The 72,089-nt window shown below is 43.9% G+C and overlaps 1 protein-coding gene and 1 long non-coding RNA gene across 2 annotated transcripts; one reads left to right on the top strand and one right to left on the bottom strand.

The window, feature by feature from the left end:
• Positions 1-39,704: 39,704 nt before the first annotated feature.
• On the top strand, positions 39,705-60,076 carry LOC149439372 (uncharacterized). Its single transcript, XR_016307825.1, has 4 exons — positions 39,705-39,861; positions 46,217-46,335; positions 59,653-59,783; positions 59,889-60,076. It is a non-coding gene; the product is annotated as an uncharacterized LOC149439372 (long non-coding RNA).
• Positions 54,372-69,532, bottom strand: LOC149439371 (myosin-4-like). Its single transcript, XM_089659094.1, has 39 exons — positions 69,480-69,532; positions 66,525-66,737; positions 66,295-66,438; positions 65,742-65,898; positions 65,511-65,653; positions 64,025-64,117; positions 63,849-63,912; positions 63,668-63,766; positions 63,390-63,493; positions 63,139-63,277; positions 62,924-63,042; positions 62,682-62,831; positions 62,433-62,603; positions 62,039-62,345; positions 61,864-61,937; positions 61,609-61,696; positions 61,382-61,499; positions 61,067-61,190; positions 60,850-60,986; positions 60,483-60,738; positions 60,126-60,368; positions 59,868-60,044; positions 59,634-59,779; positions 59,455-59,545; positions 58,862-59,251; positions 58,657-58,783; positions 58,055-58,173; positions 57,768-57,964; positions 57,501-57,684; positions 57,250-57,415; positions 56,913-57,037; positions 56,499-56,807; positions 56,218-56,421; positions 56,008-56,133; positions 55,754-55,924; positions 55,559-55,663; positions 55,251-55,346; positions 54,996-55,127; positions 54,372-54,502 (listed from the first exon to the last, which is right to left on the bottom strand). Exons 2-39 carry the CDS (start codon positions 66,723-66,725, stop codon positions 54,485-54,487), a joined length of 5,814 nt encoding a protein of 1,937 aa, XP_089515220.1. The 5' UTR covers positions 66,726-66,737; positions 69,480-69,532; the 3' UTR covers positions 54,372-54,484.
• Between the last annotated feature and the right edge of the window lie 2,557 nt (positions 69,533-72,089).

The raw sequence follows: 72,089 nt of genomic DNA, 5'->3' as shown, positions 1-72,089 counted from the left end.
CAGTATATATTTTTTTTTTACACAATTTGCTTATAGCAAAGAATTACTTTGCTATAAGCAAGCATTTACCTGAATGACATCGATTCATTCAGGGTTTTTTTTCTTTTGTTTTTTTTTGTGCCTAGCTGTGATTTGGCCACAGCTAATCACATGACATGTGCATGTGATTAGCTAGACCAGTGTTTTTCAACCTTTTTTGTGCAAAGGCACACTTTTTTCATGAAAAAAATCACGAGGCACACCACCATTAGAAAATGTTAAAAAAATTTACCTCTGTGCCTATATTGACTATATATAAAGTAATTCTCTTGATTAGGAATCAAACACAAAGAAATTATTTTATAATTACTTTATTATGAAATAATAAAGAATTTTATAATTGGACCCGGGGGCCGGACCAAGAGTAGATGAATGATGTGTATGTGTCATCCATAGTAAGTATAGTAATATTCCCCCATAGTAAGTATAGTAATTAATCCCCCATATAGTAATTCATCCCCCATAGTAATTCATCCCCCATATAGTAATTCATCCCCCATAGTAATTCATCCCCCATAGTAATTAATCCCCCATATAGTAATTCATCCCCCATAGTAATTCATCCCCCATAGTAATTAATCCCCCATATAGTAATTCATCCCCCATAGTAATTCATCCCCCATATAGTAATTCATCCCCCATAGTAATTAATCCCCCATATAGTAATTCATCCCCCATAGTAATTCATCCCCCATAGTAATTAATCCCCCATATAGTAATTCATCCCCCATAGTAATTAATCCCCCATATAGTAATTCATCCCCCATAGTAATTCATCCCCCATATAGTAATTCATCCCCCATAGTAATTCATCCCTCATATAGTAATTAATCCCCCATAGTAATTCATCCCCCATATAGTAATTCACCCCCCATATAGTAATTCATCCCCCCTATAGTAATTCATCCCCCCATATAGTAATTCATCCCCCATATAGTAATTCATCCCCCATATAGTAATCCATCCCCCATAGTAATTCATCCCCCATATAGTAATTCATCCCCCATAGTAATTCATCCCCCCTATAGTAATTCATCCCCCATAGTAATTCATCCCCCATAGTAATTCATCCCCCATATAGTAATTCATCCCCCATAGTAATTCATCCCCCATATTAATTCATCCCCCATATTAAGTCCGCAAGCCCCCCCTGTGTCAATTCACTTACCTTTGCTCCGCGCGTTCCTCTCGCCGTTCCGGTGTAGCATGAAAATCTGTCTCCTATGAGGATCTGTCCCCCTCGACGTATCTGCGCATGTGCCAGTTTCAGGCATTAGCAGCCGATTGGCGATCTCCGGCACATGCGCAGATACGTCGAGGGGGACAGATCATCCTGACAGTATCACGCTCCGCGGGCCGGATTAAAAGGTCCGCCGGGCCGTAGTTTGCCCATTGCTGTTCTAATGATTGGTCTATTTGTGAGCCGAGGCCACATGTTACGGATGAAATTGCAATTTTTCCCACGGCACACCAGACAATATCTCACGGCACACTAGTGTGCTGCGGCACAGTGGTTGAAAAACGCTGAGCTAGACAGCTAGACACTAGTATACAATGGATGGCATGAATAAAGCCATCCATTGTATACAACTGTCATGTGACCTGCTGTGATTGGTCACAGCAGGTCACATGGTACCGGAAACGAGGGCCGATACTCAGATCTGTCATCGGCTGTGTCCGAGGTACACGGCCAAGGACAGATCGCGCCACTGCGCGGCTCTGCAGGAGCACAATCTGCACATGTGCGGGAGGACGCCATATGGCGTCCACCCGGAACGCTAATGACATTTGCCGGCCGCCATTCGGCCATAGGGCGGGCGGCAAATGGTTAACCGCTTCCGGTCCGGCCCATGTACATAAACGGACGGACATTAGCAGTGCAGGGGCGGGTGGCCGTTTATAAATGTTTTCCCGCTTCCTTGCTTGTGCGCGCTCCCTAGGAGGCACCACGATCCGGACACAGCGGAACACCGAACGCTGTACGGGACCTCTGTGGGAGGTCCTGATCATGTGATTACTGATTGGACAATCAGTGATCACATGAATAGTAGTAAGAAAGATGTCACTTCTGACATCATTGCTTACTACTAGTGAAATCTGGGAATGATCACAGAGGTCACATGGTACAGGGCTATTCACAACAGCCTTGTACCATGTGACAAGCTGTGACCAATCACAGCTCTCACAGTATTTCTCAATGGCTGCAAGAATGCAGCCAGAGAGAAATTATTGCTTTTACAGCCTTTATTAGTGTAAAAGCAATCAGTGTAAAAAAAAAAATCTTCATCACCCCCCACAAGTAGTACAGTGTCACCATGGTGACATTGTGCTGCTAGGGTGACAGTATGTTTAAAAAAAAACCATAAATAATAGTATTAAAAAATAAAATAATTTAAAAATAAATATTGAAAAATTATAATTTTTGGTTATAAACTAATTTGGGTTATTTTTTTCACTAAAAAGATAACTGAATACATTTTGGCCAAGATTTATGAAGAAAGATTATTTATTTGCAAAATTGCATAAGAAAAACATTTTTTTTCAAACTTTTTGGACATATTAATTTATATAGCAAAAAAATAAAAATCCTAGCGCTGAATAAATACCACCAAAATAAAGTTTTATCTGTCTCAAAAAAATGCTAAAAAATTCATATGGGTACAGTGTTGCATGACCGCGCAATTGTCATTCAAAGTGTGATAGCGCTGGAAGCTGAAAATTGGCCTGGACAGGAAGGGGATAAAAGTGTCCGGACTTGAAGTGGTTAAGGAAGTATACTAAATTATGAATTATGAATTTAAGTGCCGTGGCAAGTTGTCCAATAATCTCTCTATTACTGAATTATGCCAAAGCATTTTTTTTTATTTGCAAACATATCATTAAAAAATGTGAGAATTTTATTTTTTTTTATTTATTTTTTTAGGGGTATTGCCTTGTACAAATTTATGCAGCATTAACACACAGTTGTTGCTAACAGACTTTTTCATGCATTTATTTTTTATTGAAATAGAATGACATGGACAGGTGTCATCAAATACAACACAAGAACAGGCAAATGGGAAATCATGACACGACCTTATTAATGTCCAATTTATAATAACGGATCCAAATACAACGCACACAGACATCTGATATGTAAGCAAGGACTCTGTAAACGATATAGTTGAGACTAGTATTTTTAGATATTGCTGATAATCTGAATTTCAAGTAGCTAGCTCCCAGCTTATACCACATTTAGTCTTTTTCAATATGTTTCTATCCCCGTAAGACAGGAATAGTTTCTTTCAGCAAATTTTTTTACCTAGAGAAAGTGCTTTATTTTGATTGCTAACAAACTTTTGAAAATGTGTTGCAACCATTACGACTAATTTTTGTTTGTGTTGAGTCCTCACATAGTTGAATGGCTTTTCCATTAAATGAAGCTTGTCAGGATCAGTTAGTAGCAAATGAATACAAAGCGATTGGGCAGCTGGTAGAACTAGTAGCACCTCTGCAAATAGCCAGGGTGAGCTCCCGCAGCAAATGTTTGACCTTGTCCTCTTCTTTTTCAAAGAAGAATTATTCTTCATACATGTCATGAACACTGCTGACTGCAGTTGACCATCAGTCATTTGTAAAGTGTCTTGTCTTGACTTCTTGCACTTGATGAGCCTGCAGAATAGTAAAAATACTCTCTGCTGACATGTTTCCACCAGCAAATCATTCTCTGCATCTCATGATCAGCAATGTGGTCAGTGGCAATGGCTTTAACAGAGTCACCATCCTGCATCGGGAAACCCTACTGCATATTGCCTGCTTTACTTGTGTGCTAAAGGGGTTCACACATTTCTGAAGGATTATCCAGGTCTGTCAATAATTTTGATTGTAGCAAGTAAAGTCTGTTATCACCATTGCCAATGTGTACTGTCAAAACATGCTACTGAGCTTATTAATTCAGAACAACCTAACCTTTATGAAGCACCTTATATAAAGAAATTAGCCTGGACTTGTGACTCACTGCTGTATCGGTTTTGGGGACCAATATAGGAGTAGTGGAAGTGAAGTGATAGGCTATCATCATCCTGATTTTTATATATGCAGGGAGCTGAAAATTAAATACATTTACTGTTCTTTTTAATACAGATGCAGACAAATTGAAAGGTCGGGAGGGGCAAAGACCCACCCACATGGAAGAAAAAATATATTTGAAATATATTTTTAAAATATTCTTCCCAAATATATTGACATACAGTTGCAAGAAAAAGTATGTGAACCCCTTGGGATTCCGTGGAGTTTTGCATGAATTGGGCATAAAATGTGCTCTGAACGTCATCTAAGTCACAACAATAGAAGAACACAGTCTGCTGAACATAATACTACACAAACATTAGATGTTGCCATGGTTTAATTGCACATAACATGTAAACATTCACAGTGCAGGGAGGAAAAAGTATGTGAGGCCCTAGCTTAATGACTTCTCCCAGAGCTAATTGGAGCCAGGAGTGAGCCAACCTTGACTCCAATCAGTGGGATGATATTGGATGTGTTGCTGACAGCTGTCCTGCCCTTAAAAAAACACACACCTGTTTTGGGTTTACTGGTTTCAAGAAGCACTGTCTGATGTGAACCATGCCTCGCAGAAAAGAGCTCTCAGAAGACCTACGATCAAGAATTGTTGACTTGCATGAAGCTGGAAAGGGTTACAAAAGTATCTCCAAAAGCCTTGATGTTCATGTGTCCACGGTAAGACAGACTGTCTACAAATGGAGAAAGTTTAGCACTGTTGCTACTCTCCCTAGGCGTGGTCGTCCTGTAAAAATGACTGCAAAGAGCACATCGCAGAATGCTGCATGAGGTAAAGAAGAATCCCAGAGTGTCAGCTAAAGACCTACAGAAATCTCTGGCACATGCTAACATTTTTGTTGACACATCTACAATAAGGAAAACATTAAACAAGAATGGAGTACATGGGAGGACACCACGGAGGAAGCCATTGCTGTTCAAAAAGAATATTGCAGCACGTTTGAAGTTTGCAAAAGAGCACCTGGATGTTCCACAGCACTATTGGCAAAATATACTGTGGACAGATGAAACCAAGATTGAGTTGTTTGGGAAGAACACACAACACTATGTGTGGAGAAAAAAAGGCACAGCACACCAACATCAAAACCTCATCCCCACTGTGAAACATGACGGAGGGAGCATCATGGTTTGGGGCTGCTTTGCTGCCTCAGGGCCTGGACGGATTGTTGTCATTGATGGGAAAATGAATTCCAGAGTATATCAAGACATTTTGCAGGAAAACGTACGACCATCTGTCCTCCAACTGAAGCTCCGCAGAGGATGGGTGATGCAACAGGACAATGACCCAAAGCATACAAGTAATTCAACAAAACAATGGCTGCAACAGCACAGAATACACCTTCTGGAGTGGCCCAGTCAGAGTCCTGACCTCAACCCGATTGAAATGCTGTGGCATGACCTTAAGAGAGCGATTCGCACCAGACATCCCAAGAATATTGCTACACTGAAACAGTTTTGTGAAGAGTAGTGGTCCAAAATTACTCCAGATCGTTGTGCAGGTCTGATCTGCAACTACAGGAAACATTTGTTTGAGGTTATTGCTGCCAAAGGAGGGTCAACCAGTTATTAAGTCCAAAGGTTCACATACTTTTTCCTCCCTGCACTGTGAATGTTTACATGTTATGCGCAATTAAACCATGGCAACATCTAATGTTTGTGTAGTATTATGTTCAGCAGACTGTGTTCTTCTATTGTTGTGACTTAGATGACGTTCAGAGCACATTTTATGCCCAATTCATCAAAACTTCACGTAATCCCAAGGGGTTCACATACTTTTTCTTGCAACTGTATATTTGAAATGCTACAATTTTGGCCATATTCAATATATTTCAAAATATATTTAAATTAAATATATATATATATATATATATATATATATACTGCATGATGAAATGCTTTTGTATTACAAAATATATGGAAAATATTTTTAAAAATACATTGCAAATATACTGTATGTCTTTAAAAATACAAATCTACATTTTTGGAATGCATTTACAAATATATGTTAAAATATATATGTTAAAATGACTTTTTTACATGTTAATAAAATCTGAAGAAGATATTTTAAAAAATACATATTTTAAAAAATATATATTTTTTAAAGATATTCTTCAGATCTTTTTTAACATATAAAAAAGTAATGTTAACATATATTTTTACATATATTTGTAAATGCATTCCATAAAATGTAGATTTGTATTTTTAAAGCCATACAGTATATTTGAAATATATTTTAAAAAATATTTTTTATATATTTTGTAATAAAAATGCATTTCAATATGCAGTATATATATATATATATATATATATATATATATATATACGGGGCTTGAAAAAGCCGCTCGCCCGCTCGCCAAATGCGAGGAGAAATTCCTCTGTGGCGAGCAGCGAGCACAGATGAAGCATGGAGCGACTGCACCTGCGTTCCAAGCCTCATTGTGAAGCCGAGTTCCGGTTTACAACTTCCAGTTTTCGGCTTCTGCGGCACCACCGCTGAGGGGACCGGTGCAGGAGAGGTCCGCTCTCCTCCGCTGAGAGGAGACACCCTCTGCACCGCCACGGGGGACTCGGAGGGACTAGGAGTAAGTACTGTATACAGCATATCATATCACTATAATGGAGTACAGGGGAGCTGGGATATACACTACTCAGTAATGTATATCTTAGCTCCCCTGTACTCCATTATAGTGATATGACATGTATACAGTAATGTATATCCCAGCTCCCCTGTACTCCATTATAGTGATATGACATGTATACAGTAATGTATATCCCAGCTCCCCTGTACTCCATTATAGTGATATGACATGTATACAGTAATGTATATCCCAGCTCCCCTGTACTCCATTATAGTGATATGACATGTATACAGTAATGTATATCCCCCCTCCCCTGTACTCCATTATAGTGATATGACATGTATACAGTAATGTATATCAAAACAGAAATGCAACGAGCGCTGGACAAAGTACAGAAAGCGACATGCATGAAAGGCAAACACCAAAAGCCTCCAAAATATAAATATGAACAGAACATGCAGCGCTAGTGGAAATCAATCATACATATAAAAATAGTACATAATATAAAGAATGATAAGGCGACCACCGCTACGTGATGGCCCATCTAAACGTTCACAAATTGGAATGGCATAAATATCTCCAACGAGAGTGTTCTTGTGGTACACAGTGCACAATTTCAAAATGAAGTGGTGAAAAAATTGGTGACTTCCGTGACCATATTCCTCCCACCGAAATGAGTGTAGATTGCACTAACCAGAAAGCGCAATGATAATGCGCATTTGAGTATTAACCAACTCCTGGTCATCCGTCTACTAAAGCTGGATCCCTGGGAGGGTCATCAGGCTAGCATCAGCTGGGCAAAGTATCCTAACCACAGGATCTCCAGATGTCAGGGGGTGTGCACTCGTCTCACCAGCAGGGGGAGATTAACCGTTCCCAGTGTGGCCACCAGATGGTCCCCAAACAAGCCTTAAAAAAGGGGGGGTTCGCAAAAAACGAGCCAGAGCAACAAGAAGATCCAATAGTGTAGTACTTTAATTAGCCACAGAGGTAAAAGAACAAGACAGTAAGTGTGCTACTCACATAATATGGTGAGCAGCTGTATACAGGGAATTCCAAGAATCATCCAAAAAGGCAATGGCCGCCGGCCGTCCACAGGGGCCGTGCGGTGTGACGTCACAGGGTATGAAGCAAGTGTGAGGCAACTCCCTAACGCGTTTCGTGCGCTTGCACGTTCTCCCTCGTTGAATGAAATACATTTACTGTTCTTTTTAATACAGTTGCAGACAAATTGAAAGGTCAGGAGGGGCAAAGACACATCTCTGCTCCCTTCATCTTTACTGGCTATGCTGCCTCCAATGTAAATATTGGACCATATTGGAGGACATCGGAACAGGCCAAATGGGAAAAAAGACCTGTCATTGTCGCACACAGTTGGTTGCATTGGTTAACTGACCCCAGGCCACAGACGACCCTTGTAAGTTTTGGAACAAGTAGTGCAATGTTGCTTCTGTTTCAATCATTTTTATCGAGGTTTCCAAGCACAAATAGGGATAACTTAGTGAGAATAAGTTGTGAAATGACTGCATCCTTCCAAACAAAAGTCATGTAGCTAATTAGGGTCTGTTAGGAATGGACTGGCCAGCAATGGTGGGACTCACCTGCCTTTTGATCTGCAGTACCAGGGCTGGCCAGCGGGTGCTCCCAGCAATCAGAGACTCAACCTTTCAGCCAGCTAACACCTGGAACTGATGATACTGGTGTATTTAAGGGATGGCCAGACTTGCAGACTCTGCCTTGGTGTTGTGTTTGTCCTGGGCCCTGTATCTGTCCTGCATCCTGTTTCTGTTCCTTTGCTGACTTCTCCTGCTCTGATCCTGGCTTGTGACCCTGACCATCCCTCTGTCTGACCCTCTGTACTACGCTGCTTGCTACCTGTTCTGATCCCTGGCTTGTGACCCGGACCATCCCTCTGCCTGACCCTCTGTACTATGCTGCTTGCTACCTGCTGAACCTGGCCTGTGACCCCGACCATTCTCCGCTTGCTCCCCCTGTACCTACCTGCCCAATTGATATTGACCTGGCCTGCCTGACGACGCTTGCTTGTATATACTGTTATCTGTGGGTGGTTTGGTTTGTTTGCACCGTATTATGTTTTAGTATTGCACTGCGTTTATGTTTGTACTGTTAGTGTTAATAAATTATATTGTTTATAACATATCTGAGGTCTGCGTTTCCCTGCTTCAGTCACACACCTCTGGTCATACCTGGGAGCCCTGACATTACACCAAGGCCAATCCTGACCAGAAGTGGCTGCACAGGGAAGCCATCTTGGCTTGTTGATGGGAAGGATGGATCTTGAGGAGGTTGAGTATTTATATCTGCTAGTGTTTGATGACAGGGAGTATGCTTATCAAACTCTGAAGGAGTATACCCGGGATGAACTGCTAGAATGTATACGGCTCGCTCATGTTCTAGTAGATCAGGGCACAGTGTTCTCTGAGGTGCAGCCATTAATTGAGGTTTGTGCAGAGTTGGTTTTATCTGGTTCCCCCGAATGCAGGGATGAATTTTTGCCACCATTTAGTGCAGACCAGGTAGAGTCCCTGGTGTGGTTATTAGAGGATGATGTGCGTTACTTTCTGGAGCGTTATTCCACATGTTCACCACAGACACTGAGAGATTGTATAAACGCAGTGCAGTCATTGACCAGACAGACTTTGTGTAAGCTCAGCTTTGTTCAACCCCTACTGCAGACATGGACAGATTTGTTGCACCCAGCCTCAGTCAGCTTACAAAGACCCAGTCCTGCTTCTAACTCTACTCCTGTATTCCCACCAGCTCCTCCAGTTACAGCCCAGTATACTTGGCTATCTACCGCATGTCAGTACCCTGTTCCCACTCGCTGCACCTATCCTGCCTTTAACCCTGTAAAAAAGCCCTCTGTAGCAACTGCTCCCTCTCCTGTTCCATCCTCCAGTTCTTCTCTGTCTCCAGCTGCTCCATTCGTTTGCAGACCTGCGTTTACTTGCAGTGCTCCAGTAGTTAAAACCAGAAAAAAGCGAAAATTCTTTCCAACCAATACCATCCTGCCAGTATCCAAACCGGTGAGCCTGCCTTCTGTGGTTCAGACTGATGCCTGTACGCAGCCTGATGCCTCTACTCGGCCTGAAGCCTCTACGCGGCCTGAAGCCTCTACGCGGCCTGAAGCCTCTCCTCAGCCTGAAGCCTCTACTCGGCCTGAAGCCTCTACTCGGCCTGATGCCTGTACTCGGCCTGATGCCTGTACTCGGCCTGAAGCCTCTACGCGGCCTGAAGCCTCTCCTCAGCCTGAAGCCTCTACGCGGCCTGAAGCCTCTACTCGGCCTGATGCCTGTACTCGGCCTGATGCCTCTCTTCGGCCTGAAGCCTCTACTCGGCCTGATGCCTCTACTCGGCCTGATGCCTCTACTCGGCCTGAAGCCTCTACTCGGCCTAATGCCTCTACCCAGCATGATGAACTGATCCAGCCTGACGATCCTATTAGGCCAGTTGACTCGATGCCCGCTGTTGATCCAGATGATCCGGTACCTGATCCGGTGCCCGCTGTCGTGCCAATTGACTCAGAGCCCGCTGTCGTACCTGGTGACTCGGTGCCCACTGCCTTGCCAGATGACGCGGTGCCCGCTGGCAAGCCAAATGACCTGATGCCTGGTGACCTAGTGTCCGCTGTCATACCTGATGACCCGATGCCCGCTGTCGAGCCAGACAATCCGGTACCTGATGACCCGGTGCCCACTGTCGTGCCTGTTGACTCGGAGACCACTGCCTTGCCAGATGACGCGGTGCCCGCTGTCGAGCCAAATGACCTGATGCCTGGTGACCCGATGCCCGCTGTCCAGTCAGACGATCCAATGTCTGACCCAGTGCCCGCGGTCATACCAGTTGACTCGGAGCCCACTGCCTTGCCAGATGACGCGGTGCCCGCTGTCGAGCCAAATGACCTGATGCCTGGTGACCCGATGCCCGCTGTCCAGCCAGACCATCCAATGTCTGACCCAGTGCCTGCGGTCATACCAGTTGACTCGGAGCCCACTGTCGTGCCTGGTGTCTCGGTGCCCGCCGCTCCGCCTGGGGGCCCGAGACCTGTTGCTCCGCTTGGGGGTCCAGCGCCTGTCGCTCCGCCTGGGGGTCCGGCACCTGCCACTCCGCTTGAGGGCCCGAGACCTGTCGCTCCTCCTGGGGGTCCGGCGCCCGCCGCTCCACCTGAGGGCCCGAGACCTGTCGCTCCACCTGGGGGTCCGGCGCCCGCCGCTCCGCCTGAGGGCCCGAGACCTGTCGCTCCATCTGGGGGTCCGGCGCCCGCCGCTCCGCCTGAGGGCCCGAGACCTGTCGCTCCTCCTGGGGGTCCGGCGCCCGCCGCTCCGCCTGAGGGCCCGAGACCTGTCGCTCCTCCTGGGGGTCCGGCGCCCGCCGCTCCGCCTGAGGGCCCGAGACCTGTCGCTCCGCCTGGGGGTCCGGCGCCTGCCGCTCCGCCTGAGGGCCCGAGACCTGTCGCTCCGCCTGGGGGTCCGGCGCCTGCCGCTCCGCCTGAGGGCCCGAGACCTGTCGCTCCACCTGGGGGTCCGGCGCCCGCCGCTCCGCCTGAGGGCCCGAGACCTGTCGCTCCTCCTGGGGGTCCGGCGCCCGCCGCTCCGCCTGAGGGCCCGAGACCTGTCGCTCCGCCTGGGGGTCCGGCGCCCGCCGCTCCGCCTGAGGGCCCGAGACCTGTCGCTCCACCTGGGGGTCCGGCGCCCGCCGCTCCGCCTGAGGGCCCGAGACCTGTCGCTCCATCTGGAGGTCCGGCGCCCGCTGCTCCGCCTGGGGGCACGATGCCCGTCGCCCCTCCTGGGGGCCCGATGCCCGTCGCCCCTCCTGGGGGCCCGATGCCCGTCGCCCCTCCTGGGGGCCCGGTGCCCGTCGCACCGCCTGGGGGCCCGGTGCCCGTCGCCCCGCCTGGGGGCCCGGTGCCCGTCGCCCCGCCCGGGGGCCCGGTGCCCGCCGCCCCGCCCGGGGGCCCGGTGCCCGCCGCTCCGCCCGGGGGCCCGGTGCCCGCCGCTCCGCCCGGGGGCCCGGTGCCTGCCGCCCCGCCCGGGGGCCCGGTGCCTGTCGCCCCGCCCGGGGGCCCGGTGCCTGCCGCTCCGCCCGGGGGCCCGGTGCCTGCCGCCCCGCCCGGGGGCCCGGTGCCTGCCGCTCCGCCTGGTGGCCCGCTGCCTGCTGCTTCGCCTGGTAATCCGATGTGCCTCTGCCCGGAGTCCTGCCCGATGTGCCTCTGCCCGGAGTCCTGCCCGATGTGCCTCTGCCCGGAGTCCTGCCCGATGTGCCTCTGCCCGGAGTCCTGCCCGATGTGCCTCTGCCTGGAGTCCTGCCTGATGTGCCTCTGCCCGGTGTGCCTCTGCCCGGAGTCCTGCCCGATGTGCCTCTGCCCGGAGTCCTGCCCGATGTGCCTCTGCCCGATGTGCCTCTGCCCGGAGTCCTGCCCGATGTGCCTCTGCCCGGTGTGCCTCTGCCCGGTGTGCCTCTGCTCGATGTGCCTCTGCCCGGAGTCCAGCCCGGTGTGCCGCTGCCCGGAGTCCTGCCCGGTGTGCCAGTCTTTGATATCCCGCCAGTTGCCAGACCCGGGCGGTGGAACATTTTGCCCAGCTAGGACTGTTTGGAGCGTCCTGAGGCCGCTCCTTGAGGGGGGGGTACTGTTAGGAATGGACTGGCCAGCAATGGTGGGACTCACCTGCCTTTTGATCTGCAGTACCAGGGCTGGCCAGCGGGTGCTCCCAGCAATCAGAGACTCAACCTTTCAGCCAGCTAACACCTGGAACTGATGATACTGGTGTATTTAAGGGATGGCCAGACTTGCAGACTCTGCCTTGGTGTTGTGTTTGTCCTGGGCCCTGTATCTGTCCTGCATCCTGTTTCTGTTCCTTTGCTGACTTCTCCTGCTCTGATCCTGGCTTGTGACCCTGACCATCCCTCTGTCTGACCCTCTGTACTACGCTGCTTGCTACCTGTTCTGATCCTTGGCTTGTGACCCGGACCATCCCTCTGCCTGACCCTCTGTACTATGCTGCTTGCTACCTGCTGAACCTGGCCTGTGACCCCGACCATTCTCCGCTTGCTCCCCCTGTACCTACCTGCCCAATTGATATTGACCCGGCCTGCCTGACGACGCTTGCTTGTATATACTGTTATCTGTGGGTGGTTTGGTTTGGTTTGTTTGCACCGTATTATGTTTTAGTATTGCACTGCGTTTATGTTTGTACTGTTAGTGTTAATAAATTATATTGTTTATAACATATCTGAGGTCTGCGTTTCCCTGCTTCAGTCACACACCTCTGGTCATACCTGGGAGCCCTGACAGGGTCACAAAACTGTAACTTATTCTATGCATCTCCATGGTTGATAGTTGCAATTATAAGGTTAAAAGATAGTGGGTTCCTTGGGCAGGACATGACACCACCTCTCCCCCCCCCTCCCCCCCATGGAGGAAGAACTAGGAGCTACACAGAATATGTTGCATGAGAGTGTAGGAAAACCAATAAACTAGGCTATAAAGCAGAAATGAAGGGAAAAAGCCCAGGTGTTGATCAGGGGTGGGGGAGAGGAGGGAACAGAGGGGTCAATGAAAGAGAATTTCACCTATTCGTCTTCCACACCACCTAAAAGATTTTGCATCCAGGGATCCCAGACATTCCTGAAGGCCTAAAACAATAAAAAGAACAGAGGGCACACCAGCTTAGTGCATTATTCTCAAAACTTGACTTTATTAATAAAAATGTGATACGTATTATACTAACAAACCAACAGATGTATATAAGCTTGTCAAAATACAACAGCAAATTCTGACCCACGATTTCATCACATGGTAAAATGTACAAAGATCCAACCAGCTGACGTGTTTCGAGGCCTTGCCTGAAGGCCTCCACCCTATCACTTGGTACAGACAATAGTTTCTTCACTTATTCAGGGAAGCCTACCCCACCTCCACCTAAGAACTGTACTTGAGTCACCGCCATCAAATCATCCACTGCAACTGTCACCTTTTGTATCACCTTCTCCTTCCTTTAGATTGCAAGCTGCACAGGCAGGGCCCTCCTATTCCTTCTGTACTGAAATGTATTGTAATTGTATTGTCTCCCTTTATATTTTAAATCTCTGCACAAACTGTTGGCGCTATATAAATCCTGTATTATAATAATAATAATAATAGTTTGTCATTATTCAAGTTTAACCAGTTTAAAAGATATGAAGGAAGCCTTCCAAGATCTGGCAATGGCAGTTATAGTAGCTATGAATATAAAAGCCATACATTTCTTGGAGCGTCCAGGTAATTCTGTAAGCTGTCAGTTTAATGGCGCGTTCATTGTTGTTTCCGGCTTCATTTATGTCCTTTCTCAGCAATCAAGCTTTGTTGTTACATAGTTACATAGTTTGGCTGAAAAAAGACAAAAGTCTATCCAGTTCGACCATTAAAAAAAAAAAAAAATTTCTAATCCTATACCCACAGTTGATCCAGAGGAAGGCAAAAAAAACCCCAGCAAAGCATGTCATGTCCCTCTGCAAGTGTTGTGAAAAACATCTGTACAAGCAGCTAATACTGCATGGAGTTTGTGTGCGCATGAAATAACAACTGAGCGAGGCAACACAGTCTTCTACCAGACTTACCAGAACTGAATGGAAGCAAATCTAAATCTGCTTACAGGTTCCCGCAAGTAATAGGACACTCACAATGCTGATATTTTTAACCATTCTTTTTTTTTTGTGGAAAGATTACAGATATAAAGCTGAGAGAACAGGCCCAGCTAATGGCCCTACACCTTGAGAAAGCATGTTGTACATGTAAAATGGCAGTTGTTCAGGTCTGTTTGGTCAGCTTTGTATTTATAGCCTCTCTACAATAATTACTGACGTGTTGGATAAGACTGAGAAAGCCCTACATTTCCCGGATGTCAGTGGCTGAATTGTGGTAGAGTGGATCAGCAGTGTGAAATTTTCTAGATTGTGATCCAGGAGCTGTTACATGCTCACCCTTCAGGGTCATAAGTCTTGTCTGCTGCACACACTAAAAAGTACTGGCTACCTGCCCACAGACTGCCAACTGTATGGGATTTGGAGCAAGTATCACAAACTTTCTGCTTGATATATGTCTAGCCTTTGTCCATAAAGCAAGCAATCAAAAACAGCAGTCTCAAAAGCAGCCTCTTCGGCGGACTTTACCAGTAGCATGAACTGGTCCATCCTACTGGCTCAGTAGGATGGACCATTAGGATGCCCCACCCTCCAACATCTGCTCAGACAGAATACCAACCCTCCAGCATCTGCTCAGATGGAATACCCACTCTCCAGCATCTGCTCAGACAGAATACCTACCCTCCAACATCTGTTCAGACAGACTACCTACCCTCCAGCATCTGCTCAGATGGAATACCCACCTTCCAACATGTGCTCAGACAGAATATCTACCCTCCAACATCTGCTCAGACAGACTACCTACCCTCCAACATCTGTTCAGACAGAATACCCACCTTCCAACATCTGCTCAGACAGGGTTCCTACCCTCCAGCATCTGTTCAGACAGAATACCCACCCTCCAACATCTGATCAGACAGAATATCTACCCTCCAACATCTGCTCAGACAGAATACCTACCCTCAGCATCTGCTCAGATGGAATACCCACTCTCCAGCATCTGCTCAGACAAAATACCTACCCTCCAGCATCTGCTCAGATGGAATACCCACTCTCCAGCATCTGCTCAGACAGAATACCTACCCTCCAACATCTGTTCAGACAGACTACCTGCCCTCCAACATCTGTTCAGACAGAATACCTACCCTCCAGCATCTGCTCAGATGGAATACCCACCTTCCAACATCTGCTCAGACAGGATTCCTACCCTCCAGCATCTGTTCAGACAGAATACCCACCCTTCAACAACTGATCAGACAGAATATCTACCCTCCAACATCTGCTAAGACAGAATACCTACCCTCAGCATCTGCTCAGATGGAATACCTACCCTCCAACATCTGTTCAGACAGAATACCTACCCTCCAGCATCTGCTCAGACAAAATACCTACCCTCCAGCATCTGCTCAGATGGAATACCCACTCTCCAGCATCTGCTCAGACAGAATACCTACCCTCCAACGTCTGCTCAGACAGACTACCTACCCTCCAACATCTGTTCAGACAGAATACCTACCCTCCAGCATCTGCTCAGACAAAATACCCACCCTCCAGCATCTGCTCAGATGGAATACCCACTCTCCAGCATCTGCTCAGACAGAATACCTATCCTCCAACATCTGTTCAGACAGACTACCTACCCTCCAACATCTGTTCAGACAGAATACTTACCCTCCAGCATCTGCTCAGATGGAATACCCACCTTCCAACATCTGCTCAGACAGGATGCCTACCCTCCAGCATCTGTTCAGACAGGATTCCTACCCTCCAGCATCTGTTCAGACAGAATACCCACCCTCCAACATCTGATCAGACAGAATATCTACCCTCCAACATCTGCTCAGACAGAATACCTACCCTCAGCATCTGCTCAGATGGAATACCCACCCTCCAACATCTGCTCAGACAGAATACCTATCCTCCAGCATCTGCTCAGACAAAATACCTACCCTCCAGCATCTGCTCAGATGGAATACCCACTCTCCAGCATCTGCTCAGACAGAATACCTACCCTCCAACGTCTGCTCAGACAGAATACCTACCCTCCAACGTCTGCTCAGACAGAATACCTACCCTCCAACATCTGTTCAGACAGAATACCTACCCTCCAGCATCTGATCAGACAGAATATCTACCTTCCAACATCTGCTCAGATAGGATTCCTACCCTCCAGCATCTGTTCAGACAGAATACCCACCCTCCAACATCTGCTCAGACAGAATACCTACCCTCCAGCATCTGCTCAGATGGAATACCCACCCTCCAACATCTGCTCAGACAGAATACCTACCCTCCAGCATCTGCTCAGATGGAATACCCACCTTCCAACATCTGCTCAGACAGGATTCCTACCCTGTCTGTATATATTTATTTAATGAAATATATTTTGAAATTTATTGAATATGGCCAAAATTGTAGCATTTCAAATATATGTCAATATATTTGGGAAGAATCTTTTTAAAATATATTTCAAATGTATATATATATATATATATATATATATATATATAAAATACTGCATAAACAGTGGGTAAAATAAGTATTGAACACGTCACCATTTTTCTCGGTAAATATATTTCTAAAGGTGCTATTGCCATGAAATTTTCACCACATGTCGGTAACATCCCATGCAATCCATACATACAAGGAAATCAAAACAAATAAGTTCAAAAATTATGTGTAATAAAAATGGAATGACACAGGGAAAAGGTAATTAGAAAGCAATCATCTAGTAGGAAACTACTAATAATTACTCTATCTTCATCTCACAGTACAATAGCATGATGTTCATGAGGGATAAAAGCTCCTTGCAATGGAGGCCAGTGGGAAGAATTCCCTCCTTACTTACAGATAGCTAAAAAGATCATTGGTGTCTAGTGGTTACTTTTCTGAGAGGCAGGAATTGTTAATAAATCAAGGAACCCCAAGAAACCTCCAGAAGAACCCTGGGGTTCTATGAAACCTGGTCGAGATTGAGAAAGGCTGGTCTACCATATATTGTCACAACTGCCAGCATGTTAACTCAATTGCCCATGTGTTGGCGTATATGCCTGGTAATGCAACATTATTTGTTTCCAAACAGTAATAGGTATGATCATTGCTGCTTTTAAAATGCTTTAGTGTGTTTGTGCATGTAGGCCTACTCTTAGTTTAGTGTAGATACACTGACTGGCACTGTTAGGTGGCACTGACTGGCAGCACTGACGGGCACTGATAGGAAGCACTGATGCGCACTGATTGGTGGCACTGACTGGCACTGATAAGTGGCACTGACTGGCACTGATTGGTGGCACTAAAAGGCAGCTCAGATGGGCACTTGATATGTGGCATTGATATGCACTGGTAGGCACTGATATGATGTCCTCCCAGAACAAGAGAACCGCCTTGCATATAAGGAAATGACGGGCGGGAGGCAGTTAAAAGAGTCCCTGACCCTTTCCAAAAATGCAGCAGCTCAAAAAAGCATAGATGTGAACATGTTCCATAGGAAACTATGTTAAATGGACTGTAGTGCGTTTCTGCAAAAAGCACTAAAAAACGCATTGGTGTGAATGGAGCCTAAAGGAGGTTTACCAAGCAGCCTGTTGTGAAGCATGTGCTGTGATAGGTCTAATAGCCTCTTACAGCAAGGGAGTTGTTGTTGGCACTCTCTCCGTAAGTGGTTCATCTCTCATTGCAGCCGGAGCAGATCAGCGACACAGAGGTTTTTAGCCTGTGCAGAGGTACGGAAGAGGAAGCGTTAATTCAAAGCACGTATTATGTCCAGGCTAGGTGCCCGGTGAGGCTCCCTTCTGTTACTGGGTGTGAGGTAGTGTAGACAGGTGGCGTGGGTAGTTTATTGGTGCAGTACAGTTTATTGCTCAAGTGTACATGGTGCACAGCCATCTATAATGTTAGAGGTCTGCCTTAAGGTTGAGTATTACCTGAAAGAAGACTTAGCCTTGTCCTGGGGCATTGATGGTTTCGGCACTTAAAGGTACCCCATGTGCCAGGGAAGTGACCATATTCCAAGGTGCTGGCATGGCCCAGAAGAAATCCAGGGAATAGCCCTCCCAGGTGTCGGGCCTAGCAAAATGCTGTCCATTTCCAGCTATGAAGAAGCCTGTCCACCAAGAAACCCCCTCCCTGTCAACACGCACAGGTAAAGTCTTCATATAGGCATGACTTACTATCAGTCAGCTGGAGGTCATTTTCAAGGCCAAGGTTTAGCAGCCATCCATTGAGTAGATAGGTGTCAGGTCAGAACCTGTTGTAATATTTCAAACAACCAGTATGACCCGAACAATGTAGCCTTGTGATTGGCATATTCATATGTGTATGTCATGTTTTGAGTATGGCTTGAGCAGCTAAGCCCAGCACGGGGAGCGCTTGTTCCTATGGTCCTGGCCAAGTACGGTATGACCTGGCATCTAGGTGGGATAGGGAGGGTCACTCACCCTAGGAGTTTTTTTGGCAGGATTGGGAGAGGCTTCACATGGCCTACAGGTATGGCATTGTAAAGAACCTCTTTTTTTAAGTCTTTTAAAAGTGGTTGATTTTTATTATTGTAAATTGTTTTTAAAGGCCAAAGCCCATTTTTTCAGAACAAGGTTACAACAGCACATTAGGTGTGAACGTTGCAGTGAAAGAAATCCACAATCAATGGAAAAAGAGAACAGAAACAAAAGAAATATGAACATAATTAGACAGCATGGTAAACTGTACATTACAAAAACACAAGACAACATAGACCTGCACATTAAGTGGTTGATTTTGAATTTAGTGGGGACCATTGCACGCATGGGAACTTTTATTGGAAAGGTGAAGGTAGCCTTTAAATGGATCCAAAGTGTCAGATACCTATCAAGCTAAGGAAGCAGGATTGTGATACGTGGATCATAATTGTATGTAAATTATGTCCCTTCTTTGGGAGAAAAAACAGATTGTAATAACCAATGATTGGTCATACAGAAAACAAATTTTTAAAAGGCGCCTGTAACTACTTACAAATAGACATTTCTTTCATTGACAGGCGTTTCCATTTGCCATGGTATTCACACCATCAAATGTCAGGGAGACTGACAGCTGTAAATAGTGACTAGATGGCATCTTCTGGATCAAAATACAAGTGTGATGGTGATTAGTTCATACAAGAAGCTCTCTGCTATTACCGTGCTAATTTGATGCAGTGGTGGATTTCAAATTAGGAGTGTAAGGGTGTAAATGTTTTATTCTCGTTTCTAGGGAATCCTCAACCGCCCCCTAATAACTTGGCTGCCAATGGGTTCTCTCAGAGGGGCGATCAAGTGCCTTTTGTTTCTCTAAAATGATAATGACTTTGCTTATGCAGTTTTTCTGGAAGTGCTCCTGCTTCTGGTTATTCCCATTGATTTTAGAGAATGAAGTGTGAGCTCTCCTGCTCAGCTTGCAAAGAAAAATATACGTGCATGACATGTGCTGTTACATTTCAATGAATCAACTTAAAGTGATATTACCTTTTTTTTGCTTTTGCACAGAGCAGCCCTGATCCTCTGGGGTCCCCCGCCAATTCTCCTGGCTCCTCCTCTTTGGTGGGTACCCCCACAAAAAGCCACTTTCCATGGGGGCACCAGTGTGGGCTCACTTCCGAGCCACCCTGTCTGCGTCCATTGATGCAGAGTGGGTGGCTCGTCCCCGCTCCTGTATCACAGCATTTGATTAACAGCAGCGGGAGCCACTGAGCCCGGTGAGAAGGGAGACAGTGGCTAGAGCATGACTCCTTTGACTTTTTTAGCGAAATTGAATTTTGTCATGTGGTTGGTGCCATTAGGGTCACCCATGGCATGAATTTCTGCTGAATCAATCCACCTTGGATTGGTTGTGGCTACCTTTAGATGAACTCGTAGTTTGAGATGGACTTATAACACGATAAAGCTCAGAATTTTTTAAACAATTACAGCAACAGGTTGCTTCTCTTTTGGAAGAAAAAACAAGTTTCTGAAAAAAAAAAGTCATTGACCATTGTAAGGCCCTCTGTCAGTGTTAAAATGGATTGTCCCAGGCCCTGTAACTCTCGTTTTTGCTGCACAGCTTGGCTTTAGATCTGCTGGCAGGATCAACAGGTAATAAAACTATGTTATATGAGAAACTCAGATAGGGCTCTTTCACATGTGCATTTCATATGTCCGTTTTTCATCTGTCCATTTACAGATGAAAAACAGACCCCCATGTATTTCTATGGACTAGTGGATATACGCAGATGATCACCCATTTACATCCGTTAATGTCTGTATCCGTTAACATCTGTTTTTTTTTGAACAGAAGAAAACAAAATTTTTCTTCCGTAAAAAACCCCGGAACGGACTAAAGACTGACGTAAACGTATGTAAACGGACATATGGTCTGTTTTTGCATCTGTTTTTGTAAGGGATGTAAAAGACTGATGTAAAAACTGACAAGAAACTGACGAAAAAATGACGAGACAACAGATGAAAAAACGGATGTAAACAAATCAAAAGCGGGTGAAAAACAGATGTAAATGGATGTAAACGGATGAAAAACGGATGTCCATGGATATGAAAACAGAGGCAAAAAGTGAAGTCTTGATCCGTTTTAATCTGATTTTGAAAAAAAAAATGCAACTGAACTGATGAAAAAAAATGAACGCCCGTGTGAAAGGACCCATATACAAAAACTGATTCAGTATGTTAAGTTAAGATGTATCAAAACCCAAAAGCTAAAATGTTGTAGCTTTACCTAACCCTAAGCCCTGATTCACACTTGTTCAGGCTAGTTGCAGATACGGAAATGACATCTGTTTCCACATAGGATATTCCCTGCATCAACTTTACCTATAAATGTTAGTATCAAGGTATATTCTGTGTATCCATGAAAGAATCCAGGACTTTCCTACAGCAATCCACTGAGCTGGCCAGATCCAACTCTTGACGGAGTCTATTCCACATTTTCACAGCTCTCACTGTGAAGAAACCTTTCCGTGTTTGGAGATTAAATTTCTTTTCCTCCAGATGTAAAGAGTGCCCCCTTGTCCTCTGTGATGACCTCAGGGTGAATAGCTCAACATCGAGTTCACTATATGAACCACTGATGTATTTACATGTTAATCATATCCCCCCTTATGTATTCTACATGGAGATCATATCCCCCCTTATGTATTTATACATGGAGATCATATCCCCCCCTTATGTATTATACATGGTGATCATATCCCCCCTTATGTATTATACATGGAGATCATATCCCCCCTTATGTATTATACATGGAGATCATATCCCCCTTATGTATTATACATGGAGATCATATCCCCCCCTTATGTATTATACATGGAGATCATATCCCCCCCTTATGTATTATACATGGTGAGCATATCCCCTAGAGATGAGCGAATCGAAGTAGGCGAAGTGGAATTCGTTTCGAATATTAGGAAAATTTCGAATCCGAAAATAAGCAGACTTCGGATGCGCGAATCGAAATTTTTCCTAAAATGGCGGCGACATGTGCGGCGACGGAGCGGGGATGTCTGGGAAGGCGCGCAGACAAGGCGCGCTGACCCATAATGCATTCATTCATGACATGTGATCGCATTAGCCAATCAGCAGCCAGCCAGCCAGCACAGTGTAATGGTCGAGCTATAAATGGCGGCCATTTTAGAATTCTCCATTTGCCTCCAGTCATTCAACAGAGGCAGACCTGGCTGTATGCAGGGAGAGAGTTAGGGACAGAGAAACGTTACTTAGGGACACAGAAACGTTAGTTAGGGCCACAGAATCGTTACTTAGGGCCATAGAAACGTTACATAGGGCCACAGAAACGTTACTTAGGGCCACAGAATCGTTAGTTAGGGCCACAGAAACGTTACTTAGTGACACAGAATTGTTACTCAGGGACAGACAGAATTGTTACTGAGGGATACAGAATTGTTACTGAGGGCCACAGAATCGTTACTTAGGGCCACAGAAACGTTACTTAGGGCCACAGAATTGTTACTTAGGGACAGACACAGAATTGTTACTGAGGGACACAGATTTGTTACTGAGGGCCACAGAATCGTTACTTAGGGCCACAGAATTGTTACTTAGGGACAGACACAGAATTGTTAGTGAGGGACACAGATTTGTTACTGAGGGCCACAGAATCGTTACTTAGGGCCACAGAAACGTTACTTAGGGCCACAGAATTGTTACTTAGGGACAGACACAGAATTGTTATTGAGGGACACAGAATTGTTACTGAGGGCCACAGAAACGTTACTTAGGGCCACAGAAACGTTACTTAGGGCCACAGAATCGTTACTTAGGGCCACAGAAACGTTACTTAGGGCCACAGAAACGTTACTTAGGGACACAGAATTGTTACTCAGGGACAGACAGAATTGTTACTGAGGGATACAGAATTGTTACTGAGGGCCACAGAATCGTTACTTAGGGCCACAGAAACGTTACTTAGGGCCACAGAATTGTTACTTAGGGACAGACACAGAATTGTTACTGAGGGACACAGATTTGTTACTGAGGGCCACAGAATCGTTACTTAGGGCCACAGAAACGTTACTTAGGGCCACAGAATTGTTACTTAGGGACAGACACAGAATTGTTATTGAGGGACACAGAATTGTTACTGAGGGCCACAGAACCGTTACTTAGGGCCACAGAAACGTTACTTAGGGCCACAGAATTGTTACTTAGGGACAGACACAGAATTGTTCCTGAGGGACACAGATTTGTTACTGAGGGCCACAGAATCGTTACTTAGGGCCACAGAATTGTTACTTAGGGACAGACACAGAATTGTTACTGAGGGACACAGATTTGTTACTGAGGGCCACAGAATCGTTACTTAGGGCCACAGAAACGTTACTTAGGGCCACAGAAACGTTACTTAGGGCCACAGAATTGTTACTTAGGGACAGACACAGAATTGTTATTGAGGGACACAGAATTGTTACTGAGGGCCACAGAACCGATACTTAGGGCCACAGAAACGTTACTTAGGGCCACAGAATTGTTACTTAGGGACAGACACAGAATTGTTACTGAGGGACACAGATTTGTTACTGAGGGCCACAGAAACGTTACTTAGGGCCACAGAAACGTTACTTAGGGCCACAGAATCATTAGTTAGGGCCACAGAAACGTTACTTAGGGACACAGAATTGTTACTCAGGGACAGACACAGAATTGTTACTGAGGGATACAGAATTGTTACTTAGGGCCACAGAAACGTTACTTAGGGCCACAGAATTGTTACTTAGGGACAGACACAGAATTGTTACTGAGGGACACAGATTTGTTACTGAGGGCCACAGAATCGTTACTTAGGGCCACAGAATTGTTACTTAGGGACAGACACAGAATTGTTAGTGAGGGACACAGATTTGTTACTGAGGGCCACAGAATCGTTACTTAGGGCCACAGAAACGTTACTTAGGGCCACAGAATTGTTACTTAGGGACAGACACAGAATTGTTATTGAGGGACACAGAATTGTTACTGAGGACCACAGAAACGTTACTTAGGGCCACAGAAACGTTACTTAGGGCCACAGAATCGTTACTTAGGGCCACAGAAACGTTACTTAGGGCCACAGAAACTTTACTTAGGGCCACAGAATTGTTACTTAGGTACACAGAATTGTTACTCAGGGACAGACACAGAATTGTTACTGAGGGATACAGAATTGTTACTGAGGGCCACAGAAACGTTACTTAGGGCCACAGAAACGTTACTTAGGGCCACAGAAACGTTACTTAGGGCCACAGAATTGTTACTTAGGGACAGACACAGAATTGTTACTGAGGGACACAGAATTGTTACTGAGGGCCACAGAACCGTTACTTAGGGCCACAGAAACGTTACTTAGGGACACAGAAATGTTACTCAGGGACAGACACAGAATTGTTACTGAGGGACACAGAATTGTTACTGAGGGCCACAGAACTGTTACTGAGGGCCACAGAACTGTTACTTAGGGCCACAGAAACGTTACTTAGGGCCACAGAAACGTTACTTAGGGCTACAGAAACGTTACTTAGGGCCACAGAACTGTTACTTAGGGCCACAGAATGGTTACTTAGGGCCACAGAAACGTTACTTAGGGACACAGAAACGTTACTTAGGGACACAGAATTGTTACTCAGGGACAGACACAGAATTGTTACTGAGGGACACAGATTTGTTACTGAGGGCCACAGAACCGTTACTTAGGGCCACAGAAACGTTACTTAGGGACACAGAATTGTTACTCAGGGACAGACACAGAATTGTTACTCAGGGACACAGAATTGTTACTGAGGGACACAGAATTGTTACTCAGGGACACAGAATTGTTACTGAGGGACACAGAATTGTTACTCAGGGACACAGAATTGTTACTCAGGGACAGACACAGAATTGTTACTCAGGGACAGACACAGAATTGTTACTGAGGGACACAGAATTGTTACTGAGGGCCACAGAACTGTTACTTAGGGCCAGAGAAACGTTACTCAGGGACACAGAATTGTTACTCAGGGACAGACACAGAATTGTTACTCAGGGACAGACACAGAATTGTTACTGAGGGACACAGAATTGTTACTGAGGGACACAGAATTGTTACTGAGGGCCACAGAACTGTTACTTAGGGCCACAGAAACGTTACTTAGGGCCACAGAATTGTTACTTAGGGACAGACACAGAATTGTTACTGAGGGACACAGATTTGTTACTGAGGGCCACAGAATCGTTACTTAGGGCCACAGAATTGTTACTTAGGGACAGACACAGAATTGTTAGTGAGGGACACAGATTTGTTACTGAGGGCCACAGAATCGTTACTTAGGGCCACAGAAACGTTACTTAGGGCCACAGAATTGTTACTTAGGGACAGACACAGAATTGTTATTGAGGGACACAGAATTGTTACTGAGGGCCACAGAAACGTTACTTAGGGCCACAGAAACGTTACTTAGGGCCACAGAATCGTTACTTAGGGCCACAGAAACGTTACTTAGGGCCACAGAAACGTTACTTAGGGACACAGAATTGTTACTCAGGGACAGACAGAATTGTTACTGAGGGATACAGAATTGTTACTGAGGGCCACAGAATCGTTACTTAGGGCCACAGAAACGTTACTTAGGGCCACAGAATTGTTACTTAGGGACAGACACAGAATTGTTACTGAGGGACACAGATTTGTTACTGAGGGCCACAGAATCGTTACTTAGGGCCACAGAAACGTTACTTAGGGCCACAGAATTGTTACTTAGGGACAGACACAGAATTGTTATTGAGGGACACAGAATTGTTACTGAGGGCCACAGAACCGTTACTTAGGGCCACAGAAACATTATTTAGGGCCACAGAATTGTTACTTAGGGACAGACACAGAATTGTTACTGAGGGACACAGATTTGTTACTGAGGGCCACAGAATCGTTACTTAGGGCCACAGAATTGTTACTTAGGGACAGACACAGAATTGTTACTGAGGGACACAGATTTGTTACTGAGGGCCACAGAATCGTTACTTAGGGCCACAGAAACGTTACTTAGGGCCACAGAAACGTTACTTAGGGCCACAGAATTGTTACTTAGGGACAGACACAGAATTGTTATTGAGGGACACAGAATTGTTACTGAGGGCCACAGAACCGATACTTAGGGCCACAGAAACGTTACTTAGGGCCACAGAATTGTTACTTAGGGACAGACACAGAATTGTTACTGAGGGACACAGATTTGTTACTGAGGGCCACAGAAACGTTACTTAGGGCCACAGAAACGTTACTTAGGGCCACAGAATCATTAGTTAGGGCCACAGAAACGTTACTTAGGGACACAGAATTGTTACTCAGGGACAGACACAGAATTGTTACTGAGGGATACAGAATTGTTACTTAGGGCCACAGAAACGTTACTTAGGGCCACAGAATTGTTACTTAGGGACAGACACAGAATTGTTACTGAGGGACACAGATTTGTTACTGAGGGCCACAGAATCGTTACTTAGGGCCACAGAATTGTTACTTAGGGACAGACACAGAATTGTTAGTGAGGGACACAGATTTGTTACTGAGGGCCACAGAATCGTTACTTAGGGCCACAGAAACGTTACTTAGGGCCACAGAATTGTTACTTAGGGACAGACACAGAATTGTTATTGAGGGACACAGAATTGTTACTGAGGGCCACAGAAACGTTACTTAGGGCCACAGAAACGTTACTTAGGGCCACAGAAACTTTACTTAGGGCCACAGAATTCTTACTTAGGTACACAGAATTGTTACTCAGGGACAGACACAGAATTGTTACTGAGGGATACAGAATTGTTACTGAGGGCCACAGAAACGTTACTTAGGGCCACAGAAACGTTACTTAGGGCCACAGAATTGTTACTTAGGGACAGACACAGAATTGTTACTGAGGGACACAGAATTGTTACTGAGGGCCACAGAACCGTTACTTAGGGCCACAGAAACGTTACTTAGGGACACAGAAATGTTACTCAGGGACAGACACAGAATTGTTACTGAGGGACACAGAATTGTTACTGAGGGCCACAGAACTGTTACTGAGGGCCACAGAACTGTTACTTAGGGCCACAGAAACGTTACTTAGGGCCACAGAAACGTTACTTAGGGCTACAGAAACGTTACTTAGGGCCACAGAATCGTTACTTAGGGCCACAGAATCGTTACTTAGGGCCACAGAAACGTTACTTAGGGACACAGAAACGTTACTTAGGGACACAGAATTGTTACTCAGGGACAGACACAGAATTGTTACTGAGGGACACAGATTTGTTACTGAGGGCCACAGAACCGTTACTTAGGGCCACAGAAACGTTACTTAGGGACACAGAATTGTTACTCAGGGACAGACACAGAATTGTTACTCAGGGACACAGAATTGTTACTCAGGGACACAGAATTGTTACTCAGGGACACAGAATTGTTACTGAGGGACACAGAATTGTTACTCAGGGACACAGAATTGTTACTCAGGGACAGACACAGAATTGTTACTCAGGGACAGACACAGAATTGTTACTGAGGGACACAGAATTGTTACTGAGGGCCACAGAACTGTTACTTAGGGCCAGAGAAACGTTACTCAGGGACACAGAATTGTTACTCAGGGACAGACACAGAATTGTTACTCAGGGACAGACACAGAATTGTTACTGAGGGACACAGAATTGTTACTGAGGGACACAGAATTGTTACTGAGGGCCACAGAACTGTTACTTAAGGCCACAGAAACGTTACTCAGGGACACAGAATTGTTACTCAGGGACAGACACAGAATTGTTACTCAGGGACACAGAATCGTTTAATTAAAGAGTATGTCAGACAACATGCAGAGGAGTGGCAGAGGAGGCAATGTTTTAGGAGCGAGCAGACGTGGCAGCAGAGGAAGGGGTCGAAGCAGCACTATTCGCAGCCAGAGGCCAGTGCTCCCGGTGTCATCCAGCGGTCGTGTCTCCACCGACAACCCTGCCGTCATCGATTGGTTGGCTCGGTCGTCTTCCTCTTCCCAGGTCACCTCTGACACCTACAGCCAACGGTCGGTGGGTACGTCAGACACAACCGTTAGTTGGCATGGCCCGGGAGCAAGCCCACTGAAATCACGTGTCCTCTACCTGCCCCTGTCCTTTGGTGTTCCCTCACCAAGCGAAGTATCGCATGCTGTGGGCTCAGCCCCACTGTACAGTGAGGAAGAGCTAACAGAGGGCGGTCAGGAACGGGGGGAGACATCCGCCTCTTCAACAGCCAGGCAAAGAAGTAGTGGCGAGGAGAGTGGCTCGGTAGCCGGTCTAGAGACAGGTCTGTCTCCTGACCCACACGCAGCCGAGGGGGCTAGTAGTGAGGCGGAGACCCTAATTGATGATGATGAGGCTGATCGCACTTGGCAGCCTGGTCATCATCAGGCTATTGCTTCCGCATCATCAGGAGAAGAGGGTGGCAGCTTGGCAGCGAGCAAAACAGTCGGTGGGTTGCCCAGGAGGCAGCAGGGTCGCAGCAGTGTCAGTGGAGGCAAACGGCCACGGAGTACAGCACCAGCTCCACTGCAGCCTACCACCACGGCCAGTAGTGGTGCCGGTGTGCACGGAGGAAGCAGCAGTCAGCCAGTGAGGAGTATCGGGGGCAAAGTTTCCTACTCGGCGGTGTGGCAATTTTTTGCCAAGCCGCCCGAGGAAGTAAACGTAGCCGTATGTCGACTATGTGGCCAGAAAGTCAAGCGTGGCCAGGGGGCCCATGTTGGGACTACAGCGTTGCGGCAGCATATGCAGCGTCGCCATTTGGTGGCCTGGGAAAACCGTGATAAAGATACGGCGGTTCTGCCCGCCCCAGCCCCCGCTCCATCACCCGCTCCGTTACTTGCTCCGTCACCCGACGTCAATCGCCCTCTATCAGCCAGTCAAGGCTCCAACACCTCTGCTGAGGGGAGTTGTCGCTCGTTGGCATCTTCCGCTCGTTCAGATGCTCCTTCTCCTGCTACTCCTCTTCACGGATTCCGTCAGCAGTCTTTCTTGGAATCCGTTTCCAAGAGACAACAGTTTGCGAGCACGCACCCGACGGTGCAAAAGCTGAACGTCCTCCTGTCCAAGTTGCTGGTGCTGCAGTCCCTCCCTTTCCAAGTGGTGGACTCAGCACCTTTCCGAGAAACGATGGCTTGTGCCGCGCCGCGGTGGAGAGTGCCAAGCCGTCATTTCTTCGCCAAAAAGGCAGTGCCAGCCCTGCATTCACATGTAGAAGAGATGGTGGGCCAGTCTTTGAGCATGTCGGTCTCTGCAAAAGTGCACGGCAGCGCAGACGTGTGGAGCTGTAACTATGGTCAGGGACAGTACATGTCATTTAAGGCCCACTGGGTGAACGTGGTGCCGTCACAGCCGCACCAGCAACTTGGACAGGTCACGCCGCTTTTGCCTCCACGTTTGCACGTCCTTGGTCCACAAAAGATGTCCGCCTCTACCACCTCTTCTTCCTTCGTGTCCTCAGCCGCCACCCCCGTGCCAAGTCCCATTACCCGACCGGCATATCACATGTGCAGGGCGCAACGGTGTCACGCTGTGCTGCACCTGGTATGCCTTGGCGAACGTAGTCACACAGGGGAGGAACTTCTCAGTGTAATGAACAGAGAAATCGACAGATGGCTGTCTCCGCGCAAACTGAAAATCGGAACCATGTTGACCGACAACGGAAAGAACATGGTGTCTGCTCTGCGTCAAGGAAGGTTGTGCCATGCGCCATGCATGGCTCACGTGTTCAATCTGGTTGTCAAGCGGTTCCTAAAATCCACCATCCCACTGCAAGACATCCTTAAAATGTCACGTAAACTTTGCATGCATTTCAGCCATTCCTACACCGCAAAGCACACCCTCCTTGAGCTGCAGCGGCAGAATGGAATTCCACAGCATCGCCTGATCTGCGACGTTGCAACAAGGTGGAATTCAACCCTACACATGTTAGACCGCCTTTACGAACAGCGAAAGGCCATCACCGATTTCCTGATGTTAAAAGCGGATAAAGGTACTCCCCTGTGTAACTTCGATGTCAGCCATTGGCAGCTCATGCGTGACACCTGCCGCTTTTTCAGGCCCTTTGAGGAGGCCACGCTATTCGTGAGTCGGCAGGACTATGGGATGAACGACGTCATTCCTCTGTTGCACGTCCTGGAACAAATGCTGTTAACAATGGCTGGTCAGGGTGCGGTAGACGTGGCGCACAGATCTCAACGCCACATGACCCCTGTGGGGGCAGGACAGGAAGAAGAGGAGGAGGTAGAGGAGGACATTTGTGCTCAGGAATTATTGAGTGAAATGGGTGGTTTTTCCACTCAGCGGACAGGAGTGGAGGAGCAGGAGCATCTGGTAGAGGAGGAGGAAGAGGAGACAGAGGACCCAGACGCACCGTGGCAGTATGCTGTGGAGATGGAGGCAGGGAGTCCCTCGCATTCCTTGGCACAAATGGCCCATAGCATGCTCGCTTGCTTGCGTAGCGACAGCCGAATAATAACCATCAGACAGAGGGATGACTTTTGGCTGTCCACCTTGTTGGACCCTCGCTAACGTTCAAAAATGGTGGCCTTTTTCACACCTGCTGAGAGGGCGCCAACGTCCATCCTCAGACACTGTGGGCCCTGTGCGCTCGCGTTCCGCTGCCATGGCAGCAGGGGAGGGGTGGGGTGGTAGGAGCAGTGGTAGCTCCACCAGCAGCGGCTGCCTCAGTCTGCAGTCGATGATGAGTAGCTTTCTTCACCAGCGCAGTGAGGAAACTACTAACCAGCCGCAGCAGCAGCAGCATCAGGTGGACCTGGAGCAGGACCTCAAACAACAGGCTTGGGCCTACTTGAACAGCACCCTGCCAACCGAGGTAGACAATCCCCTTGACTACTGGGCAACGAAACTTGACCTTTGGCCCCAACTAGCTGAATTTGCCCTTGAAAGGCTGTCATGCCCGGCCAGTAGCGTGGCATCGGAGCGCGTGTTTAGTGCGGCAGGAGGTATTGTAACTCCGCGGAGGACGCGACTGTCCACCCAAAGTGGGGAGAGACTCACGTTTGTGAAAATGAATCAGGCGTGGATTAGTCTGGATTTCAAACCACCAGTTCCTGACACAACTGACTAAATCCGCCATGAATCATGCCCCAAACATGTGCCACTTTCAGGTCTACTCACACTGCTGGTGTGTTCCATTTTTTGTCATAGGGTGCTGGCAGATTACGGGCCTCCTATAGCTGCTGCCAGGCCCCTAATCTGCCATGGGCCCCTATACCGCCTCCTCATGCTGCTGCCAAGTCCAGAGTCTGTCATGGGTCCCTGTACGGCCTCCCATTGCTGCTGTCTCCATCGCCACACTCTGCCATGTGCCACTTTCAGGTCTCCTCACACACTGCTGGTGTGTTCAATTTTTTGACATAGGGTGCTGGCAGATTACGGGCCTCCCATAGCTGCTGCCAGGCCCCTAATCTGCCATGGGCCCCTATACCGCCTTCTCATGCTGCTGCCAGGTCCAGAGTCTCTCATGGGTCCCTGTACGGCCTCCCATTGCTGCTGTCTCCATCGCCACACTCTGCCATGTGCCACTTTCAGGTCTCCTCACACACTGCTGGTGTGTTCAATTTTTTGACATAGGGTGCTGGCAGATTACGGGCCTCCCATAGCTGCTGCCAGGCCCCTAATCTGCCATGGGCCCCTATACCGCCTCCTCATGCTGCTGCCAAGTCCAGAGTCTGTCATGGGTCCCTGTACGGCCTCCCATTGCTGCTGTCTCCATCGCCACACTCTGCCATGTGCCACTTTCAGGTCTCCTCACACACTGCTGGTGTGTTCAATTTTTTGACATAGGGTGCTGGCAGATTACGGGCCTCCCATAGCTGCTGCCAGGCCCCTAATCTGCCATGGGCCCCTATACCGCCTCCTCATGCTGCTGCCAAGTCCAGAGTCTGTCATGGGTCCCTGTACGGCCTCCCATTGCTGCTGTCTCCATCGCCACACTCTGCCATGTGCCACTTTCAGGTCTCCTCACACACTGCTGGTGTGTTCAATTTTTTGACATAGGGTGCTGGCAGATTACGGGCCTCCCATAGCTGCTGCCAGGCCCCTAATCTGCCATGGGCCCCTATACCGCCTCCTCATGCTGCTGCCAAGTCCAGAGTCTGTCATGGGTCCCTGTACGGCCTCCCATTGCTGCTGTCTCCATCGCCACACTCTGCCATGTGCCACTTTCAGGTCTCCTCACACACTGCTGGTGTGTTCAATTTTTTGACATAGGGTGCTGGCAGATTACGGGCCTCCCATAGCTGCTGCCAGGCCCCTAATCTGCCATGGGCCCCTGTACCGCCTCCTCATGCTGCTGCCAGGTCCACAGTGTCTCATGCCATGTGCCACTTTCAGGTCTCCTCACACTGCTGGTGTGTTCAATTTTTTGACATAGGGTGCTGGCAGATTACGGGCCTCCCATAGCTGCTGCCAGGCCCCTAATCTGCCATGGGCCCCTATACCGCCTCCTCATGCTGCTGCCAAGTCCAGAGTCTGTCATGGGTCCCTGTACGGCCTCCCATTGCTGCTGTCTCCATCGCCACACTCTGCCATGTGCCACTTTCAGGTCTCCTCACACACTGCTGGTGTGTTCAATTTTTTGACATAGGGTGCTGGCAGATTACGGGCCTCCCATAGCTGCTGCCAGGCCCCTAATCTGCCATGGGCCCCTATACCGCCTCCTCATGCTGCTGCCAAGTCCAGAGTCTGTCATGGGTCCCTGTACGGCCTCCCATTGCTGCTGTCTCCATCGCCACACTCTGCCATGTGCCACTTTCAGGTCTCCTCACACACTGCTGGTGTGTTCAATTTTTTGACATAGGGTGCTGGCAGATTACGGGCCTCCCATAGCTGCTGCCAGGCCCCTAATCTGCCATGGGCCCCTATACCGCCTCCTCATGCTGCTGCCAAGTCCAGAGTCTCTCATGGGTCCCTGTACGGCCTCCCATTGCTGCTGTCTCCATCGCCACACTCTGCCATGTGCCACTTTCAGGTCTCCTCACACACTGCTGGTGTGTTCAATTTTTTGACATAGGGTGCTGGCAGATTACGGGCCTCCCATAGCTGCTGCCAGGCCCCTAATCTGCCATGGGCCCCTATACCGCCTCCTCATGCTGCTGCCAAGTCCAGAGTCTGTCATGGGTCCCTGTACGGCCTCCCATTGCTGCTGTCTCCATCGCCACACTCTGCCATGTGCCACTTTCAGGTCTCCTCACACACTGCTGGTGTGTTCAATTTTTTGACATAGGGTGCTGGCAGATTACGGGCCTCCCATAGCTGCTGCCAGGCCCCTAATCTGCCATGGGCCCCTATACCGCCTCCTCATGCTGCTGCCAAGTCCAGAGTCTGTCATGGGTCCCTGTACGGCCTCCCATTGCTGCTGTCTCCATCGCCACACTCTGCCATGTGCCACTTTCAGGTCTCCTCACACACTGCTGGTGTGTTCAATTTTTTGACATAGGGTGCTGGCAGATTACGGGCCTCCAATAGCTGCTGCCAGGCCCCTAATCTGCCATGGGCCCCTATACCGCCTCCTCATGCTGCTGCCAGGTCCAGAGTCTCTCATGGGTCCCTGTACGGCCTCCCATTGCTGCTGTCTCCATCGCCACACTCTGCCATGTGCCACTTTCAGGTCTCCTCACACACTGCTGGTGTGTTCAATTTTTTGACATAGGGTGCTGGCAGATTACGGGCCTCCCATAGCTGCTGCCAGGCCCCTAATCTGCCATGGGCCCCTATACCGCCTCCTCATGCTGCTGCCAAGTCCAGAGTCTGTCATGGGTCCCTGTACGGCCTCCCATTGCTGCTGTCTCCATCGCCACACTCTGCCATGTGCCACTTTCAGGTCTCCTCACACACTGCTGGTGTGTTCAATTTTTTGACATAGGGTGCTGGCAGATTACGGGCCTCCCATAGCTGCTGCCAGGCCCCTAATCTGCCATGGGCCCCTATACCGCCTCCTCATGCTGCTGCCAAGTCCAGAGTCTCTCATGGGTCCCTGTACGGCCTCCCATTGCTGCTGTCTCCATCGCCACACTCTGCCATGTGCCACTTTCAGGTCTCCTCACACACTGCTGGTGTGTTCAATTTTTTGACATAGGGTGCTGGCAGATTACGGGCCTCCCATAGCTGCTGCCAGGCCCCTAATCTGCCATGGGCCCATATACCGCCTCCTCATGCTGCTGCCAAGTCCAGAGTCTCTCATGGGTCCCTGTACGGCCTCCCATTGCTGCTGTCTCCATCGCCACACTCTGCCATGTGCCACTTTCAGGTCTCCTCACACACTGCTGGTGTGTTCAATTTTTTGACATAGGGTGCTGGCAGATTACGGGCCTCCCATAGCTGCTGCCAGGCCCCTAATCTGCCATGAGCCCCTATACCGCCTCCTCATGCTGCTGCCAAGTCCAGAGTCTCTCATGGGTCCCTGTACGGCCTCCCATTGCTGCTGTCTCCATCGCCACACTCTGCCATGTGCCACTTTCAGGTCTCCTCACACACTGCTGGTGTGTTCAATTTTTTGACATAGGGTGCTGGCAGATTACGGGCCTCCCATAGCTGCTGCCAGGCCCCTAATCTGCCATGGGCCCCTATACCGCCTCCTCATGCTGCTGCCAAGTCCAGAGTCTGTCATGGGTCCCTGTACGGCCTCCCATTGCTGCTGTCTCCATCGCCACACTCTGCCATGTGCCACTTTCAGGTCTCCTCACACACTGCTGGTGTGTTCAATTTTTTGACATAGGGTGCTGGCAGATTACGGGCCTCCCATAGCTGCTGCCAGGCCCCTAATCTGCCATGGGCCCCTATACCGCCTCCTCATGCTGCTGCCAAGTCCAGAGTCTGTCATGGGTCCCTGTACGGCCTCCCATTGCTGCTGTCTCCATCGCCACACTCTGCCATGTGCCACTTTCAGGTCTCCTCACACACTGCTGGTGTGTTCAATTTTTTGACATAGGGTGCTGGCAGATTACGGGCCTCCCATAGCTGCTGCCAGGCCCCTAATCTGCCATGGGCCCCTATACCGCCTCCTCATGCTGCTGCCAAGTCCAGAGTCTGTCATGGGTCCCTGTACGGCCTCCCATTGCTGCTGTCTCCATCGCCACACTCTGCCATGTGCCACTTTCAGGTCTCCTCACACACTGCTGGTGTGTTCCATTTTTTGTCATAGGGTGCTGGCAGATTACGGGCCTCCCATAGCTGCTGCCAGGCCCGTAATCTGCCATGGGCCCCTGTACCGCCTCTTCATGCTGCTGCCAGGTCCAGAGTGTGTCATGGGTCCCTGTACGGCCTCCCATTGCTGCTGTCTCCATCGCCACACTCTGCCATGTGCCACTTTCAGATCTCCTCACACTGCTGGTGTGTTACATTTTTTGTCATAGGGTGCTGGCAGATTACGGGCCTCCCATTGCTGCTGCCAGGCCCGTAATCTGCCATGGGCCCCCGTACCGACTTCTCATGCTGTGACGTTGCAACAAGGTGGAATTCAACCCTACATATGTTTGACCGCCTTTACGAACAGCAAAAGGCCATCACAGATTTCCTAATGTTAAAAGCGGATAAAGGTACTCCCTGTGTAACTTAGATGTCAGCCATTGGCAGCTCATGCGTGACACCTGCGCTTGCTCAGGCCCTTTGAGGAGGCCACGCTATTCGTGAGTCGGCAGGACTATGGGATGAACGACTTCATTCCTCTGTTGCACGTCCTGGAACAAATGCTGTTAACAATGGCTGGTCAGGGTGCGGTAGACGTGGCGCACAGATCTCAACGCCACATGACCCCTGTGGGGGCAGGACAGGAAGAAGAGGAGGAGGTAGAGGAGGACATTGGTGCTCAGGAATTATTGAGTGAAATGGGTGGTTTTTCCACTCAGCGGACAGGAGTGGAGGAGCAGGAGCATCTGGTAGAGGAGGAGGAAGAGGAGACAGAGGACCCAGACGCACCGTGGCAGTATGCTGTGGAGATGGAGGCAGGGAGTCCCTCGCATTCCTTGGCACAAATGGCCCATAGCATGCTCGCTTGCTTGCGTAGCGACAGCTGAATAATAACCATCAGACAGAGGGATGACTTTTGGCTGTCCACCTTGTTGGACCCTCGCTACCGTTCAAAAATGGTGGCCTTTTTCACACCTGCTGAGAGGGAGGCCAAAATAACGTACTATAAAAACCACCTATGTAGTCAGCTGGTCTCTGCCTGTCTGCGCCAACGTCCATCCTCAGACACTGTGGGCCCTGTGCGCTCGCGTTCCGCTGCCATGGCAGCAGGGGAGGGGTGGGGTGGTAGGAGCAGTGGCAGCTCCACCAGCAGCAGCTGCCTCAGTCTGCAGTCGATGATGAGTAGCTTTCTTCACCAGCGCAGTGAGGAAACTACTAACCAGCCGCAGCAGCAGCAGCATCAGGTGGACCTGGAGCAGGACCTCAAACAACAGGCTTAGGCCTACTTGGACAGCACCCTGCCAACCGAGGTAGACAATCCCCTTGACTACTGGGCAACGAAACTTGACCTTTGGCCCCAACTAGCTGAATTTGCCCTTGAAAGGCTGTCATGCCCGGCCAGTAGCGTGGCATCGGAGCGCGTGTTTAGTGCGGCAGGAGGTATTGCAACTCCGCGGAGGACACGACTGTCCACCCAAAGTGTGGAGAGACTCACGTTTGTGAAAATGAATCAGGCGTGGATTAGTCTGGATTTCAAACCACCAGTTCCTGACACAACTGACTAAATCCGCCATGAATCATGCCCCAAACATGTGCCACTTTCAGGTCTCCTCACACTGCTGGTGTGTTCCATTTTTTGTCATAGGGTGCTGGCAGATTACGGGCCTCCCATAGCTGCTGCCAGGCCCCTAATCTGCCATGGGCCCCTATACCGCCTCCTCATGCTGCTGCCAAGTCCAGAGTCTGTCATGGGTCCCTGTACGGCCTCCCATTGCTGCTGTCTCCATCGCCAAACTCTGCCATGTGCCACTTTCAGGTCTCCTCACACTGCTGGTGTGTTCCATTTTTTGTCATAGGGTGCTGGCAGATTACGGGCCTCCCATAGCTGCTGCCAGGCCCCTAATCTGCCATGGGCCTCTATACCACCTCCTCATGCTGCTGCCAGGTCCAGAGTCTCTCATGGGTCCCTGTACGGCCTCCCATTGCTGCTGTCTCCATCGCCACACTCTGCCATGTGCCACTTTCAGGTCTCCTCACACTGCTGGTGTGTTCCATTTTTTGTCATAGGGTGCTGGCAGATTACGGGCCTCCCATAGCTGCTGCCAGGCCCCTAATCTGCCATGGGCCCCCGTACCGACTCCTCATGCTGCTGCCAGGCCCGTAATCTGTCATGGGCCCCTGTACTGCCTCCTCATGCTGCTGCCAGGTCCAGAGTGTGTCATGGGTCCCTGTACGGCCTCCCATTGCTGCTGTCTCCATCGCCACACTCTGCCATGTGCCACTTTCAGGTCTCCTCACACTGCTGGTGGTTTCCATTTTTGTCATAGGGTGCTGTATGGCCTCCCATTGCTGCTGCCTCCACCGCCACACTGTGGCTCCACACTCTGGTTTTGGCCCCGTGACTGCCCAAATGAGTGAAGTGTGCGGTGATTCTAAGATCGACGGCACTCATCTGCATGTCATACTGACTGTCAGTATTATTTCTCTTCCCCAGCAGACTCCAAGGGCATTTAAATTAAAGGTACAGTGTTCTGCACTAATATAAAAGCTCTCTGAAGCCTAGAAACACCCTTTTATAAGTTAAATTCGCAGTGAATATATTCGACTCGAATCAAAATTTTTCCACAAATTCGCCGAATCAGTCGAATCGAATTTTTGAATACTTCGCTCATCTCTAATATCCCCCCTTATGTATTATACATGGAGATCATATCCCCCCTTATGTATTATACATGGAGATCATATCCCCCCTTATGTATTATACATGGAGATCATATCCCCCCTTATGTATTATACATGGAGATCATATCCCCCCTTATGTATTTATACATGTTGATCATATCCCCCTTATGTATTCTACATGGGGATCATATCCCCCTTATGTATTCTACATGGAGATCATATCCCCCTTATGTATTCTACATGGAGATCATATCCCCCCTTATGTATTATACATGGAGATCATATCCCCCTTATGTATTCTACATGAAGATCATATCCCCCTTATCTATTATACATGGTGATCATATCCCCCCTTATGTATTATACATGGTGATCATATCCCCCCTTATGTATTATACATGGAGATCATATCCCCCCTTATGTATTCTACATGGAGATCATATCCCCCCCTTATGTATTATACATGGTGATCATATCCCCCCTTATGTATTATACATGGTGATCATATCCCCCTTATGTATTATACATGGAGATCATATCCCCCCTTATGTATTCTACATGGAGTTCATATCCCCCTTATCTATTATACATGGATATCATATCCCCCCTTATGTATTATACATGGTGATCATAGCCCCCCTTATGTATTATACATGGTGATCATAGCCCCCCTTATGTATTATACATGTTGATCATATCCCCCCTTAATCTCCTCTTCTCAAGAGAGAATAAATTCAGTTCCTCTAATCTTTCCTCATAGCTGATCTCCTCCATGCCTTGTATCAGTTTGGTTGCCCTTCTCTGTACTTTCTCCAGTTCCCCAATGTTCTTTTTGTGAAATTGAATACTTACCTTAGCTCCAACTGTCTGATGCCCGTGAGGTCCCTTGCCAGTGCCAGCACCTTTTCTATGACTTGTTTAGGGTGCCATTCCTCTCCATCATTGGTGAGCGCTGAATTACATAACTCCCATGCATGTGCAGTACTTTAGTTATCCTGGCATGCAGGCACCATGCCAGAAAGTATACTGAGATTCGCATGTGAAGCTCAGTGTACATTTAAATAAGAAAAAAAGAAAAAAAAATTATTTTATTGCAGAAAAAAAACATTGTTTTGCATTGCTCTTTTGCAATACTCGGCCTGCCTGCTTGCATTTTTTAAATTGGACTTTAGTTCCGCTTTAAAAGACGTAAATAAATAACAGACTTACTGGCTAGATGACCAGGTGAAAATTAAAAAAAAGGAAAAAAAAGGAATTTAAGTGTTAGTGATCTCTTCTGGTGTATATGGGGAGTTGATGGTGCTGGTGTTTGTGGCTGTTTTGTCTGGTGTGTGTGTTTTGACTGTGTGTTTGACTGTTTTTATTTTGTTTGTTTGTTTTTTATTGTTGATCTGTTATGCTGTTGTTTTTTGTTTTGTAACTTTTGCTGTTTTCTGTAAAGGGCTCATGGCCTGGTAATAATTTGTTAATTGTTTCTGATCCCTTTCTGTGTACCTTTACTCTTAGGTTTTAGTTTTGGGTTTCTGTTATCATTTATCTCTTTTTTTTCTGTTATTGTTTGTGTTTTATAAATGCAAAATAAATAAATAAATAAATAAATGCAGACACCACATTTAAGAATTGGCCATTGCATTTTTTTTAATTTTATTTTTGGGTTTAGATACACTTTACGGCTAGCGACAAACTTCATCATATACAGTATGTAGTTTTTGATTTTGCCCACAGCTCTACTTTCTGTCGCTCATTCATCACATGGAGCAGGGAAAGCTGCTGATGCCAGCGACTCTGTGAAAGTAGATTGTGCACATTTTTCCGGACATATGAGATTTTGCAGATGCTAAGGCACATTTGTTGACCCAGGGGTGCCATGGGCTATAAGTGGATGTATCCACAAAGATAGCACTGTGCTTCCAGGATGATGAAGTACGTAGCGTATATGATTGCTGGAAAACATGTCAACTTTTTGGAGTGAGATTGATTTATGGTGGTTTGCTGCTGAAACGATTTGGAGATGTGGCCGTTCCTAATATGGAATGTGTGACCAAAGGACCCAACAGGGGTGAAGGAAGCTGGAAAAAAAAACTACCCAATCCCAGAGAAAGGTTGAGGGAGTTTTGACAGTGAACTTTAGTTCCCTGACTGCTGTCTTCTACGGAGATTGGGAAGCAGAGAGGGCTCATTCTAGAGGAACGTCAAGCACTGGCATGGTAAGTAAACCAACGGCTTTCCTACACTTTATTTTTACATAACACAAATGATATTGAAGTTCTAGGATACATGGATTTCATTTTTATTGTTAAAAGTTTGAGGAGATATTTACAAAGACCTAGCTACTGACACTTGTATAGCTTACTAAACTGAGTTCATTACAAATTATTATTATTACATATAGCTCTTAAAAAGTATTTTATTATATGAACGTATTATTTATTAAACATTTGTTTCATATAAAAGACATTAATTAGCAGTCGAAGTCTATGGACTTTGTAAAGTTACTTTTGATGGTCTTTTTAAACATGTAAGCATTAAATATATAGTTGGAAACCGCAAATGAAACCTTGAATGATATAAAATGTATTTGTAACAGCGAGAATTTAGAATAGATAAGGAAATAGCCAAAACTGTGATATAGCAGCACAAAAAAAATGTTTGTTTATTGTATGTACTTTATTTTTATATATATTTATTTATTTCAGGTACTTATAGCGCCATCATTTACAGAGCGCTTTACATATATATTGTACATTCACATCAGTCCCTAACCCTCAAGGGGCGTACAATCTAAAGTCCCTAACTCACATTCATACATACACATATTAGGGCCAATTTAGACAGGAGCCAATTAACCTACCAGCATGTCTTTGGAGTGTAGGAGGAAACCGGAGTACCTGGAGGAACCCCAAGCAGTCACAGGGAGAACATACAAACTCCAGACAGGCGGTGCCGTGTTTGGGATTCAAACCAACGACCTTAGTGCTGCCAGGCGGAAGTGCTAACCATTTAGCCACTGTGCTGCCCATATATATATATATATATATATATATATAATATCTATCTATAAATATATATAATTCTGTTTTGAACACATAGGGCGGTATTTACTAAAACTGAATGGTGCAAAATCTGGTGCAGCTGTGCATAGAAACCAATCAGCTTCCAGGTTTTATTGTCAAAGCTTAATTAAAAAAGCTGAAGTTGGAAGATGATTGGCTACCATGCACAGCTGCACCAGATGCACTAGTTTTAGTGAATCTACCCCAAAGATAATAATATATAGGTGTGAACTATCATATATATATATATATATATATATATTTATATATATATATATATATATATATATATATATATATATATATATATATATATATATATATATATATTTAGTGGCTAAATGGTTAGCACTTCCACCTGGCAGTACTAGGGTCATTGGTTCAAATCTCAGCCACGGCAGCACCTGCCTGGAGTTTGCATGTTCTCATTGTGCCTGCGTGGGTTTCCTCCGGGTACTCCGGTTTACTCCCACACTCCAAAGACATGCTGGTAGGTTAATCAGCTCCTGTCTAAATTGGCCCTAGTATGTGTATGTATGAATGTGAGTTAGGGACCTTAGATTGTACACCCCTTGAGGGTTAGGGATGTGAATGTACAATATATATGTAAGGCGCTGCGTAAATTGACAGCACTAAATAAGTACCTGGAATAAATAAATAATAAAATATATATATGTATGTTTGTGCATACACACATATATATATATATATATATATATATATATACACACACAGACACGAGGGCTGTACTGAGTAATGCAAAAAATGCAAAAGTGGGCATAACTTGTTATGCTTAGCTTACATAGGTGGTTCAAATTTCACATTTGGTAAAGTAACTCTTCCTCTATTGCAGTTAAATGATGGATTCCAAGCAGAAGGAATATGCTGTCAATCAGTTCTTGACAGGAGGGGTGCAGGCTGTCCAACATTCGCAGAAGGCACTAGAATATTTACGGAGATGACACCCTTGACAACAGTCACCAGTGACGAGACATTACTCATGTCAATGGTGTCAGCTCTGTAAACACGTTGTAAGCATTTCTGTATGCCCGTCGCTTAGAATCCATTATTTACCTACAATGAAAAAGAAGAAGAAGCAGAAGAATTACTATGGAGGAAGAGTTACTCTACCCACATGTGAAATTTGACCCTCCTATGTAAGTTAATTGAAAAAAATTATGCCTAAGTTTGCATTACTTTCAGTAAAGCCCATATATATATATATATATATATATATATATATATATACTTGTGTTAACAACTAATCAATTCTTTATAGGAGCAGATCTAACATAGGGTATGGGAACACAACTTTGATCATGAGGTCACATCTTCTGCTTTCCTTTTGATGCCTTATGAGGCCTTATTCAGGGCATTTTTTATTTCTGAGGTCACATCTTCTGCTTTCCTTTTGATGCATTTTCCATTGAAACAATGCATGCATTAAGACAAGTGTTAACAAGCGTCATGGTGCACATAAACACATTATAAACTGTATCAATGTGTGTTGCTGGGAACTCACGCAACTCACACTGAAAAGGCGCAACAATGCACGCTAGTGTGCACTGACACGTGTTTTGATGTGTTTCCATTGATTTTAGGGGGAGAAAATGCATAGGTATGAATTTATGAGCATTATATTCTTTTTTTTAATGGGAACCTTCCTGATATTACCAAGGAGGCAGCCACTGCAGACCTTACTCTGAAAATGCTGGTTGACTGGCTGTTAGGTTCAGTGTTAGAAGTAGAAAGGATAATAAGGAGAAAAAGATAATTCAGTAGCTGCTTGACTTAGGCCACATCCACACAGGACATTTTAAAAAAGCTCCTGCTCTTGACAGCAGTGTTTTGGCAGAAAAAATGCCTGATGATGGTCACAGTATCTAATGCTTTTACAAACGTTTAGGCGCTTTTATATGGGTCAAGAGCTTGGGCGTTAATTGATTTAATTGGCCAGAATAATAATTTATGGCCATTATTCTGGTCATTGAAATGAATTACTGCTCAAGTGCCAAACGCGCCTAGCTTTAACGCACATTTAAGAGCGTTTCCATGCGTTTAGCCGGATTTACACATGTCAAGAGGTTTTTTTTGCCAATACTTTGCTGCTGCTGGACACACTGGAACTGAGTCATTTTTTCTTCTGGTAAATGCTACTGCTACTAAAAGCTTCTAAAAGTCTATGTGTGCATGGACACATAGGATAACATGGGAGGCTGTTTGGAAGCAGTAAAAAAAAAGCCAGACGCCCATAAAAGTGGATGAAAAAACGCCCTGTGTGCATGAGGCCTTTTTCAGGGCATTTTTTATTTCTAATCCCTTTTATTGCTGGGGATAATAAAGAGAAAAATGTAGCTCAGTGGTTGTTGTTTGCCTTATACAGAGCATTTCCTGTTTCTAATCCCTTTTATTGCCAGTCTAGCCCATGTGATTAGCAAACATGACTGTTTGTGTGTACTGGTTTCAATAGTTTAGAAGTCCCTGACCTGGAGGAAGGATGAGGATAAGGAAATGTCAGAGCTCCTTATCTGTAGACTTGTTCTCTGTCAGAATTTTAAGTCAACCTGGAAGCCAGGCAACTAGCTTTTGCAGAACGAGAAGTCATCAATAGCAGATTGGGTGTTTCTGATGTATATGTGTAATATATAAGATCGTATCTATGTAGAGTTTGTAATTATACATGTACATTGGGGGATGGCAACTACCTTTGTTCATTATACAGTTGTGCTCAAAAGTTTACATACCCTGGCAGAAATTGTGAAATTTTGGCATTGATATTGAAAATATGACTGATCATGCCAAAAAATGCTCTTTTATTGAAGGATGATGATCATATGAAGCCATTTGTTATCAAATATTTTTGCTCCTTCTTAAATCATAATGATAACAGAAATCACCCAAATTGCCATGATCAAAAATTTACACACCCTGGAATGTTTGGCCCTGGTACAGACACACAAGGTGGCACACACGGGTTAAAATGTCAATTAGAGGTTAATGTCCCACATCTGTGGCTTTTTAAATTGCAATTAGTGTCAGTGTATAAATAGTCAATGAGTTTGTTAGCTCTTACATGGAAGCACTGACTAGGCTAGATACTGAGCCATGGGGATCAGAAAAGAACTGTCAAAAGTCTTGCCTAACAAGGTAATGGAACTTTATAAAGATGGAAAAGGACATAAAAAGATGTCCAAAGCCTTGAATATGCCAATCAGTACTGTTAAATCACCTATTAAGAAGTGGAAAGTTCGGGGATCTCTTGATACCAAGCTAAGGTCAGGTAGACCATGAAAGATTGCAGCCACAACTGACAGAAGAATTGTCCGGGATTCAAAGAAAAACCCACGGGCAACCTCAAAAGAAATACAGGCTGCTCTGGAAAAAGATGGTGTGGTTGTTTTTAAGGAGTACAATACGGTGATTTTTTTGTGTAATTGATGCAGTAAAGGCTTCTTTCTGGCACCTCGACCATGCAGCTCATTTTTATTCAAGTGTCATCATATTGTGCTCCTTCAAAACAACCACACTGTCTTTTTCCAGAGTAGCCTGTATTTTCCTTGTGGTTACCTATGGGTTTCCCTTTGTATCCCAAACAATAGTTCTGTCAGTTATGGCTCCAATCTTTCTTGGTCTACCTGTACTTGGCTTGGTATCAAGAGGTCCCCGAACTTTGGAAGTGATGACTGGCATATTCAAGGCTTTGGACATCTTTTTATGTCATGGCCATTTGGGTGATTTCTGTTATCATTATGATTTAAGAAGGAGCCAAACAACTATTTGATAATAAATGGCTTCATATGATCATCATCCTTCAATAAAAGAACATTTTTTGGCATGATCAGTCATATTTTCAATATCAATGCCAAAATTTCACAATTTCTGCCAGGGTATGCAAAATGTTGAGCACAACTGTATATACATGCTTTTCTTCCTTCTTAGTTGTGCTATACAATGTTGTGCCTTCTTGATTCTATTATTTTACTGCAAGACAACCAGACAGAGTCAATTAAAAGCCACTTATATATGCCCCCCCATGTATGTTTTTAGTGATTTGTCTACTTAATGGGAATTTACAAAAAATTTAATGTGCTCCTGCAAAAAAATAATAAATATTTACCTGTGACACCAAACTCTTCTTGCTTGGTCGAAGCTTTTTAGAATGCATCACATTTCTGGATGTGCTGGGTATCTGGTCCCCCGTTGCACTTTGTGGTTCCTTCCGCTGGCCACTATATCCTGCAGTGACATAGGGGCTGGTGGAGGAAACCACTGAGTGCAGTGGGGGATGCCACCAACTGAGACTTCCTGAAGTGTAAATGCTGAACATTTTTCAGCAACGCATGGATCATTATAGAAGAAGAGTTCTCCAGTGCGGCCAGCTTGCAAGGCAAGCATTCATTGTTTCTTTTCAGGGAGCTTCTCACCTCCTATAATTTCGCAGTTGCCAAGATGCCATAAAGAGTAGAAGAGGTAGATAATGTTCTTGGTTCTTCCATCAATTGTTCTGAATTGTTTTAGAAGTATAATATTTATGGTCTCGATCTGTGTGTATGTTCTCGATATGTCACCAGTGCTAGGACTTTAGTTCCTCAAAATATTACAATAAAAGACACCAATATTTTCCACAGCCTAGAGGGAAATATGTTCTGTAGAGATAAGGGAGCAGCCATTGCTGGTTTTTCCTTCTGAAAGTGGTTGTAGCTTGGCAGTCACGGTCCGGGGCGGACTGACCATTTTGAAACTCAGGCACTGCCCGAGGGCCCGGGTCAGTAGGGGGCCCCATGAGATGCCCCTGGTACCTTTTTCATAGGCTTTTTTTGAGTTTGGGCAAGGACACAGGGGCCCCATGATCCCCTATTGCCCCGGGGGGCCCCATGAGTTGTCAATCCGCCCCTGGTCATGGTTATCCAGCAAATTTAGCAGTTTCTGAGCCACTGACCCAAAGCAAGTATTCAAATTAGAATTTCTGTCTCGGCTCTGGCTTTCCTGATTTAAAAAAGGGGTATTAAGTCAATAGGGTTAATTTACTAAAAGCTAAAAGTCTGTTCACTTTGCAAGGGAAGTTGCACTTTGTAAGAGAACTTTTCCCAGAGCTTATTGAAGCTCTCCTGGCTTTCATCATCCAATCATGTGCTAGCAAAATGCTGGGTTTTTTTCATTTTCCTTACATGTGATTGGTTATCTTTTGCAAAGGGAAACTTCACCACATTCACTTAGTGGAAAATGTTCTTGCAAAGTGCATCTTCTCTTAGAAAATGAACAGCTTATATGACTAGTAAATCAACTAGTGTCTCAGAAAGAATTGCAGCCAAAGACAGGCAGGAGCTATCAATTTTCAAAAAATGCAATGTTAGACCTCTTATTTTTAGCATTGGTTTTCATGATCCTTCTTCAGCTACCATAATAGCATACAAGGTTGGCAAGAGGTGTGACTTCATTGCATAGGAGGTGGGGCATAGGAAATTTCTTCCAGAACAACCTAATCCTAATTCCTTCTTACTGTTTAAAGGGTATTGGAACCTCCTGGAGAATTTTGCCACCATGTGAAGCTGCACTCTTTGACTGCCTAGTGCATGAAGCAGAGCCTGGATCTGAGTGATCAGCCCCAACCAGCCTCTCACAGCACATGTAAGTCTCAATCATCAATCCTGCATAGATAGATAAAGAATATGAATATAGATATTAGATATAGTAATGTCTACTACCAGAGAAGTCTGCCACCATTACTGACTTGAGCAGGAAATTGTATTTGTTGTATGTGCCACCTCTCAGATCTCACCCCTTCTGGAATTGTTACTGCAAATCAAGCAGTTCCTTAGCACACACACATAATGCCACAGACTGATCATTTGTTCTTTACACCAAACTCCCATCACAATACTGCCAACTGCATTCAGTATATGTATCTGATGACAGCACCAAACTAAAGTCCAAGAGTCCAGAGGTTTTTTTTAAGAATACGTTGAGCTATAACAGCCTCAACTCTTCTGGGAAGGCCATCCACAAGGTTTAGGAGGGTGTCTATGGGAAGGTTTGACCATTCTTCCAGAAGCACATTTGTGAGGTCAGGCACTGATGTCGGGGGAGGAGGCCTGGCCCGCAGTCTCCGCTCTAATTCATCCCAAAGGTGTTCTATGGGGTTGAGGTCAGGACTCTGTACAGGCCAGTCAAGTTCCTCCACTCCAAACTCGCTCATCCATGTCTTTATGGACCTTGCTTTGTGTACTGGTGCACAGTCATGTTGGAACAGGCAGGGGCCATTCTCAAAATGTTCCCACAAAGTTGGGAGCATGAAATTGTCCAAAATGTCTTGGTATGCTGACGTTTTAAGAATTCTCTTCACTGGAACTAGGGGGCCAAGCCCAACCCCTGAAAAACAACCCCACACCACAATCCCCCTCCACCAAACTTTACACTTGGCACAATGCAATCAGGAAAGTACCGTTCTCCTGGCAACCGCCAAACCCAGACCCAGTCCATCGGATTGCCAGACAGAGAATTGTGATTGGTCACTCCAGAGAACATGTCTCCACTGCTCTAGAGTCCAGTGGTGGCGTGCTTTACACCACTGCATCCGACGCTTTGCATTGCACTTGGTGATGTAAGGCTTGGATGCAGCTGCTCGGCCATGGAAACCCATTCCATGAAGTTCTCTACACACTGCTGTTGTGTTAATCTGAAGGTCACATGAAGTTTGGAGGTCTTTAGCTATTGACTCTGCAGACAATTGGCGACTTCTGAGCACTGTGCGCTTCAGCATGTGCTGACCCCGCTCTGTCATTTTACGTGGCCTACCACTTGGTGGCTGAGTTACTGTTGTTCCCAGTTGCTTCCACTTTGTTATAATCCCACATTTTATACACCTGTGGCCATGGAGGTGATTGGAACACCTGAATCCAATGACTTTGGCAATATAGTGTGTGTATATATATATATATATATATATATATAATATACTGTGCATACCAGGGGCGGACTGACCATTTGGAAACTCGGGCACTGGGTCAGTAGGGGGCCCCATGAGATGCCCCTGGTACCTTTTTCATAGGCTTTTTTGAGTTTGGACAAGGACACAGAGGCCCCATGATCCCCTATTGCCCGGGGGCCCCATGAGTTGTCAGTCCGCCCCTGGTGCATACTTACATTGTACCAAATTCCTGGAGTTCAGCTTTAAATGTAAACCCTTGCTGTGATAGGAGGGACATACTATTTTTTATTGCTGACTTGAGTTCACTTTTAAAGTGGTATTAAAGTAATTTTTGTAATCTTATCAGATAAAACTAACAGAATGCATATGCATATATGTTTTTTTTTATTTCCTCCTTGGAACATGGTTGTTCAATTGAAAAAAAAACATCAAATACATGTGAGTTTTGTTATTTTTATTCGATTTAAGAAAATAATTGACTTTAATACTACTTTAAATCAATGGATTTAGCTCTGCTTTAACTGAAATATTAACACAACATATGTTACTGGCTATGAATGAACTGAGACCGCCAGCTGTCATTCATACCAGAACTGTGACCACACTGGAGCATAGCGAACTCTAGTGGTTGTGTTTGGAAAAGACAGCGCATGAAGAATAGAACATATTGTGTGGGTCTAAACGCACTATTTATTTCAGGTACTTATATAGCTCTGTCAATTTACGCAGTGCTTTACACATATATATTGACCATTCACATCAGTCCCTAACCCTCAAGGGGTGTACAATCTAAGGTCCCTAACTTACATTCATACATACACATAATAGGGCCAATTTAGACAGGATCCAATTAACCTTTGGAGCACTATGGATATAAGCAGTTATAAATATGTCTAAGGGGATGCAATTTTCATGCACATGTTATGCACACTCTTCAGTTAGCTTCTGCTGGTAAGAACCTACCTGGAATGAGTCAAAAAGTGCTTTTTCAGACATTAAAGAGAAATAAAACATGAAAGCAAAATATCTACAGCATTTAAAAATACTCTTGTTATGCTTGTTTTGAATATGCTTGTACAGGGCTTTTTTCAGTGGGAACGTGGGGGAACGCAGCTCCGGCACCTCCAGCACCTCCAGCACTAAATGGGGAGCTGGGGTTTGCTGGAGGGTCTACTGATGCCAGCTGCTGGGGGATCTATTGTCACTGGGGGATCATTTGTTGCTGGGGAGGTCTATTGTTGCTGTTGGGGGGTCCATTTTTGTTGGAAGGATTTTTTGTTGCTAGGGGGCCAAATGTTACTGTGAGGGATCTACTGTTCAGTGAGGGGTCTATTGTTGCTGTCTGTTGGAGGGTCTATTAATGCTGGCTGCTGGTAGGCCTACTGTATTGTTACACAAGGGGTCTGTTGTTCTCGGGGGGGGATTTTTATGCTAGTGGTCAATTATTGCTGAGGAGGGGGGATCTATTGTTGTAAAGGGGATCTATCATTGCTGGAGGGGGACCTTTTGTTCCTGGCTGCAGTGGATCGTGTTTGGAGGTGGGTAAAGGGACGGAGACAATTGGTGACTCAGAAGCGGAGAGTACCTGCACCTATGTGCGTATATACATACATAGAGAAGTACTCAGGCCCATAGTACAGTACCAAACATAAGCTGGTGGAACTTAGTAATAATCATTTTTAATATACAAAGTCTACATCTGTGGTGTTAATATGATTTTTTTTCAAATAATGCAGAATTATTTTATGTTATGCATTTGCTTGTGGACATGCAGTTGTATAAATTAAATGTTTTATAGTTTTTAGTATAAGGGCCTGATTAACAATTATATGGCCTGTCACCTATTTTGGCATGAGATGATTTTTTATCCTTTGCAGTTTTATTGTTTTGGGGTTTTTTTCTAGTAATCTATAATATTTGTACAATGTGTCAAAGTGTTTAAAGTTTAACATTTTTAATCTAAATCTGGCATCAGCTTGAGACCAATCAGATGCTCCCCTTAAGATGCAACTGTAAGGCAGGCCATAGATGGAGCAAATTTTTTTCTTTCAACCATGGGTTGCAGGAAAGAAATTCTTTTGATTCTCCTATCGACACAGTCAGTGTTGATGAGGGAATCCAACCCGTCGAGCCATCGTGTTCTCCTGGTGGGGGAGCAGGGGAAGCCATCCCCGCTGGGAGAACACAGTGATTGTTGCTAGCGTCTCTAACAGCCGCTATTGATAATCGAATGTAAAATCCATCAGGCTGGTTGTACCCAGGTTGATCGATCAATTAACTTGAGTAACATTGGGTACGGTTCAAATCTCGGCTGGTTTAGCAGGAATAATCTAAGAAGTGTCTTTAGGAAATGATGTGGAAGCGTCAAAGGAAGTTAGGTGCTTACCTGGTGACACTATCAAGATAAATAAGATCTTGATGCCCGCCTCACCACCTGCCCCCTTGACCCTATCCCCTCACAACTCCTATGACCTCCCTCCCCCTCCATCCTACACTCCCTCACCCACATCTTTAATCTCTTCCTCTCTTCTGGCACATTCACCTCCCCTCTGAAACATGCACACATCACCCCCATACTTAAAAAGCCCTCTCTGGACCCCAATGACCCGAACAACCTCAGACCCATCTCCCTGCTCCCATTCACATCCAAACTCCTCGAGCGCTTAGTCTACACTCGCCTAAGCTCTCATCTCAACGACAACAACCTCCTCGATCTCCTACAGTCCGGCTTCCGTCTTTGTTTTTTGAACATACATTTAAACTGAGAAAGGGTGGCAGAGACATAGTTAATAAACATTTCTGTCTCCAGTGAGTAAAAACAAATTTGAGGGTCTATGTTACTAAGGACTCATCTAATGTGGTAGTTAATTCCGTTAAAGTTTGGTGGGTAAGGTATGCCTTTTTGTTGATGACACAAAGGTATGCAATTGGGTTGATATTCCTGGAGGTGTCTGTAACATTGAACATAATTTTGCATTGCTGGAAGATTGATCAAGGTAGTGAAAATGACAGTTCAATGTTTCTAAATGTACAATAATGCAAATAGAGGAAAACAATCCCTTGATGGAGTACAATATTTGGGGGGTGTGGTGTTAGCCAGAACTACAAAGGAAACAATTTAGGAGTATTTATTTCAGATGATTGCAGAATGAGCAAACATTGTGGCCATGCAGTGGAAAAAGAAAATAGAATTCTAGGATATATCACTAGAGGGGTCACCAGCAGGAGGAAGGAGGTCCTGGTTCCTCCATACAGATCTTTAGTTATCACTCGAAGGATCACCAACAGGGGGAAGGGAATCCTGATTTCTCTATACAGATATGTAGTTGTCAATCGAGGAATCTTCAGCAGGAGGAAGGAGGTCCTGATCCCTTGATATAGATCTTCATATTACAAGAGGATCACCAGCAGGAGGAACGAGGTCCTGATTCCTCTATAAAGATCTTAATATCATTAGAGGGGTCACCAGCAGGAGGAACAAAGTCCTGATTCCTCTATAAAGATCTTAATATCATTAGAGGGATCACCAACAGGAGGAATGAGGTCCTTATTCCTCTATACAGATCTTTAGTTATCACTAGAGGGATCCCCAGCAGGAGGAAAGAGGTCCTGATTCCTCTATATGGATCTTTAGTTATCAATAGAAGAGTCACAAGCAGGAGGAAGGAGGTCCTGATTCCTCTATATGGATCTTTATATCAAAAAAGGGATCACCAGCAGGAGGAAGGAGGTCCTGATTCCTCTATATGGATCTTTATATCAATAAAGGGATCACCAGCAGGGGGAACAAGGTCTTGATTCCTCTATAAAGATCTTAATATCATTAGAGGGATCACCAGCAGGAGGAAGGAGGTCCTAATTATTCTATATAGATCTTCAAATTACTAGAGAGATCTCCAGCAGGAGGAACGAGGTCCTGATTCCTCTGTGAAGATCTTAATACCATTAGAAGGATCACCAGCAGGAGGAAGGAGGTCCTGATTCCTCTATACAGATCTTTAGTTATCAATAGAGGGATCCCCAGCAGGAGGAAAGAGGTCCTGATTCCCCTATATAGATAAGTAGACCTCTTTTAGACTACTGTGTCCAGTTCTGGAGATTCACTTACAAAAAGATTTTAATAAGATAGAAGGAGTCCAGTGATAGGCAACAAAATGGTGAAAAGCCTGGGGAATAAAACATATCAGGAGAGACTTCAGGAATCTAACATGTACAGGGAAAAGGAGAGACATGGTTGAAACCTTCAAATACATAAACTTGCAACATGGAAGTTCAAAATTAACCTTAGAAAGTATTATTTTGCTTAAAGAGTAATTGATGCTTGGAATAGACTTCCAACAGAAATAGTGAGTTAGTCAACAGTAAGTGGTTTCGAACACGCTTGACACAAACAGAGATCTATACTAAGACCAAACTGATAAAAAAAAACATTAAATAAAAAAAAAATGTGGCCGGCTTGATGGACTACTTGGTCTTTTTTCTGCCATAACTCTTCTATGCTTCTATAGACCCTAGTGAGTAATTCCACATTTTGATGCAGACTAACTATGTCACTTGAAACAGTGTTCTAAATAAAGTCTAATGAAAAATAAATAATATATGAGAATCAGGACCCCCCTTCCTCTTATTGGTGATCCCTCATGGATAACTAAAGATCTACAGTATGTAAGGGAATCAAGACTTCCTTCCTCTAGTTGATGATCTCCCTAGTATTGGAAACCAGAAATCTTTGTTTTACCCAGTGCCTAGTCACACTATTTGCTCACTTTGCAGTTATCATTTGCAATAACCTTTTATAAAGCCCAGAAGTTGGCCTCCTGTAGGGCTTGTTCACACCAGCCTACCTGGTAAACGATCGATTTTAAAGTACAGGCTGGTGTCCATTTTTTACAGGCACAAAGCATGTATATTACTTATAGCAGAGGCATTTAATGCAGTATATGACACATCTTCATTATCATGTAAGGAAATTTAGAATTTCAATTACTGTAGGGACTATTTGAGTACCTTTTTAAAAAACATTTTAATTTTTATTTATAAGGATTTTACCCAGCACTTTATCCTCCTTAAATTATGGGCAATGTTTTATATTACTCATTTAAATAAATGTGTAATGGGATCATGCCAAAAAGTGACTTGCTAACCAGGGTGAGCAGGGAGATAGGACAAGGCTGTGAAGTGGGTATAACAGCCTGCAATACCATTAGACACTACTAGAGGGAGACTAACTCAAATCCATCTGGTTGGACACATACAGGCACATAGCAACCTTGCATACAATTTGGTGCACTCAACGTTAGTTGATCCCACATGCTACTAAGATTCCTCAAATTATCCTGTGAGCTACAATCCTTGCGCAGTTTCACCTTTTCAACTGCCAACACCCACTAGGCACTAGGCACAAAACTCAGGGCAGATTGCCAGGTGACTGGTTTGCTAGCCAACCATATACACCCCACAATCACACACAGATCCCAGTTGCTGGCAATGACACCTGCCCTCGCCTATAGCAGATGTGATAGCTTCCATACATTTACACTAATCTGTATGCAATCAGATTGGCTATATTGTTCTCTGTCAGCCAACCAAAATTCTGGATCTTCTCAGAAATTTGTTAGCAGCTAGGTGTTAATTTGAGTCTACAAGCCTAATGAGGTGACACCACAATTGTCCTTACTACTGGACATTAGATCATGAACATGTGTAATATTATCTCACTTGCTGTATTTCATGGCACAAAATGTGACCGTAAATTATATTGCAGAAGGGCAAAGGAGTCATCTTTGTTCTTTATACCATGACCTCTCAACAATCTATTTGAGACTTCTCATTTGCTCTGTACTCCAGGGGTAGTTGATCCAGGGATTATCCGATTGCCTCCTTGGGGATCAGGAAAGATTTTTTTCCCTCCACTAAAGCAAATTGGATTATGTTTTATTGGGAATTTTTGCCTTCCTCTGGGTCTACTGTGGGTAAAGAATTATGTATATGGAGGTTTTTGGTTGTTGTTTTTTTTTAACTTGGTTGAACTAGATGGAATTGTGCCTTTTTTCACCCTGCCTATGTAACTATGTACTACCCTTCGTCAAAATGTGTTTAGTAAGGAGCTCAGATTTACTATTAAAGTCCTTAAAGTGGTTTGCCATCTAATATATTGTTTTTTCGGTACATTAAAAAACACACTGTTTCTCATGGCAGCTGTCTGAAAATATACAGCTGTTGTTGTCCGTTGTCTTCCTATAAGTGTTGGTGCATATGGACCCATTTTCAACATAGACAGTCAAGTATAGGAAATGTATAAAATCAGTGCTAGTTGTCATGGTAAGCTTAAAGTTGTAGATGTTGGTATTAATATTCTTGCAACAGTATCCAATATATATATTATTTGGTCTGCCGCACATGAAGACCTATGAAAACCAGATATCATTTATTTGTTGAATTTGTTCGTCATTGGGAGAACTGCAACAGCTGATAGATGGTTGATTTACTAAGACAAATTGCTAACTTTTATATTGTATCACGGTAAATTCCTTAATGTGGATTAGACTGAAAACATTGATTCTGAAATGTTTTGCTGTAGAACACAATCTGTTGCTTATGATATTATGATAAAATTTTGACACATGGGTTTCGTTGTAGGTGGTTAGGAACTCGGTGACTCCAGACATATTATAAAAGTTAGGCAGATACATTTTTTGTGAATGATTGTTCACAATAAGGACGAAACAACAAGGTGTTACAAGCATCAAGTATGAAATTTATTTATGAGTTAAATAAGGGAAGGGGGTAGGTCTCAGATTAAGAAATTCCCATTTTGAGAGTTCCTCAGTCTGCTGTCATTCACAATCTTCACTCTTCGCTTTCTTTCTGTAGTAAAAAAAAAAATACATCATTATAGTTTGTTGTCATATAAATGTGCACATTGATGTTTTCTACTTTTTAGCGTGTGAGCTGGGGTTGTATATTATTAATTTCTACTACAAGCTTAATATGTTATGTACAGGGGCGGACTGACAACTCCTGGGGCCCCTGTGTCCTTGCCCACACTCAAAGCACACCCAAAAAAGCTTATAAAAGGTACCAGGGGCATTTCATGGGGCCCCCTACTGACCCCGGGCCCTTGGGCAGTGCCCTAGTGCTCGAATGGTCAGTCCTCCCCTGGTTATGTAGTTTAATTTACAGTACCTTTAAGAATATTGATGATTCATGATGAATTATGATGAACTGAGATGACTACTTGTGATAGATAGATAGATAGATAGATAGATAGATAGATAGATAGATAGAGAGAGAGAGAGATAGACTGATGGGTAAAAGCACAATTAGGAGAATATAAAGAGAAACTTGTTGAAATCCTTACCTTTCCAACATCGCGGCTCTTAGCCCTGAGCTTGTTCACTTGGGATTCAGCAATGTCAGCTCTCTCTTCAGCTTCTTCAAGCTCATGTTGGACCTTTCTGAAGCGGCTCAGGTGAGTATTGGCTTGTTCCTCCTGAGACAAAACATTATAATTTAACCAAATTTAATTTCTAATTAGAAAGCCAACTAAGAACCTAATAACCAAATGAAAAGAATCTCCTAAAAGGCAGCAATATTTTCCAAAATAATGACGTACAGATTCCTCAGCCTGTCTCTTGTAGGCCTTGACCTTCAGCTGCAGTTTGTCAACCAGGTCCTGGAGTCTCAGGGTGTTCTTCCTGTCTTCTTCAGTCTGCATAAGAAAATTATTGTTATTCCTTTAATATTCACTACACTTTTTGTTTGATAAAGCCAGCTGTAACTTACAATTATGTATTACATTTTAGAAGGGCCAATGGTATACTAATCAAATGTTTGATATTAATAAGAAAATGACTGCAAATATTGTGCTACTTGGTTAAATTAACGTGAATAGAATGCTAACTTTCTTTAACTACTAATTACCTGGTAGGTCAGTTCCTTCACTCTCCTCTCATATTTGCGAACACCTTTGACTGCCTCAACACCACGTTTCTGTTCATTTTCCAGCTCATTCTCCAGTTCACGTACCTGTGAGGAATATTTCAGTTATTAACTATTTTTTGCTAATCTTTATAAGTTATAAACATTTTCCAAGACAACCATTTTAAATGTATTTACTCTGGCTTCCAGTTTCTGGAGTTGTTTCTTGCCACCCTTCAGTGCAAGCTGTTCAGCTTCATCCAGACGGTGCTGTAGGTCCTTCACAGTCTGTTCAAGGTTCTTCTTCATCCTTTCTAAGTGGGCACTGGTGTCCTGCTCCTTTTTCAGCTCTTCTGCCATCAATGCAGCCTTGAGGAAATCAGACACTCAGTAAGTTGGTATATTCCTTGATTTAAAATATAAGCAGTTAGTTTGCAGGACAGGTTACATACATCAGTGATGGCCTTCTTTGCTTTCTCTTCAGCATTTCTGGCTTCCTGGACAGCTTCTTCTACTTCATTCTGGAGTTGGGAAATGTCACCTTCCTGCTTCTTCTTGCTGTTGATAAGGCTGGTGTTCTGGGGTACAAAAAATATTTAGTATGTATTGCATTTTAGATATAATTAAATATATGTCCAGTGATGGTCAGGAACAGATCCTACCTGTGAGTGCAGGAGTTGCAGACGTTCACTGGCATCTAGAAGTTCCTGTTCTGCTAACTTGCGTGATCTCTCTGTCTGTTCCAGAGCAGCTCTCATCTCTTCAATCTCAGCTTGTTGCAGATTGTTTCTGCGTTCAATTACAGCAACCTGTTCTTTCAGGTCTTCCTGTCCCCTCACAGCATCATCCAAGTGGAGCTGGTTATCCTAGATGACAAAAAGCGTATATTTGTATCTAATTCAAAACCAGAGCTCCAGTACACTGATGCCATTTTATTAAATACCTTTAGCTGTGCTTGCACATTTCTGAGCTGTTTCTGTGCCTCTGAAGCCTGGCGGTTGGCATGGCTGAGTTGGATCTCAAGTTCATTCAGATCTCCTTCCATCTTCTTCTTCAGTCTAAGAGCATCATTTCTGCTCCTGATTTCTGAGTCCAGTGTGCTCTGCATGGTGTCAATAGCCCTCTGGCTGTTTCTCTTCAGCTGTTCAATCTCCTCATCCTTCTCTGCAATCTTCCTGTCCACCTCAGATTTGATCTGGTTCAGCTCAAGCTGGACACGGAGGATCTTGGCTTCTTCATGTTCCAATGATCCCTTTAAAAAAGGAGCATAATTAATATTTGGGGCTATTTATATTCATTCCAAATTAAGGTCAATCCTTCCTATATTGTATGTGCATTTTAGATTCTTTAATTATACCTCAGCTTCCTCTAGAGCAGCCTGAAGGTCACTCTTTTCCTGCTCAACCTGCTTCCTGGACTTCTCCAGTTCATTAATGGACTTTGCGCCTTCACCAATCTGTTCAGTCAGATCTGAGATCTCCTCTGAAAAGGTAAAACCAAGGAATTTATGCAAAGCTGTTGTCTGAACCGGTTTATGTTTTATGCTTTCAGTTCTATATTGATGCCAAACATGCCAAATATCTGTTAGAACCATAGCCGGTCACTAGAAAGCATAATAATCCGTAAAATAATTATTTATGTGCTTTCATTCAAAAATAAAGTTAGAAGCTTTGAATCTAAAAAAAATAACCTACGTTGCAGGTTTTTGTTTTCACGTTTCAGGGTTTCTACTTGCTCCAGAGCTTCTTCATATGAGTTCTTCAACTTGAAGATTTCTGTGCTCAGGCTACGAGCCTCTTTCTGTGCAGCCTCTAGTTCAGCCTGACCCTCCTCATACTTCTGCTTCCACTCTACAAGGACCTGTTAAATCATAAGAGTTATAGACTCTAGATAGCTCAATAGCAAGCTACTGTATATCACCACAACTATGTGCTTACACATTTACCTTATCAAAGTTCCTCTGCTTCTTGTCAAGAGAAGCTGCTGCAGCATTTGCTCTCTCAACATCAACCATGAGGTCCTCCACCTCAGACTGCAACCTCTGCTTGGTCTTTTCCAAGGAGGCACACTTGGAGTTTACAGCCTCCACTTGTTCCTCAGCGTCCTGCAAACGCTGAGCCAGCTTCTTCCTGTAAAGCAAGGAAAGGTATTAAACAGAAGACTATTTTTCTATGATTGTTCAGAATTCTGATTGGATTTCATATTAACATACTTGGCGTCTTCCAGCTCCTCTGTTCGCTGAATGGCATCAGTTTCATATTTGGTCCTCCACTGAGCAACTTCACCATTAGCTTTGGACAGAGAACGCTGGAATTCAGCTTTGGCTTCTTGTTCCTCCTCATATTGCTCACGAAGCAAGTCATTATCATGGCGGGAAGATTGCAGGGCATGGGCAAGGGCATTCTTGGCCTAGAATATACAAATAGTTGTTTGTTGAAATTGTGAACACACTATATTTTATTCTATACTACTGAAGTTGTTAAGGCAACATTAATGCACCTTTGATTCTTCTTCAAGCTGCCTCTTGAGTTCCTCAACTTGCTGTGTGAAGCCTTGCTTTCCTCTGGAGAGCTGAGAGATCAGAGATTCTTTCTCCTCAAGCTGACGAGACAGCTCACCTAAAAGTACATATAATTTGATGCTGCAAGGCTTTTCAATTATGCGACTTTAATGCAGAATAAGAGATATTTTAAAAACTACATAGAACTTTGGAAAGAAAACAGTATTCTGTACAAAAGCATTTTGTATTTCTTTTGGAATCCAGAATACATTTGCCAGACTATGTTTGGTACAATAAACTAAGATCCATATATTTTGGATTCAAAAACAGTAGAAAAAATGACTAATTGGGTCCTTAAAAAGGCACATTGATACTTGAGGCTACAAAGGCTTAGGATTAAACATTGGACTAAATAAATAAATAGGACTAGTATAACTGTTACTCATTTTATATTGATGTAGCATATAGCCAGTTATAGAGGGTTAAATAGATGTAAAATGTATTTTATTGGTAACTGTTTAAAAAATTACCTATGTCAAATTTATTTATTTTCGCTGCTATGGCTTTGGTTGACTTGTTAGAATTAGCATATATTAATTACCGTTCTCTGTTGTCAAACGAGCTCTCTGGGCAGTGAAATCATTAAGTTGACGCATGTGTTCATCATCCTTAGACTTAATTTCACTGAGTTGGTCCTCAAGAATACGGTTGACTTTCTCAAGGTTGGCCTGTGAGAATAATTAGTAATGTTTAATGGAATTCTTCAGAAAAAAAATATAGTTAATGTATCTCAGAGATTTTCTTACCTTGGATTTAGAGATGTTTTCCAGGTTGCTGGAGAGGTCATCAATTTCCATCTTCAGCTCACTCTTCTCTTTCTCCAGCTTTTGTTTAACACGCTGCAGGTTGTCAATCTGTTCTCCAAGCTCAGCAACACTGTCAGCATGCTTCTTGCGCAAGGCAGAAGCAGTGGCTTCATGCTGAAGAGTAGCTTCCTCCAAGTCACGTCTCAGCTTCTGGAATTCAGCCTCACGCTTCTTGTTCAGCTCAACCTGGGCAGATGTTGCACCGCCAGCTTCTTCAAGTCTTTCACTGATTTCTTCAAGTTCTCTGGAGAGGTCAGATCTCTGTTTCTCAATCTTGGCCCGAGCTGCCCTCTCAGCTTCAATTTCCTCCTCAAGTTCTTCAATACGAGCCTAAAAACCCAAGAAAATTATTTTCATTTACTGGATAATGTATTTAAAATACAACTGGCCTTCTGTCAGACTATGGGTGACCCAATTAATCTAGCTCAGTTTTTCTGAAAACCTTATTAACAAAACATTAATTCCTATAACAGTAAAAATTGGCCTTATTTTTTTAATTCATTGATTTAAAAATGTTAAAAGCAACACTATACCTGAAGTTCCTTGATCTTCTTCTGTAGCTGAGATGCCAAGGACTGTTCATCCTCTATCTTTCCTTGGAGCTGGCTGATTTCAAAGTCTTTCCTATAATTATTTAACAAATATTAAAGGTTATAAAATACTACATTACTATACTCAAATTTAAATTTTTCAGAAATAAAATAATGCCTACTTCTTCAATTTTTCTTCAGCTTGCTGCTTGTCATTTTCAAGGTCTAGGACTGTTTCCTGGGATAGTTTCAGGTCACCTTCCAGTTTTCTCTTTGCCCTTTCAAAGTCAAGACGAAGCTTCTTTTCTTGTTCCAGGGAGCCTTCAAGCTAGGTTAGTAAGACATTTTATATTTAAGCTATATAGAAATGTTTAAAATGTGTAGAAAAAATAATAATGTGTTTGTATGAATCTTACATCATCAACTTGTTGTTCCAGCTTTGTCTTGGCCTTGGATAAAGAGCTGACTTTGTCTTCCTCAGCCTGCAGGTCATCAAGGGTTTGCTGATGAGCCTCCTGAAGAGCTTTCTTCTCCTTGGTGAGTTTGGAGACATTTTCATCAAGAGATGCCAATTCTTCAGTAAGGTTTTTCACCTTAAAATAAAGGACAAAATTTCAGCTTGAAAGTTTTTGTGGTGTATTACAAGTCTAATACTTCACCTGAACTGGCTATACCTTGTTTTCTGTGGCATGCTTTTCCTTCTCTACTTTGGCCAGGGTAAGCTCCAAGTCATCAATGTCTTTTTTCAGCTCTGAGCATTCATCTTCTAATTTCCTCTTCTTAGCTGTCAGCTCAGCATTGCTTTCTTCTTCATCTTCAAGTCTCTCGTTGAGCTCCTTGAGCTTTGATTCCAGTTGAATCTTGTTCTTAATGAGACCTTCACATCTTTCCTCAGAATCAGCCAAAGTCTCAGATTCCTGGTGAAAATCATTGAATGTTAGGGAGCTTCAACATTTTTTGTAATGGGTAACATTTTTGTAACATTACATATGCTTTGTTTTTATTATACATCACAGTTTAATCCTACCTACCGACTGGACTTGGAGCAGTAAGTCATTCTTCTCCTGCAGCAGGGAAATCATTTTCTCCTCTAGCTCTTTCTTCTTGGCTTCTGACTTGGCCAGAGCTTCCTTGGTCTTTTCAAACTCCTCTTTCATATTTGCCATTTCTTTCTCAGTTTCTGCACTCTTCAGGAGAGGCTTAATCTTGAAGTAAAGTTTCATCCATGGCCAGTGTTTGACATTCATGAATGATCTGACATTGTACTGGATCATAAAGATGGCTTCCCTGTTTAAGAAATGTCACATACCAGTTAAACATGTCTCTTATCAAAAATTTTGTTTTGCCTCTATAGCTATCATTACTAGTATTCTTTGGTGAGTAGAAAATACTGTTTACCTTCTTTCCATCATCTTCTTGAACTCAACTCTCATCAAGAAACCTCTACAAAGAGCCTGAGTACAAGTGATAAGTTGTGCCAGCTTTTCATCTCTCATCTCTTCCAGGGTACCCAGGAGACCAGCTTTAAAGAACACCTTAAAAAAAATAGTCATTTTAAATTAAAATATTATAAACTGTTAGATTTACTGTTCTCTGGGAGTTGCTGCTTCCATACCTTGGTGTGCCCAAATTTGTACTGAGTGTGGTCAACATCAATGGAACCCAAGAGCTTCTCTGATGCCTTCTTGCTGTCAATAAACTGACCCTCTGGGATCGCACTGGCATTCAGCACCTTGTAACTGTAGTAAAACAAAAAAAGAAACTAGCAAGAAATTTTCAGATTCAAAATGTATGCACAAATCATGAGTGCAAGCATTTGAAAAAATAAACAGTTTACTCAAATCATAAATCTAATGTCATCATCTACATTTTATGTTTCAGTAGTTTTCATGATTTTTTTTTAACACTTGCAATATGTTTTGGAATTTACCGTTGCTTAAAGTCACCATAGAGGATTCTGCTGGGGAATCCCTTTCTGCAGATTCTGATACCCTCCAGTACACCGTTACATCTCAGCTGGTGAATGATCAGTTGGTTTTCCATGGTACCTGGGAATCAGTAATATTAGAAATCATAAATGTCAGACGTTCCCACAACAACTATAATGCATTCTTAATGTTTGCTGTTTGCAGAATGGAAAGAATTATATATTTGTACCTGGAGTTTTAGTCTCATTGGGGATCAGACAACGCACAAAGTGAGGGTGAGTGCTTCTCAAGTTGGTCATCAGCTTGTTCAAGTTTTCCTATAACACACAATATAAATTAAGATTTTCTGCATGTTAGAAAGCTATCTGACTACCCACATATGGAAAGCTGCTAAAACCTTTACTTTCTATTAATAAATGGAGTTTTCTTATAGCTATGGTAGAGATGATGTAAGACTTCATGCAGATTAAAAGGTCATACTAACTCTGAACAGAGCAGACACAGTCTGGAAGGAGGATCCCTTCTTCTTCTTTCCACCTTTACCACCGCTGCCAGCATCTGTTAATAAAACATAATGGGAGAGTCATCACAGATCTTAATCTAAATGTAAAGGTAAAAAAAAAAGCTTAAAATAAGAAAGGAACAGGCAAGCTACTCACCATCAGTAGCATTGTAGCTGGAGTACAGGAAGGACAGCAGTTTCATTGAAGATTTCTGGTACAGCTGGATAACAGATTCATTCAGTGGATCCTTATTCTTGTCCAGCCAGCCGCTGATGTTGTAATCCACAGTACCAGCATAGTGTACAAGGGAGAAATGAGCCTCAGCTTTTCCTTTGCCAGGTTTGGGCTTCTCAAAGTTCTTGCACTTGCCAAGATGCTGCTCATACAGCTTGTTCTTGAAGGATGTGTCAGTGGCCTTGGGGAACATGCACTCCTCTTCAAGGATGGAGAAGATGCCCATAGGCTGATAACAAACAATAGGTGTTACTCTGTAACAACACATAATTCTACAATTTTTGTTTCATAATAACATTTACATATGTGAAATTACCTTCTCAATAAGCTCAATGCAGGCAGCCAAGTCCATACCAAAGTCAATGAACTCCCACTCAATACCTTCCTTCTTGTATTCTTCTTGCTCAAGGACGAACATGTGGTGGTTGAAGAACTGCTGCAACTTCTCATTGGTGAAGTTGATACAGAGCTGTTCCAAGCTGTTGTACTGTATGTAAAAGAAAGAAATGAGAACAGGTCCTTTGTTTTGAAAGGCATACAAAGCTAGAACTGTTCAAAAACTTACATCAAAGATTTCAAATCCCGCAATATCCAGCACACCAATAAAGTACTGTCTTGGCTGCTTGGTGTCGAGCTGCTGGTTGATACGGGTGACCATCCACAAGAAGAGTTTCTCAAAGACTGACTTAGTAAGAGCACCAACAGAGTTGTTAACCTAAGGAGGACAGCAAAGCCATTTGTAAATATAATATAAAAACATAGTTTTCTTTGATTATGTGGATATTTTGTTTCTTGTTTTTATCTTACCTGAGGTACAGTTTGTCCCTTGGTGACAAACTCATTGCCGACCTTTACTCTGGGGTAGCACAGAGCCTTCAGCAAATCAGCAGAGTTCAGGCCCATCAAATAAGCAATCTTGTCAGCAACTGGAGATAGTATATATTGTTTTAAACAAATCATCAACATTACAGATGCAAATTATTCACAAATTTCCCAGTTAAACAGTTATAGGATTGTCATACCCTCAGTGCCTTCTGGCTCAGCCTGCTCTTCCCTCTGCTTCTGCTTGAACTTCATGTTGCCGTGATGCATGACAGCACCAGTCAACTTGTAAATGCCAACCTTTTCTTCTGGGGTGAATCCCAAGATGTCGATGGCAGTCTGTTTTAGAAATTAGAATTTGATCCCTTTAACAAGTGTGGTAACTGCTTTAAAATTCAGGTAAAATTATGGAGAATAAATGGTGTTCTTTTGTAGGATTTCAACTACTTACATCAGTGGCAATAAACTCCTCTTCATCATCAATACTCTTTACAGCAATCTCACCCTGGCTGATGAAGGGGTAATCGTATGGGTTGGTGGTCACAAGAAGCATTTCTAAAAAACAGGAACAAAATCTCATATGATTCCATTTTAAAAGGAAACGCTATTGGCGTGCAACAATAAACATTACTGGGGCTACAGTATTTGACATTTATACACAATAAACTGATTGGTATTTTAACAGCTAAATATCTACACTCCTTATACAGACAAAACAAAATTGCATACCAACAATCTCTGGTTTCTTGTTTGTCATGATCTGGTAGAAGATGTGATAGCTTCTTTCAGCTGACAGCTGGAATGTTACTCTGGACTTCTCCAGCAAATCTATAAAATTGCATAGTAGTAATTATATGAACCTATGTGAAAAAGTATGAAATAAGAAGAACTCTGAGCGTTTCATTCTTACATGTTTCAATATCAGCTGAAGACAGTTTTCCAGTGGTACCAAAGTGGATTCTGATGAATTTACCCTAAACATGAGAAGAAACGATTAGAAAGAACCTAAAGATGAGTAACTAATGAACATATATTGTAGATCTCATATATATATATATATATATAGAGATATATATATATACTTACAAAACGAGAGGAGTTGTCATTTCTCACAGTCTTGGCATTACCGAAGGCTTCCAGTAGAGGGTTAGCCTGGATGATCTGATCTTCAAGAGTACCCTAAAAAAAAAGTATGCATAGATTGATTTTATGTACAGTATATATCATTATTCCAACATTCTGTACAGGTGTTTTCTCATCAAAAAGGGCAAGACAGAGTTTGTCTACAACATAAATGTTGAAGGATACCCACAAAGTTGATTTATTATTATTAATATATTGTTGGATAATTATTCTAGAAGATTGTGATTAGCCGTATGCATTGTGTTGGGGGACCTTATTAAAAGTATCAATAGGGACTGTTAAAAATGTATAAGATAAGAGGCATGGAGGCAAACTGATAAGAGGCATGGAGGAGCTCAGGTATGAGGAAAGATTAGATCACGGATGTCAAACTGGTGGCACTCCAGCTGTTGCGAAACTTCAAGTCCCATCATGCCTCTGCCTTTGGGAGTCATGCTTGTAACTGTCTATCTTGCAATGCCTCATGGGACTTGTAGTTTGGAAACAGCTGGAGGGCCGCCAGTTTGACACCCGTGGGTTAGAAGAACTGAATGTATTCCCTCTTGAGAAGAGGAGATCAACATGTATAAATACATTAGTGGTTCATATAGTGAGCTCAGTGTAGAGCTATTCACCCTGAGGTCAACAAAGGGGACAAGGGGGCACTCTTTATGTCTGGAGGAAAAGAAATTTAATCTCCAAACATGGCAAGGTTTCTTCACAGTGAGAGCTGTGAAGATGTGGAATAGACTCCCTCAAGAGTTGGTTCTGGCCAGCTCAGTGGATTGCTTTAAAAAAGGCCTGGATTCTTTCTTGGATACACAGAATATAACTGGATACTAAGATTTATAGGTAAAGTTGATCCAGGGAATATCCGATTGCCTCTCGGGGGATCAGGAAGGAAATTTTTTCCCTGCAGGAGCAAATTGCATCATGCTTTGCTGGGTTTTTTTCCTTCCTCTGGATCAACTGTGGGTATAGGATTATAACTTTTTTTTTTTAAATGGTTGAACTGGATTGGACTTTTGTCTTTTTTCAGCCAGACTAACTATGTAACTATGTTGCCAAACTACAAGACTCATGAGGCATTGCAAGATTGACCGTTACAAGCATGACTCCCAAAGGCAGAGGCATGATGGGACTTGTAGTTTCACAACAGCTGGAGGGCCATCAGTTTGACACCTGATCTACACTATATTGCCAGAAGTATTGGGACACCGCTCCAAATCATTGGATTCAGGTGTTCCAATCACCTCCATGGCCACAGGTGTATAAAATCAAGCACCTAGGCATGCAGACTGCTTCTACATACATTTGTGAATGAATGGGTCGCTCTCAGGAGCTCAGTGAATGCTTTGCTGGGTTTTTTTTTTTTTTAACGGTTGAACTGGATGGACTTTTTTTTTTTTTCAACCAGACTAACTATATATGCTCTTCAGTTATACTTTACCTTCAGGCTGTTGCTGGGCTCCTTCTTCTTACCAGAGTCACCAAGAGCTGCAATTGTTGCAAAGTACTGGATGACACGCTTGGTGTTGACAGTCTTTCCGGCACCAGATTCTCCAGTAATCAGGACAGACTGATTTTCACGATCTGCCAAATGCAAATGTGTGTTTAAAACAAATGAAATCCATGTACGTGTCTCCTGAAAATATCAAAGAACATTTTCAAAGACCCCTACCTGTAAGCATAAACTGATAAGCGTTATCAGAGATGGAGAAGATGTGTGGTGGGGCTTCCATACGCTTCTTGCCTCTGTAGCCGGCAACCACCTCAGGGTTGTACACTGGCAGCCACTTGTAGGGGTTGACAGTGACGCAGAAAAGTCCAGAGTATGTCTGTAATATATTACAAAGTATACGTGAACATAGATCTCAAAGAAAAACTGTGTGGTATAGGTTTAGATAACGTTCCTACATTCATTTCTAGACCTCTGTGTTCAGTAAGTTGAAATGGAAAAATGAACTGGAAACTGCCAAATAAAGATGTATTTTGCTTGAAAAACAGCTTTAAATTGTCATCTGCAACAATTGTGAGGTTTACTCCACTGTAAGAACCGTTAGGTAAGTCTAGGTAGATATTATTGTCTAGTTTCTTTCTATTGGAAAATGCAATTCTCAAGTGAGTGCTTATTGTTTCTTCATAGGGATTGTGAATGAGCATTTTTTAAAATATCAACTAAACTTGAATTTATTGTACCTGAGCATTTCTGTTCAACAGTCAGTAAAACTTACGTAGATCATCCAGGCTGCGTAACGCTCTTTGAGGTTGTACAGCACAGAAGCCTCATTCAGGTGAGTCAGCATCGCCATGTCTTCAATTTTATCGAACTTGGGAGGATTCTGGGGGTATACTTGACTGTCTTTGACTGTTACAGTCTGTAATTTCAATAAACATGATTTAGTGCATGTGTTATTACCCTTCCAATCTACGCCAGTTATAAGGATTAAACTTTGATCATTACCCTCCCATCGTCGGTCTTGACTGTGACTTTTCCATCTTCACGAGCGGTGACTAAACCTTTTACGTAGAGCTCCTTTTGGTCATCTACGAAGCAGGTGTTCTTGGCATCAAAAGGCTTGTTCTGGGCCTCCAGCCTTTCCTTCTCGCTTTTACGGAGGAAGGATGCAGCCACACCGAAAATCGCCATCTCACCGTCACCCATGGTGTCAGCTTTCTGTGGGAGTAATACTTGAAGTGACCGTATGTTTTAAATGACCAAAACACACATCACACATACATAGTCCCGTACAAGCGGACTGCCATGGTCCAAATACAGCATGCAGCATTTGGGTCAAGGTGAAGCAAAGTCACACCCAAAGAACATGGAGGTATGTATGGAGTACACACTCTATTAAACTGATCATGCACCCCATAAAACACTCCACATAAATGAAGCCTTAATACCTGACAACAGGTTGGACAGAAAGTACCAATCCATGCCCCTTCAGTCTACAGTTTATTCATATTTTCTATGTTCTAAAAAGTGTTGTATGATAAATGTTATTGAGCTGAATGATTTAATATAGCAATATGTTTTAGTGGGATCTTCCACTTGCAGAAAAAAAGAGAAAAATGATGATGAGCAACACAGTAATGCCCAGCTGTGTGTGTCCCGTCCCCCCCATCCCATCCAATAAGCTGCAATATCGGAACCCTTGGAGATACGATTTCCATCTCATTTCCAATGTGCCCTGAAAACACCCCAAGCCACTACTGGGAAAATTAATGATCAGACAGGCAGGGGCGTACCTAGTGTTGGTGTCACCCAGTGCGGTAACACATGGTGTCACCCCCTCCAGAGGTGGGCGGTCACTGTTGTGCACACACAGCCTGGCTCTTCCCCTCCCTGTGTCCCTGTCGCACCCCCCGGGAACCGGTGTTACAAGATCAGTTAACCCCGTATAGGTTACAAGCCGACAATCCCCGCAAGATGTATCGGATCTGCGGATTGGGGAGCATAATGGATCTGATTGGACGGATTGCATGTTTGAGCGAATTTCAGCCAGATCCTCAGGAACTAGATGAAAATTATACAGTGCAGGGGCGGACTGACCATTTGGAAACTCGGGAACTGCCCAAGGGCCCCGGGTCAGTAGGGGGCCCCATGAGATGCACCTGGTACCTTTTTAATAGACTTTTTTGAGTTTGGGCAAGGACACAGGGGCCCCATGATCCCCTATTGCCCGGGGGCCCCATGAGTTGTCAGTCCGCCCCTGATACAGTGTATTATCATCTTTGCTCTGGTGACCATAGTCACTGGCGCCTGAAGTGAGGCCAAATATGAACATTTGAATTGTCACTGGGTCCCATCTAGAGAGGATTTCTTCCAATAGGTGCACTTGTTTTGGGGACAGTCTATAGCTGGCTATAGGTCAGTGGCATCTCGAGGCAGGTGCACGCCGCACCGGGTGACACCTATCGCATGGGGTGACACCGGGCCTGCTGTATGAAAAGGTAAGTTGTAAAGCAAGCCGACGATCCCCGCAGGATGGATCCGATCCATCCTGCGGGAATCGTCGACTTGCTTTACAACTTACCTTTTCGTAGAGCGGGTCTGGTGTCACCCTGTATAGGTTGCATACCGACGATCCCCGCAGGATGGATCGGATCTGCGGATTGGGGAGCATAATGGATCGGAGTCCGATCCGTTATGCTCAGTCTGCAGATCTGAACCATCCTGCGGGGATTGTCGGCATGCAACCTATACGGGGTGACACCGGACCCGCTCCACGAAAAGTTAAGTTGTAAAGAAAGCCGACGATCCCCGCAGGATGGATCAGATCTGCAGATTGGGGAGCATAATGGATCGGAGTCCGATCCATTATGTTCAATCTGCAGATCCGAACCATCCTGCGGGGATCGTCGGCATGCAACCTATACGGGGTGACACTGGACCCGCTCCACGAAAAGTTAAGTCGAAAAGAAAGCCGACGATCCCCGCAGGATGGATCAGATCTGCAGATTGGGGAGCATAATGGATCGGAGTCCGATCCATTATGTTCAATCTGCAGATCCGAACCATCCTGCGGGGATCGTCGGCATGCAACCTGTATGGGGAGACACTGGACCCGCTCTACGAAAAGGTAAGTTGTAAAGAAAGCCGACGATCCCCGCAGGATGGATCAGATCTGCAGATTGGGGAGCATAATGGATCGGAGTCCGATCCATTATGCTCAATCTGCAGATCCCATCCATCCTGCAAGGATCGTCGGAGGGGGTGTCACTAAGTGCTATCGCACCGGGTGACACCAACCATAGGGATGCCCATGCTATAGGCATCAAGATTTGTCTTTGGTTCAACCCCAGGGGCTACATGAGAGAAATGACTCGATTCCCCCATCCATGCTAAGCAGCGCAGATGGACGAATCCGCAGTGCCTGCTGTTGACAGCCAGCATCCACGACTCCCAGAATACCTGAACAGTGGCAACATCTGATTGGCTGCAGTCACCATTCCGATGGCAATCTTCTTCAACAAATATTGATTGAAAGATTGACTTTTGTTGACCTGCATAGTACTGACAGGGCCACCAACAGAACAAATTTTTCAGCAGGAATCAGCTGAAATTCAGTCCATGTTGGGGGCAGCTTAACAGAAGAGTTCCCTCAGTTTGGATTGATCTCCTTTCACTCCTTGATGAGGGACACAGACAACAACAACAAACATTATAACCACTCTCTTCTCCACCCAGAATGAATCCGGGGTTTTAGATATACTTTATCTGGAGACGGCCATTACTACGGAATACTTCCCGTGCTGCATAGATAAATATCCCATCTGTGTATATATTCCTAAATAAATCCCAACTCTATATCTGAGCAGTCTACATCTGAAGTCAGAGCAAAGGAAAGCTGTTTCTATTGAATCCGCAATTCTCCATCTCTCTGATATCATTCCAAAAACCATGAATACTTACCTTTTATCTCAGACAATGATGAAAAATATGATGATCAGCCCCCCTGAAAATGAAATAACAAAAAAAAGGCTAAGTACCTTTGGGTTCATTTAAAAAAAACAAATTACTATAAAACTATTTTGTCAACAGTAAACAGTCCAAAAGTACAAATCTCTCTAAAAAATTGGATCTTTTCAATGTCATTTTTGAATTCAGGAATAGCATTTAAAATTTTGTATTAATATATAAAAAATATTAGTTACTGTACATTAATATGGTAAATTACGTCAGTTAAATTAAATTTAAAAACACATTAAATTAAAATAAAAAAGCATAATAAAGTATAAGTTAAACAAATAAAAGTAGCTATTCTGTGAGTAAAGTATGTTTTAAATAAATAAATGTTTTTGCTTGCCAAGGTTTAAATAAAAAATGTTGGTTGGGATTGAAATTGTAGTTGGGTCCCTGTATGTGGTCTGAGAAAAAGTCAAGTATTATCGTAATAATATATAAAAAATATTTTTACTTTACATAAATGTGGTAGATTAAGTCCATAAAATTAAATTAATTTAAATACATAAATAAATAAATAATTATAATAAAATAAGTAGTTATTCTGTGAATAAAGTATATATTAATAAATAAATGTTTTATTTATTAACATATATTTAGGCAAGTTGCTCTGAAAAAAGTCACGTATTATCGTATTAATATGTAAAAAATATTTTTACTGTACAGTAATATGGTATATTCGGTTAAATTACATTAAATGTAAAAAAATTTATTAAAAAAAGAAGTAGTTATTCTGTGAGTTAAGTAAATAAATAAAATGTTTTTAAGAAATAAATAAATGTTTTTGCTTGCCAAGCTTTAAATAAAAAATGTTGGTCGGGAAAAACTCCCTGTGTTTAGGCAAACTGGTCTGAAAAAAGTCAAGTATTATCGTATTAATATATAAAAAATATTTTTACAGTACGGTAATATAGTATTAACATATATTTAGGCAAGTTGCTCTGAAAAAAGTCACGTATTATCGTATTAATATATAAAAAAAATTTTTACTGTACAGTAATATGGTATATTCGGTTAAATTATGTTAAATTAAAAAAACTAAATAAAAAAAGAAGTAGTCATTCTGCGAGTTAAGTATATATTAACTGAATAAATGTTTTTGCCTTTCAAGCATTAAATAAAAAATATTGGTTGGGGAAAATCACCCTTTATTTAGGCAAACTGGTCTGAAAAAAAGTCAAGTATTATTGTATTATTTTTAATAGGGTAAACTGAGTCAGTTAAATTAAATAAAAAAAATAATGAAATGAAAAAAGAAGTAGTTATTCTGTGAGTAAAGTATATATTAAATAAATAAATGTTTTCGCTTGCCAAACTTTAAATAAAAAATGTTGGTTGGGAAAAACTCCCCGTATTTAGGCAAATTGGTCTGAAAAAAGCCAAGCATTATTGTATTAATATACAAAAAATATGTTTACTGTACGGTGATATAGTAAATTAAGTTGGTTAAATTACATTAAATTTTAAAAAATTAAATAAAAAAAGAAGTAGTCATTCTGCGAGTTAAGTATATATTAACTAAATAAATGTTTTTGCTTGTCAAGCGTTAAATGAAAAATATTGGTTGGGGAAAATCACCCCGTATTTAGGCAAACTGGTCTGAAAAAAAGTTAAGTATTATTGTATTAATATAAAAAAAAATATTTTTACTGTACATTAATAGGGTAAACTGAGTCAGTTAAATTAAATTAAATAAAAAAATTAATGAAATGAAAAAAGAAGTAGTTATTCTGTGAGTAAAGTATATATTAAATAAATAAATGTTTTTGCTTGCCAAACTTTAAATAAAAAATGTTGGTTGGGAAAAACTCCCCGTATTTAGGCAAATTGGTCTGAAAAAAGCCAAGCATTATTGTATTAATATACAAAAAATATGTTTACTGTACGGTGATATAGTAAATTAAGTTGGTTAAATTACATTAAATTTTAAAAAATTAAATAAAAAAAGAAGTAGTCATTCTGCGAGTTAAGTATATATTAACTAAATAAATGTTTTTGCTTGTCAAGCGTTAAATGAAAAATATTGCTTGGGGAAAATCACCCCGTATTTAGGCAAACTGGTCTGAAAAAAAGTTAAGTATTATTGTATTAATATTAAAAAAATATTTTTACTGTACATTAATAGGGTAAACTGAGTCAGTTAAATTAAATTAAATAATTAAATAAAATTAAAAAAGAAGTAGTTATTCTGTGAGTAAAGTATATATTAAATAAAAAATAGTTTTTGCTTGTCAGTTGTTATTGATTGGGAAACTGGTCTAAGAACGTCAAGTCCGTCCGGGTTAGAAGTTCTCCATCACCAGCTCTGGTCAAGGATGCCTGATACTCACCACCAGCAGATGTGAGTGACTGAGGACCCCCGGCAGGGTTATATACCGTTGCTCCTTGCTTACTCTCTCCACATAAGGAAGGCTCTTCGGATTTCCTTAACTGAGCAACAAGCCCAAATTGTACGTTCATCCCGGGTAAAAATAACCGGCATATTTGAGCAGGGGGCCTGGGGTCCTGTGCAACTGTCCCTGTCTAAAATGTACATCTTGTAACTGGACTCTCCTACAC

Source organism: Staurois parvus, unplaced genomic scaffold (genome assembly GCF_062004578.1).
Source record: "Staurois parvus isolate SC_StPar_1 unplaced genomic scaffold, SC_StPar_1.0 ptg001132l, whole genome shotgun sequence".
Lineage (NCBI taxonomy): Eukaryota > Metazoa > Chordata > Amphibia > Anura > Ranidae > Staurois > Staurois parvus.
Note: the sequence above shows the minus strand (reverse complement) of the source record. Positions and strands in the feature narration are given on the sequence as shown.

Excerpts from the sequence above, each read along its gene's own strand:
- LOC149439371 (XM_089659094.1), bottom strand. The coding sequence starts at position 66,725 with ATGGGTGACGGTGAGATGGCGATTTTCGGTGTGGCTGCATCCTTCCTC. Across the intron at positions 61,697-61,863 it reads CTGTGTCTGCTCTGTTCAGA|GAAAACTTGAACAAGCTGAT; the intron begins GTTAGTATGACC and ends TGTGTGTTATAG. Across the intron at positions 59,546-59,633 it reads GCTGAAGAAAAATTGAAGAA|GAAAGACTTTGAAATCAGCC; the intron begins GTAGGCATTATT and ends AAATAATTATAG.